This window comes from Urocampus carinirostris, chromosome 2 (assembly GCF_059441175.1).
Source record: "Urocampus carinirostris isolate Australia breed hairy pipefish chromosome 2, RoL_Ucar_1.0, whole genome shotgun sequence".
Classification (NCBI taxonomy): Eukaryota; Metazoa; Chordata; class Actinopteri; order Syngnathiformes; family Syngnathidae; genus Urocampus; species Urocampus carinirostris.
The window spans coordinates 33906485-33974817 of NC_142350.1; the positions used below are offsets into that span (position 1 = coordinate 33906485).

At 40.2% G+C, this 68333-nt stretch overlaps 1 protein-coding gene and 2 pseudogenes across 1 annotated transcript; all 3 read left to right on the plus strand.

Moving 5' to 3' along the window:
• The first annotated feature begins 16574 nt into the window (after positions 1-16574).
• vegfaa (vascular endothelial growth factor Aa) lies at positions 16575-37403 on the plus strand. Its single transcript, XM_088326244.1, has 7 exons — positions 16575-17166; positions 18437-18479; positions 22643-22839; positions 23028-23104; positions 23180-23212; positions 30238-30369; positions 32487-37403. The coding sequence occupies exons 1-7, from the start codon at positions 17104-17106 to the stop codon at positions 32506-32508; spliced, it is 567 nt and encodes a 188-aa protein (XP_088182370.1). The 5' UTR covers positions 16575-17103; the 3' UTR covers positions 32509-37403.
• Positions 37404-46251: 8848 nt separating this feature from the next.
• On the plus strand, positions 46252-46407 carry LOC148371689 (U2 spliceosomal RNA; annotated as a pseudogene).
• A 565-nt stretch (positions 46408-46972) lies between these two features.
• Positions 46973-47062, plus strand: LOC148371690 (U2 spliceosomal RNA; annotated as a pseudogene).
• The last annotated feature ends 21271 nt before the right edge of the window (positions 47063-68333 follow it).

The following is a 68333-nucleotide window of genomic DNA, read 5'->3' on the forward strand; positions in this document are numbered from 1 at the left end:
CCGAGAGGAAGCCGTCAGATCGTTATGCGAACTGTTGCCTTCAGCTCAGTTAGCTTTTTCGTCCGACTTCGTTTTTGCCCTGCTTTTTTCTTCCTGATCTTTGTTGCCAACCTGTTTCCGGACCTGATTACGCCCCGTTCTGCCTGCCTGTTACCTGACCTGTTTTGCCGCGTTACCTGCCTGCCTCCTGCTACCGACCTTGCTTACGAACTCGACATCGCCTTTGATCTCCAGTCCCGGCCAACGACATGCTATTCCCGCCTGTCTCCGATCCTCCTCGCCAGACACGGAAGTGCCACTTCCGCACCGCTCGCTTCATTTGTCCGTCAGCCATCGGATCGTGGAAGCAAGCCCTATTCTCCCTCTTTTTCAATAAAAACTGAGAAAACGAGCGCTATTGGGTCCTGTGTCCGTTTCTGGTCTGTGACATAAATGCTGTCCTCCACTTTTAATTGTCAGTCTAATAAGGTTTTTAGTGGGTCGTAAGGTTACGTACATTATAACTTTCTTAGAAAGACAACCCTCTTTAAGAGCAGGAATCACGTTCCCAAAAACGTGGTAGGTAAAAAGTAGAGACCGTATTTATTTATTTTTACAATTATTATGTTATTAAATACTCTCTTATACGTTGAAACCAAAGAACAAACCATTTTTACATGCCCAAACAGTTGTTTAACAAATAAATTTACTGTTTACGGGGGGTTGGGAACCTATAGTAAGCGAGCCATATATGGCTCAGAGATCAAATTTGCCTAGGACATTTTTCTATCCGGTGGTTAAATCCCATTATTGGTCCGGGCAAAACCAAGGTGACACTGAGAAGGTCTTTGGTTAAGTGTAGTATAAATAGGGCACTTTCTCAAACTTCAGTTTACAGTCAGGGTGTCACACCAACTACCCTGTTTTGGCAGTAGGTCGCTAAGAAATCCTTCAAACGGAAGCTCATTAAACTTTGTATTCACAGTTGAGATACTTTATGATGAACACATTACATGCTCACAATTGTAAAGCAGTGAGAATGAGAATGGAGCACCATGTCATAGCGCGGAATTACTGTACATATAATTATCTGATAACAAATATTTTTTCAGTGCATGTCAAAAAACAGCCTAATCAGTCTACTTTATGCGCTGCAATTTTTCATTTGACACATATTAGCCACCTATCTGATTTCAGTTGACAGTTGCTTGATTACCGGTAGATGCTTTCTGGAACCATATCTATGGTTTGACATGGGTAGTCTAATCATATTCGTTTGAATGAACTGTCGGCAAACTAAATCAGAACCCTACGGATAAGTGTGGTGGATGTAATCCCATTTTGTCCAGAAACATGACAACAGAATCCATCCAACCTTCTAAATGGTGATTTTTCATTTCACATTGAATCAGTTTGTTTTTATAGTTAATTTAAGAACCATTAACGCTTAGTCAGTGTGTAAAGGTCTTTTCTCAAGGTTTTCTTTTTCCTCACGCCGAGGATTTGAGTTGTTCCTTGTCCGCATGTTGGTTTAAGATCAAGTAATTGTGTAATTGTAATCCTGTGAAGTCCTTTGAGACATTTTTGTGATTAAGGGCCATACAAATAAATGTGACTTGACTTGAAAAGGGAAAAGAGTGAAGTACATTGTGAAGCGCTTTGGGAGGTCTTCATTGACTTGAAAAGTGCTATATAAATGCAGACCATTTACATTTACATTTAACTTTACTGATACCAAACATATTTGGCATATTAAAGTAGACTGTCATTAAAGGTGTTTCTTTTTAGAGAAGGCTACAAAGTTAGCTAGCCACCTGGTGAGCTAGTTATCTACTGAACTTCTCAACATTGCCGCTCACAGGCAAGAAGCCAGAAACGTATATCTATTATCTGCACCACTTATCCTAATTAGTGTCGTGAGGGTGCTGGAGTCCATCTCAGTTGTCTTCGGGTAGTGAGCAGGAGACACCCTGAACTGGTTGGCAGCCAGTCGCAGGGCACACAGGGACAGACAACTTACTCGCTCATTCACACCAAGGGACAATTTGGACCGGCCAATTAATCTAATATGCATGTTTTTGGAATGTGGGAAGAAACCGGAATTCCCGGAGGAAACCCACATAAGCACGGGAACATAGAAACTCTGCACAGGAAGGCTGGTAGCTGAATTTGATCCCATGTCCTCAGAACTGTACCGCGGACGTGCTAGCCACTCAGCCGCCGTGCCGCCCAAACTAGAAACAATGCCATCAAAAATAATATTTTTTGATAGATATTAAGAACAGAATGCACACTAAAATTAACTTGCAGTACAAGAAAGTCAATTGCTAATCACAAAAGACGTGTTGTTTTCTGTTTTGATTTTTTCAGTCATAACTCTTTTTTTTTTCACAATTTCCCCCCACTCATGATAGAGAAAAACTACTTTTTTGCGCCTCCATCATTCCTGGCCTCTTAATCTTCCCCTTCTGGGATTTTGTGCTACGCATAAGGGAACTGGTCATGCAAATCTAATATTGTGTAACTGGTGCATGTTTATATGTGTGGAATATTTATCGGCATCATGCTTTACTCATCAGACACCTCTACGTCATGGATTGCAATACTCATCTCATTAGTGTGGTTTGAGACAGTGGATATATTGCAAGCTGCTTTTGTTACTCTAAATTTATAGCATTAAGAATGAAGAAACACATTGTCCCCCGCTCCCTGAACGTCCCCAGATTCATTCAAAAGTTACAATCTGAAATTGTGGCTGTTTGTCTTTTACAACATAAACAATGACATAAGTCAGGGATAGCTTTTAGAAAAATATTAGGGATTGCTTTTTTAAGGCTGATCTTGAAAGTTCATTCAATGCTCAAGGACACCCAACAGAAAGACAAGTAGGCCAGGAACCATGGAAACTCTGTGGAGGACTTTCAGGGGCACACTGAAGAATCTGCAAAAAAGACGGCACAATTAAATGTAAACAAGTCTGAAAAATTGGAGTACATTCTCAAAATGAAAGGTCAATCATTTACTTATTTAAATAAGTGACTGTTGAGTTGTTGGTTTTTGTGCCTAGCTAAGATAATCTAATAAAGAGTTTACAGGGAAGTATTGAATGGTGGGTTCAACTTCCTTCAAATTGTCAATCACATTAATAATTTATATGAACAAGGTTCATGGCAAAACATGATGAGGTATCCAAGTAACGATGTATACCGGGTTTTGTTATCCTGTGTATCAACTGCCTTCTTTGGCGGAGTATTTCTGATCAGGAAACGGAAAATAACAGTACAAAATAAAAGAGTACAACATCTAAAAAAAAAACTGCAATTTCGGGGAAATTATTAAAATGTGATAAAAAAAAGTTATTTTTTCATGTAAAGCAATTGTTTTGAGGATGGGATTTTAGGTATCAGAAATACTAAATGAATAAGTAACTGTTATCGGTATTAGTGACTGCTCGAGATAAGAACTCATGTCACATATTTAAGTACCTTAGATTGTATTTTTGGCGATGAGTAGGTACTGATATCAAATTTCAATTCCAATGCAATACTAGACTTTTTCATGTATCTATACTTGTGATTGTGTCTGATACCAGTAACATCAGGATCAATCAGGAACCTGAAATTCAAATTGCGGAGACTCAAAATAATCAAACAGCATAATTTTTCTTCCGTGTTCTTGCCCAGCCTTTGCTGAGGTTTTGGGGGTATCGATAGCAGTAAGATAGCAGACGATCATGTCAGCTTCTTCTAGTTAGGGCTCATGTTATGAAAAATAAATACAAATTTGCCGACCTATGGGTATTTAAAAAATGCATTGATCGTTCATGTATTTTTGCATATTACTTAAATCAACTTTGTTTTTTTTAATGAAGGAAGTTTTCTACCCATAGGAGGAGCTAAATAATACACAATGTTCCTTTAAGGAAACATGTTTGGGGGATTAAAAGGTATTTCATTAAAATGTTTGCTAAAGGAATAGCATTTAATGTACTTGATGGATTGGTAATCTGGTGTCTGATTTGATGACTACTCAAGACAGTATTGGTCTAAAAAAGTGATATGGAAGGTATTTTCATTTTTTTTCATGCAGTAAAGTTTTGGGGGTTTTGGCTTGTTTTGGGGGGAGGCAGAGGGCAGTATAAAGAAGAGGGCCTTTAAAAATGGTGATCAGCAGGAGCTAAAACGAGTACAGAAGGAGCTCAAAGTCCAGCTCCGGAAAGGGAAGGAGCAGTACAGGAGGAAGTTGGAGAAAAAGCTGCAGAACAACAACATGAAGGAGGTGTGGGAAGGGATGAAAACAATTACTGGCTGCAGCACCAAGCAGGGTGTGGCTGTGGATATAGATGTGGGGCGAGTCAACCAGTTGAACAACTTTTTCAAAAGGTTTGACCACTCCGCCTCATCCTCACCCCTGAGTACTGCAGCTGTCTTTCCCCCTCCCCCTCTGGACATTTGCATTGAAGACATCCCCCCACTAAAAATAACTGCAGCCCAGGTGTGTGGAGAGCTGAGAAGGCTGCGAACCAGCAAGGCAGCTGGTCCAGATGGAGTATCCCCCCGACTGCTGAAAGCCTGTGCGTCTGAGCTGGGAGACCCTCTACAGTACATCTTCAACCTGAGCCTTGAACAGGGGAGGGTCCCTCAGCTGTGGAAAACATCCTGCATCATCCCAGTCCCAAAGAAATCAAGACCTGAGGAACTCAACGACTTCAGGCCGGTCGCCCTGACATCACATGTGATGAAAACCATGGAGCGGTTCCTGCTGCACCACCTGAGGCTACAGGTCCGTCACGCCATCGACCCACTGCAATTTGCTTACCAGGAGAAGGTGGGAGTAGAGCATGCTATAGTATACATGTTACACCGATCCCTCTCTCACCTGGATAGGGCTAAGGGGGCTGTGAGGATTACATTTTTGGACTTCTCCAGTGCCTTCAATACCATACAGCCTCTGCTACTGAGTAGGAAACTGACAGAGATGGGAGTTAGCTCACACCTTATAGAATGGATTACTGACTATCTGACAGGCAGACCCCAGTATGTGAAACAGGGGGGCTGTACATCGGACACTGTGGTTAGCTGCACAGGATCTCCGCAGGGGACCGTGCTCTCTCCGTTCCTATTCACTCTATATACATCGGACTTTAAGTACAACTCTGAGTCCTGCCATGTGCAAAAGTTTGCCGACGACACTGCGATCGTGGGATGTATCAGAAATGGGCAGGTGGAGGAGTACAGTAAATTGATTCAGGACTTTGTCCGATGGAGCGACGCAAACCACCTGCACCTGAACACCACCAAGACCAGGGAGATGGTGGTGGACTTCAGGAGAACCAGAACTCACCCGGTTCCTGTAACCATCAAAGGAGAATGTGTAGAATTTGTCCAGACCTACAAATACCTGGGTGTGCAGCTGGACAACAAACTGGACTGGACTGCCAACACAGAAGCTCTATGTAGGAAAGGGCAAAGCTGACTTTACTTCCTCAGAAGGCTGGCCCCCTTCAAAATCTGCAAAAAGCTCCTGAAAATATTCTATGAGACAGTAGTGGCAAGCGCCCTCCTCTATGCGACAGCGTGTTGGGGAGGCAGCGTCAAGAAGAAGGATGCCTCTCGTCTCAATAAACTGGCTAGGAAAGCGAGCTCTGTTGTGGGCAAAGAGCTGGACAGCCTAACAACAGTAGCTGAGAGACGGGCACTGGAAAAGCTGCGGTCAATCATGGACAATCAATCGCATCCACTACACAGCATTATCTCCAGACAGAAGAGCAGTTTCAGCGACAGACTGCTGTCACTGTCTTGTACTACGGACAGACTGAAGAGATCTTTTCTTCCTCATGCCATGAGGCTCTTTAACTCTACCCGGCAGAGTAAAAGCCCACAGTAAACCACACCACCTACATTGCATATTATCGAATCTTATTGCAATATGTATTCTGTGTAGCACTATTTAGTTATTCTATATAACACGCTACAGTGGGCATTTGCACGTCACACTGGGTATTTGTACATTGAAATCTTTTTGCTTTATTATTGTATTGTTCTCAGCTCAGGGATGCTGCTGGAAATGTGAATTTCCCTTTGGGGATGAATAAAGTATCTATCTATCTATCTATCTATCTATCTATCTATCTATCTATCTATCTATCTATCTATCTATCTATCTATCTATCTATCTATCTATCTATCTATCTATCTATCTATCTATCTATCTATCTATCTATCTATCTATCTATCTATCTATCTATATGTAACGGGTGTAATAATAACTTTTATTTTATTGAAATTCCTGCTAAAATATGTGTATAGTTTTTGGTAAATGTCCTGCAATGCTGAGTCCAACAGTGCCATCTGCTGGTATGGGGTGGGGTTTGGTTTTGGCTTCTAACATGTGACCAGGAGGCGGGGTTTTGTCAGTTTAACCAGAGTACTACAAAGGTAAGACATATCTTTTGGTGCTCCACAAAATAAGTTAATTTTAAACATTATAACCCCAGCTGACAAATCTCTCACCATGCATAGTAATGTGATTGATATTGTCAAGCTGTTTTGATTTATTTTCGTTTTGTTTCTGTTTTACTAAATATTAATTCCCCTTGTAGAGATCAAAGAGATCAAACCCAGCAGAAAAAGCTAATGTTGTGACTCATCCATTTGCAGGTAAATTGTACCCATTTTTATACTCATTATTGTTTTTATTCCTATTTTTTTCATATACATTAAAAAAGGATGATGTTGGTTAAAATTCAGAGTAAAGAAAAACATGTTGAATTCATTGTAAACGTTAAAAATCCACTATACGATCTCTTGTTAAAAGTATCTTGTTAAAATGCAAAGATTTATAAATGTATTGTGATATTCTAAAATGTATTTTCTGTAAAGTGAAAAGACAGCTCTTTGATATGCTTTGTTGTCAGTTTAACCAGAGTACTACAAAGAGATCAAAGAGATCAAACCCAGCAGAAAAAGCTAATGTTGTGACTCATCCATTTGCAGAAACTGTAATAATAAAAACCTCATCATCCAGTCCAGCGTGAATGTGGATCTTTGGTGGGACACGTACAACGCGGTTACATTGGTGCCGTGACCCGTGACTTCTATCAAGCTCTCCGAACCGAGGACTGTCCTACCTGCCACATCATTTCATGAAGCCATCAGCTCACAGTATTTAAAACTGCTATACAGTGACGTGTTACGCAGGCGATTTTGACTTATTTACATCTTTGAAACATGTTTACTCAGAGCACAAGTGACGTTTCTGAGGGTGTAGCTGATCAGATGACAAATATTATTCAGGAGATAGGACATAAATTGGCTGATAGCATATTCACAAATATACAGTCACGTAATATAGTAGCTCCTAACGCTGCTGCCACACAAGATGTAGCAAACAGATTGAGTCAGGTGGTTACACAGAGAAAGGTTAAGGAACCGCCGTCATTTATTGGGGATGGCTCAGACTCAATAACAATACATGAGTGGGAAGATCTAATGAGGACATTTATTAAAAGGAGTAATGTGAGACTTGAGGAGCAAGCAGAGGAAATCCTTATACATTTAAGAGGAAAAGCTAAAGATGTAGTTAGGTTTGGCATTAGAAACAGTAATATAGACGTCTACACCCGCCCTGACATGATTTATAGTCTTCTCAGGAAACACTTTAGCTGTACCAAGTACTCTGCTGTCCCTCTAGCTGACTTTTATTCAACTTTGCCCAAAGACCAGGAAGACCCCTATGACTACTGGCTGAGACTAAACAGAGCAGCTGACCTTGCCTCTGAGTGCTTGAGTGAGCAGGGCAAAACATTTGACAACCCTGAAATAGAGGTTACTCACATGTTTATTAGGAACTGCCCATGCAAGGAACTGGCACTCACTTACAGATCAAAAACCATCGAAAAGTGGTCTGCATGTGAGTTACTAGAGGTGCTGAATGAATACCACGCTGAGAAGAGCTACAAAGCAGATTCCCTACAACAACCTGCGAATAGAGCGGAAATTGCCGTACACAAAGCTGAGGTGAACCATGGTCCAACCCTCGTGCACGAGCCACCTCAGACTTCGAGCCCACAGTATGTCTCTCTAACTAACGTTATTAGTATGTTGGAGAAAGTTCTGAAACGTGTTACCTCGAACCAGTTCCAAGAGAGAGGGGGAGCTCCAACCAGGCGACCTGGAGCCAGAATCAATGGTTTCACTGCCAAGCCATGTATCATTTGCAAAGAAGTCGAACACAGTGCTCTCTCTCATTGCCGAGACAAAAACCTTTGCTTTCACTGCCATGCCCCAGGGCATTCTCGACGTGATTGTCCAGTGACGAAAGTTGTCCCGCTGCCTCAGGGAAACTAACTGATCTGCGCTTAGGGGAGAACAGTGCAGATCAACTGAGTATACCTCCCACCACTAATGTGAAGCCTGACATGCAAGATAATAAATCAATTTATGAGTTGTATAGCAACAAGATACCTCCATCGAAGAAGCTGATCTTTCAGGGGTTTCAGAGAATAGCGGAGACTGACGAACTGTTTTACACACCTGTACTTGTGCAAGAAGGCCCCACTTTCAGAGCGCTGTTGGACAGCGGGTCGATGGCTTGTACAGTAAGTGAGGACACGGCTAAGTCCCTCCTGCAGCAATTCCCTGATATGATGAGTTACACGGCCGATGATTATGTCATTGTAGGCTGCGGTGGACACCAAGTTTCTCCCAGAGATATGTACGACATTCACGTCACAGTTTACGGGTGCCAAATGATAATACCAGTAATGGTTGTGCCAGGCCAGACCGAACAGATGATCCTTGGCAGCAATGCCATCAAATATATTTTGACTCAATTGAAAAGTACTGATGGCTACTGGAGATTAGTTTCCACTCCTGACAACGGTCTGTCCGATAACCACAGTCAATTCCTGTCAATGCTTTCTAACACAGAGAGATGGAGAGGTGACTGCATTCCAGACAAAGTAGGGACTGTAAAAATCAAGAGTTGCGTGACGCTGAATCCACGGACCGAGTACGTTATTTGGGGCAAGTTACCTGAGTTGGCCGGGACGTCTGCGGGCAGCACAGTGGTCGTTGAGCCACCCCAATCAAAGGCTGGGCCCAGACAAGTCCTTGTCGGAAGAGTTGTTACTCCACTCTGGGGAGATGGATGGGTGCCTGTTAAAGTCTTTAATCCCACGGACAGAGTTGTGGTGCTGAGGAGAAACAGGAAAATTGCAGATGTGTCTCCTTGTATCGCAGCGGAAGACCTGCCCAATGCAGAGGAGGTCAAGTGCAACGTGCAGAGTGTACAGAGCAAAGAGGTCCGACCCAGGTCAGAAGAGGACATGATGCGTACATTGGAAGCTCTGGGACTGCAAGACATTGACCTGAAGTCATGTGAGGTTTCGCTGCAGTGTAAAGACAAGCTCCTCCATATCATCGAACAATTCGAGTCAATCTTCTCTCGCCATAAGATGGACTGTGGAGAGGCCAAAGAGTTTGTACATCGTATCCACCTTGTTGATGATAAGCCATTCCGTCTACCCTACAGACGTATACCACCAAGTCAGTATGAAAAACTGAGGACGACTCTGAACGAGATGGAAGAGAAAGGAATTATTCAGAAGTCAACTAGCGACTATGCATCTGCGCTTGTTCTCATATGGAAGCGGAATGGAGAACTAAGGGTATGTACTGATTTCAGAAGGCTTAATGCAAGAACCATAAAGGATGCCTACCCACTACCGCATCAAGCTGATGCTTTGGCCGCACTTGGGGGAAATGCCTTTTTCTCCACAATGGATCTGACGTCAGGCTACTACAATGTCCCCTTGCACCCTGACGACAAAAAGTACACGGCATTCTCCTCACCATTCGGCCTTCACGAGTACAACCGGCTCCCTCAGGGACTTTGCAACAGCCCAGCAACATTTATGAGGATGATGATGTCAATATTTGGTGATCAGAATTTCATGAGCCTATTATGTTACCTCGACGATCTGATGGTGTTTGCCCCCACAGAGGAAGTTGCACTCCAACGCCTGCAGATGGTGTTTACTCGCCTTAAGGAACATAACCTCAAGCTCGCACCCAAAAAGTGTTTTTTCCTCAGACGGACTGTGAAATTTCTTGGGCATGTCATCAGTGAGGATGGAATTCGGACTGACCCCGAGAAAGTGAGAGCGATAAATGACGTACAAGTCGCTGATCTAATGGAGTCGGATGGCAAGACGCCATGCCCTAGTAAAATCAGATCTTTTCTAGGCATGGTGATGTATTTCCAAAGCTTCATTGAAGCATGTTCTGCGAAGGCAAAACCTCTGTTCAGGCTCACATCTGAATCTGGTGACAAGCATAAGCGCAAGAGAGCCCGCAAGAAAGGTCAAGTGAAGCTGGCGCCTGCAGATTGGTCCGATGCATGCCAGAACGCCTTTGAAACACTGAAGCACGACCTCGTGACTGGTGTCACTCTGGCCCACCCAGATTTTGATGCGCCGTTTATTCTGGCTGTCGACGCATCCTTTGATGGGATTGGAGCAGTCCTGTCACAGCTGCCACCTGGTGGAAAAGTAGCCAGACCAGTCGCCTTTGCAAGTAAGACGCTCTCTCGCTCCCAGCTCAACTACCCTGCACACAGGCTCGAATTTCTTGCCTTGAAATGGGCGGTATGTGATAAATTCAGCCATTGGTTGAAAGGAAGACACTTTACCACGTGGACCGACAATAACCCACTGACATACATTTTGACCAAACCAAGACTTGATGCTTGTGAACAGCGGTGGGTAGCGAAGCTAGCTGCATACAATTTTGACCTGAAGTACATTCCTGGCCCAAAGAACATCGTAGCCGACGCTCTGAGCCGTGAGCCATTTGTACGGTCATGTGTGGGTCATCGCCTTGTTACCGAGCCCTATACCTCGCTCTTGGACCAAGTCAACGGGGTGAACAACAGTACTGTGCAAGAGGTGTTCAGAGTATCCAACAATTGTCACGCTGTTGTAGACGAGAGTGCTGGGACATCAGACGAGTCAGTAAAAAGGGCAATTCCATCAGGCTCCAATGGTTCTGTGACATCGGAAGAAGTTGCTGCTGTCCTCAGTGCTCAGTCCACTGGTGGCGTGGGTCAAGTGATGGGAACAGATGCCAACTTCAATCTTCTGCAGAAGGGAGATCAGTCAACGGCACTCCCACAGAGTCAGCTTGTTGGTTTACAAGAACAGGACAACACAATAAGCAGAACCATGTACTTTGTGCATAGACACAAGAGACCTACCAGGCGTGAGAGAGCTGTCGAGTCGTCTAGTGTGATGAAACTACTGAAGCATTGGAGCAGACTCACCATACAGAATGGCATGCTCTACAAAATAAGGAAAGATCCTCACATGGCCAAGAAAATCTTCCAGTTTGTGGTGCCTGATTCATTGAAACAGAAAGTCCTTCAAGGTTTACATGACTCAGCAGGTCACCAAGGCCAGAACCGTACTTTGTCTCTGGTGAGGCAACGATTCTTCTGGAATGGCATGGAACGTGATGTTGTGAATTATGTCAAATCCTGTCAGCGCTGTGTAGTAGGGAAAACACCGGAACCACACAACCGTGCACCACTCAAGAACATAGTCACCTCTGAGCCTATGGAGTTGGTCTGTATAGACTTTTGGACTGCTGAGCAAGAGAACAAGTCTGTAGATGTCCTTGTCGTAACTGATCATTTCTCCAAGATGGCGCACGCCTTCCCTTGCAGGAATCAAACCGCCAAACAAGTTGCTCGCCGTCTGTGGCAGGATTTCTTCCTTGTCTATGGTTTCCCACGGCGTATCCACTCTGATCAGGGAGCTAATTTTGAGAGCAAACTGATCAAAGAGCTTCTAGAGATGGCAGGGGTGCAGAAATCACATACGACTCCGTACCACCCCATGGGAAATGGTATCGCAGAACGATTCAACCGAACATTGGGAGATATGATCAGAACCCTTCCCCCTCAGCCCAAAGCAAAGTGGCCACAAATGCTGCAGCAGCTCACATTCTGCTATAACTGCACAGAGCATGAGACAACAGGGTTTGCACCGTTTTACCTAGTGTTTGGTAGGATCCCTCGTCTCCCTGTCGATGTCATGTTTCAACATGCTAATACCAATGACGCTGTTGTCAGCTACTCTGACTTTGTACGCCATCTGAAGAAAGATCTACATGAAGCTGCTCAGATTGTACAGAGGAATACTCTCAGAGAACAGACTCGTCATGCCAAGCTGTACAACCGTAGGGCCAAAGGATCACCTCTCGTCGTGGGAGACCGGGTGTTGATCGCCAACAGAGGTGTCCCGGGGAAACGCAAAGTTGCAGACAAGTGGGAGTCGACCCCGTATGAAGTCATATCAGTCAAGCCTGATATCAATGTCTATAGAGTCAAGGATTGTCTGACGGGCAAAGAAAAGGTAGTTCACAGGAATTTGCTGCTCTCTGTTAGCTTCTTGCCCTGTGAGGATGATCTGGCCAGCGAATCTGAACACTCAGAGTCTGACGCTGCTATGCATGGAAGTGATGTATGCCCTGATTTACCTCACGCGGTTGAAGACAGTGATGTCCGTACAGTAAACTGGGTGATACAGGCAGGTGAAGAGCAAGTTCATCCAGAGGTAGAGGATAACTCACTAGACAGCAGATCTGATGCCCAGTCCGACTCTCGCAGTGTTGATACATCCAGCCGAGGAAGTCAGCACATCCCCGAACAAGATGTTGACCATACTTCAAGTGACAATACGGAAAGCCCATCACAGTGCTCTGAAAACATGATCCCTTTGGGTATGGGTCTCCCAGACGAGACCCCATTGAACACTGACCATCTGGACGCAGACTCCCCTGATACTGACTGTTTAGACTTGACTGCCCCAGACCTTCAAGCTCAGGCTAACCGTTATGGTCTTAGGGTCCGCCAGTCCATCAGGCCTCCTAGTCGTCTTATTTGTCAGATGAATGACCATGTGGTAGGTGACAATCATCTGTCCGCAATATCTGCAAGTTCCTAGTTTAAGTTCAGTAGAGATGCACTTTCAGTTTGAGTAACAAAGCTTGAGTAAGAAACAAGAATTGTGCCTATGTGAGCACTTACAACTACAGGAACAATGTTTGATATTTCAGAGATGTAACAGGCATCTTTGAGTCTGTGCTTAGTTAGGAGTTTGATCGCCTCCTTTCTTTTCACACTCCTTTTTGGGAGAGTTTTAGAACTGACATGCACTTCAGTTTGTTCCTTGTAATACTGTACCAGTTTTCGTGTCCTCTTTTTCATCAGTATTTGCCTTTTTGGCATGTGATTTTTTTTCTGTTTAGTGTAGCACACCCATATTTAGCAGAATTTCAGGGGGGTGTATGTAACGGGTGTAATAATAACTTTTATTTTATTGAAATTCCTGCTAAAATATGTGTATAGTTTTTGGTAAATGTCCTGCAATGCTGAGTCCAACAGTGCCATCTGCTGGTATGGGGTGGGGTTTGGTTTTGGCTTCTAACATGTGACCAGGAGGCGGGGTTTTGTCAGTTTAACCAGAGTACTACAAAGGTAAGACATATCTTTTGGTGCTCCACAAAATAAGTTAATTTTAAACATTATAACCCCAGCTGACAAATCTCTCACCATGCATAGTAATGTGATTGATATTGTCAAGCTGTTTTGATTTATTTTCGTTTTGTTTCTGTTTTACTAAATATTAATTCCCCTTGTAGAGATCAAAGAGATCAAACCCAGCAGAAAAAGCTAATGTTGTGACTCATCCATTTGCAGAAACTGTAATAATAAAAACCTCATCATCCAGTCCAGCGTGAATGTGGATCTTTGGTGGGACACGTACAACGCGGTTACATATACTATTAATTTGAGTATAGCTTCTTTTTGACATGCATACATATGTTTTATTGTTACCATGCATGTCATGATCTGAAGAAGAGTCATTTGAAAGGAATTTATGGATGCCTCCTGTCCTTCTAGTTTAGTTTTATTTAGCAAAGAAGACACAAGAATGGTTGGATCTTTAATTTTCCGAGTTATTTCAAACTACATCCAACCATTTTCTGCACTGCTTATCCTCCCCATGGCTGCGGAGTATCAAGCTTTACATATTTCCTAATATATTTTAAATAGTTTCTTCTTTATTCCCTGTACAATGGGGAAAATTAACCTTTTTATTTAGAGGAAGTACGGGGTAGAAACAATATTCAATGTGGAAAAAATGAACTCACTAACACTACTGTTTTCTGCATTGGACTACAAATTGTTGTTTTATTATTTTTTTATTTTTTTTAATTTAAACAACAAAATTACCAAAGCTGTCATGATTACTGATGTGATGCACCTGTACCCGCTTCTTTGGCGCCAATTGCCTCCGACTCTCATTGGCTCCCTGTCACTATTTAAACCCACGTCTATCTGTCACCTGTTGTCAGTCCGTCTCCAAACCTCAGTGTACTCTAGGCAAGCTTTTTCGACCCTGACTCCCTCTTGTTTTTGCTCCTGTCTATTTCCTGGCTTTCGACTTGTTTCCGATCCCAACCACGTTTATGCTCTCCTGTCCCGGCTACTGACCCGTTTTTTCCGTTCCCGACACTACCATCGCTCGCCACGGAAGTCCCACTTCCACGTACAGAGCGTCCTGCTACCCGAGACCAGCGATCACCGGATCGTGGGTGCAACCCTTTCCTTTCTGCCAATAAAACTGAGAGAAACATAATGCAAGTGGGTCCTGTCTCCGTTCTGGTCCTGACAAAGTCTTTACTTGAGACTAGTATTTTATCCCACTGCTGCTTTATAACATACGTGTCAAGGTATGCGATTTTCATTTATTTATATGTTTTAGATCATTTCAAATTGTGTACGCGGTATAGAAATTCGTGCAAGGGATTTTTTGTTGTTGTTGTTGTTTTTTGTTCTAAAAACTTGTTTTTAGACCAAGCTTTTCTTGCCCATCTTGGCTCCAATCCAGATTGTTACTAGCAGCAGACATCACCGTCATTTTAGACTGCTAATATTGTCTTGGTATTTTACAGTCTGTCTTGCTGTGAGTAAACAGGTATTGAAGTGTGTTTGTGAGGCAGGGATCGAGAACCTTTTTGACCCAAAGGGCCATAATAGCAAAATACTTCGTTTTTAGTTTTTTTAGAGAGAGCCACAATTTATTTTTAAGCAAAACCACCAATCCCGCGTTTCCGACAAAAGCTCATTTTTCAACGCATTTTATTCCACTGTGTCCGACTTTAGAATCTAATGTCACACATATCATCTATCCCCTGCGTCAGATGATTTGATACAATTCATGAAATAATGATAATGCCAGAGCCTGTGTCCCATATTAACAACTATACTACTGTAAACTTGTCTCCCCCTACAGTTACTTAAGTTTGTTGAGGCTCATTTTGACCTTATTTTTTTGCATGATTGATGGATTTAAAACAAGGTGCAAGCAACTCTGCTCTTATGTAAAAATGTCACAAAAAAATTGCAAACGAAAAGTTCACCGATGTATTTCTATCCAGTGCAGTCGCGTGTATGTGAGAAAGAGGGGAGCGTGGTTTGTGTGCAGACCACCCTTGCCACCCACCCAATCAAATTGCTCTGTGTGCTTGGTTGGCATTTTGGGGTGTTCACAGTTTGTTCTGTGGGTATTCTATCATAAAATGTCACAACAGTGAACATCTATTATTTAATGAGCGTCCGTTTAATGATTCCTTTGCGATGTACAGCCAGTCTGTTGTCACACCTTGACTGTAAACTTGTTCAGTTTGTGCCCTATATATACCTGCATATACTGGACCAAACAGCTTTACAGGGTTGGCAAACCTAGTCCTCAACATGTCCTGCATGTTTTGGAAGTTACTTCTCTGCAACTCAGATGATGCAAATTATCAGCTCCTTAAGAAGCTGTGTGGGAGCTTGATAAAAATCCCGAAGATTGGAGTCACAGCTACTGGAGCATAGAATCCCTGAAAACATGCAGGACATGTGGCTCTCAAGGCCTGGGTTGGCCACCCCTGGCTTAAATCATCAGCGCTACTTTGTCTATGTACACTATGAACTTGACTTTGATCTTATCTAAATTAAGACCCTCCAAAGGTAATTTACACATGTAGAGTTTTATCTCAACGCCATATGTATTAATGGGAAGAGCCATATCTGGTTCGCGACCCATAGTTTCCTGACCCGTGTTTTAAGGGTTATTATCGCTTAATAAGGGGAATTGCAACCAATAATACGAGGAACAATTGGCTGAGGATGTTAGGTATGTATTTTTTTCATTTTTCTACCATATAATGGCCAAGATTACAACATTATTTCCAGGGGAAGATGCCACACAATCAGTATTCAAAAGGGAAAAAAGAATACTTAGAAGAAATAAACTTGGGATACATAACAGGATCGATTGGAAACAATTTTCCTCTTCTTTAACAAAATATTACATTACATAATATATTTAATTGCACCATTAAAAGTCAATTTTGAGGGTGGGGTAATCCTTTCATCAATGATATCAGGCCAGGGTGAAGATCAAGCCTCCGCGTTCCTATTGGCTGCAGCCTTTTGGCCACGCCTCCTTCACGAGCTGGCTGATGCTGCTGCACCTTCAATAATAAGCATCGAAACCGGCTTCAAGCACCGAGAGCAGTCAGGACACTAGACAAGCCGCTACAGCTGAGCTGAAACGGCGAATACACAAAAAGCAGCTGCAGCTCAAAGAAAAACGAAGGAAATAAATTGAAACTTAAAAAAAAAAGGTGGACTTGGATCACTTTGTCTTTCCAAGACCCACCTCCTCCTTAAAGCCGTCGTGGGAGCCCGACAACCGGCGCGTAAAGTTGCCGAGCTGAGTAAATAGCGTGTGGAGGTCCATCTGTTTTGTGGATTTCTGAGGTGCATTAACAGAGGAGAGATGCCCGCTGGATGGTAACATTTTCCGGAGAGAGGTGCAAACAGGAGACGGCAGCGTGACACATGCGCCCGGAAGAGATCATGGAGTCCCTTTTACTATAGCGAAGATTTGCCGCGGCTTTTTAAAATACTGCTTTTTCCTCTTTTGACTGATTATCTTTTTGAGGTATTTTATTTTTGGTTTTCCTGAACCTTTGGATTTTTTTCGACATTTGTGGAGTTACAATCATGAACTTTGTTTTTAGTTTGCTGCAAATTCTCTTGGCAGCGGTTCTTCAATCCACTGTAAAGGTGAGTTGACCGCAACTATTTTCCATACCTGTCAATTCTACCGCTTTGCGCGTTAGACTACCGCTTTTCTTTACCGCTTTAAAAAAATCACCACTTTTTAAATTGAAACAAATAGAAAAATATTGACTGGGGACTAGTATTTTAGGCTGCTTTATTTTGAAACAAGACTCTTTGTGCGTGAATAAACTGCTCTAAGTTTCCCGTTTTAGTCAAAGATTGCCACTTCCGGTTTTTAACAAGCATATATTCAAATATTTTAATATACTGGAGACGGGTTGTGTTTTGCGTGTAAAAATAGAAAATCTACCGCTTTTTAACGTCAAAACCTTAGTATGTTTGTCATTAAATAAATATCACATTGAGAAATTATATCAGCAAGGTTGAATATTATTGGTTTACATCAGTATGTTGCGAGAAGTATCAAGGAAGTTAATCGATTTTTATTCGAAATGGCTCCGTGTTATGCGTAATGCCAATTAAAAATGGGGTCACAATTAGTTGGAAGTTTTGGGATTTTTTTTCTTTCAATGGAATGTAATTTACCAGGTCAGCACCGTGTCACGGTATTCACCTTTCACAACGGACTCGGTATCTACACGTGTAATAAAGTGTTTTTTTACGTGTGTAATTTCCCGTGTGTAATTGACAGTTGTGTATATTGTTTCGTTTGGGGGAGGATTATTTGTTTTGTTAGGAGAAGGCGGGGGAGAACTACAGGGTAGCTACGCAGTTCGGAGAACATAAAAACCCCTACCCCTACCACCCCCACTCCCTAAATCAGGTGTAAAACGGTAAGACTGAAAACGAGCGATCAGATCCGCCCAAAATCTCAGTTCCCATAAAGGAGTTCAGTCCCGGTCATTTTTTTCCCCTCTCCTGGTGATCCGGCATATGTGGACACGTGGAGGTTGGGTTTCTTTTTCTTGTATAGCCGCCGCTCCCCCCCCCCAGCGGGATGCCAACCTCTTTTCGCACTACGTTTCCTGCACACAATTTCTCACGCAATACCTTCGGCCAATTGCAGCAGACGTGCGCAAGTAATAAGGATGATGCAGCATGTCGTCACCTTCTCGCGCCATCCTAGAATGAAAAAGGGTGGGGGACGCCTTGCCCACGTGAGCAAACGCAAAGAACGGATCAATAGGGACTTCTGGAAATGGCATTTAATTGTTTGGGGGGGTGGGTGTGTTTGTAATTGTATTTTTATGATAAGGTCATCACTCTTATGCAGAAGTGATATGAAAGAAATATTCATGTGCATCTCTTGCAGACTGCCAGCATTAACAAAGGAGTGGACAAGAGTAAAAATGAAGGTAAGTGTTGAATTTCCTATTTGAAATGTCATTTATTTCATTGGAGGTTATGTTAGTTGAACGTAGGGCCACCTAGTGGACGTACAATGAACATTTGTATCTGAATGACCAACTCGTATCTGTTATATATACAGTACTGGAAAGTTAAGGGAGATTGTGTATTATTTAGTGCCTCCTATTAGGAAAAAATTACAATATTGATTTGATTAAAAAAAAAAAAAAACTTCATACCTTTAAACCTCAGCGTATTGCTCCCCTTTTAAGCGATAATAAACCTCAAAAACACACTTAAAATGAAGATAGTTTGTATAAACAAGTTTATTTTTTACAAGAATTGCTACTATGGGTGGGTGAATCGATCAAATGTATATTATTGATACTCAGCGAGTTCAAATCAATACTATTGTCTTGGGATCAATACCGTCTTCCCAACTTAACGATCACTATAATTTTCTTGTTATTAGGTTGCAAGCTCATACATGCATACATAAATAGGGGATTTTATTTTCTTAGTGTACATTTCATGTTTTTATACAGCACTTTGTATTGCAAATCATAATCGTATTTTGATTTGGTACTAAATAAACGACACAACGATTAGTGGCTCCGGAGGTAGAGCGCTCGTCTTGGGATCAAGAGATCGCAGTTCGAATCCCGGCTCCTCCGTGTTACATGTCGAAGTGTCCTTGGGTAAGATACTGAACCCCTAATGCCCCCAATAAGCAGGTTTGCGCCTTACATGGCTGCACGGCCGCTATTGGTAAATGTGAAGCACATTGTAAAGCACTTTGGGAAGTCTTCATTGACTTGAAAAGCGCTATATAAATCCAGATCATTTCATTTCATCTTACTTAGTTCTCTCCTTCCACAAATGCAAAAGAGCACTTTTGTTCTATGTGATGATGACTTTGCGTTTGTTTATATCTTTAAGGATGACTTTCTGTTTTCTCTCTTCTCCAACATTTGTTTCTTGCTCCATGAGTAAATCAGTGTGATAATGAGATATATTCTATTGTCATCTATATGTCATCTGTATCACTGGTGATCTAGTGGTTAGCTTTTAGTGCTGTCACTGCCGCGACCTGGGTTGGATTCCCTTTGAATACAGTGTTTTGCAGTTTTAGTCAGCAATGTTTTAGATTGATCAATCATTCCACAAATACAGTAGGGGCGGCAGTAGCTCAGGAGGTAGAGCGATCGTTTTAGGATTAAGGGATCCCAGTTCGAATCCCGGCTTGTCCGTGTTACATGTCGAAGTGTCCTTGGGTAAGACATTGAACCCCCAATTACCCCCAATAAGCAGGTTAGCGCCTTACATGGCTGCACACATCACGGCCGCTATTGGTAAATGTGAAGCACAATGTAAAGTGCTTTGGGAAGTCATTGACTTGAAAAGCGCTATATAAATGCAGATCATTTCATTTCATTTCATTACAACTTTGTGTAGTAACGCACTATTAAGTTGTGGTATATAAGGCGCAGTAGTTTATAAGGGGCACTATTAATTCCTGGCCAACTGAGGGTTTTAAGGTGTGTCTCATAGTCTGGAAAAAAAGGTTGATTCTATTTTAAATCATGTGTAAATATGTATTTGGTTTTGAGTGGGTTTAAAATGAATGAAATCACTTAATATGTTAATGCTAAACCCTGGTGTAAAGATTTGTCTAGTGGAGATGTTCACAGGTTGGTTAAAGTTCCAACTTGGGACTTTGGAGTCCTTGGGGAAAAAAGGCGCAGATTACACTTTTGTGATATCTATAATTTGTATTGGAAGAAGGAAGTTTTGTGTAGCTGGATCTTAGCGAGCAGCTGGCCAGTCAATACATCTGCCGTCAACCTTGGTTCAGTGTCATGCGCTTGTTTGTTTGACGGGGACGCTGGGCCAAGGTCGGACCCTTTTCAACCGTGATGGATCTAGATTCCGACATCCCCGCCGAGCATCGCAGGGTCGCGCGATTGTCGTCGGGCCGATAGCGCCAGTTGGCGATGTTCAAGAGCACGCAGGTGGCCCGACTTCCTCTTTGAACGCTATCTTAGCACCTGTCAGATTGACAGGAACAACCGTAGAACGTACATTGGACTACTGTGAGGAGGTCATTGAGGTCGGTCGACCTTTCGATTTAGTGACTGGCTCCGTCAATCAATTTTAGTGGATTCCTCAATCAGGATCTCGAGGGATCAAATGGGCATCTCCAGCACAAAACAGTTAGCTCGTTGACTCACATAAGTCGGTGGTGAGATTTTAGATACTCAGCCGATACTGGGCTCATTAGGTCACATGTCAGACATGACCTCTGGCGCCATGATTCCTGAGGTGAGGCTTCTTTGACCAAGTGAAGGTCAGAAGTTTGTAAAGGGTCGCTGAGGGCTCAGTCATGGGGGATTATTCTTGGCTGCACTGGAGATCAAAAGGAACAACCAAGTCTTCTTTTAAAACTGTGGCTTAAGATTTATATAGAGACCATTACTGCGCCAATGCTAAATTTGGACTTGCTTCAGAGTCAATACTGTATATTTAGTACACCTAAAAATTACTCTCGCTTCTCATCTGTTGTGTAGATATTACATTGTACTACTCAACATGTGTATGTGACATGCAGATAATAATTTGATTGGAAATGGACTATTGCCAGTATTCAGTTCGTGTAAAGCTTTGTGAGCCTCCACAGAAATGCAACTAAGGTTTTCGTTCAACTGCAAGTATTACGATCGGAATCGTTATGTTAATACTTTCATTTTAAGATCATTTTCTAAAACAGGGTTTCGATTGGCTGTCACTTTAGCCTGAACAACTGCAATGTTTATTTTCAAAATGGCCGCAAACTCAGACGTAAAATAAAAAAAATATGCGAAGGTGCTAAAAACTTCAATTTTAGTCAGACATTTTTTATTAGTGTGGAAGAGGGTGGGGGTACATGCTTACTATCTTCAACAGAAACTTAAGTATGACTTCATTAAAAAAACGCTTGAACAAAGTCATTTGCTTTGTAAAAACAACATACTTAGTAATAAGTAAGTCTTATTTTGAAACAAATGCCTCCCTTTTGTCAAAACTTTGACCTAGAGCTTCAATGCTTTGTTAATGGGACACTATAATATTTGACCTCTATATATTGCCGTAAAGGGTTAGAGTATTTTAAAAAAACACATGTTTGTTGGAAAATTCATGTCTTTAATTTATCATTCAAATCAATAAGTTTTTTTCCAGTGCTAAATAATAAACACTGTCCCATTAACTCAAGATGTTATCAGCGTCAAAGCTTTAACTCAAGATATAGTAATCTCACATGTTAAACCTTTTCAACTTGACTCAGAGTTAATGCTTTAAAGGGACAGTGTGGAATATTTGCTGCATCCTCTTACAAAAACTTTCATTCAAAAAAAAAGTGTTGATTTGAACAGTAGGCTAAAGTACATGAACTGTCATACCAATGTTATTTTTTTATTTAAAAAAAAAGGATAGGTTCGAGAAATATGTATTTCTTTTATACACCTATTTAAGTCGCTGCCATGTTTGCCATTTTGTGTGCTTGCTGTGGCACTGGTTTTCATCCGCATTAGACAACAGTGCCGTCTTGTGGTCAAATACTACACACTGGGGCTTTAAACATATATTAACTCAATAGTTAACTTTAAAGTGCTAAATAAAAATACCTATATAATAAAAAATGTTTTAACTGGGCAATTACTGATTCCAAGGTATTTAAATCATATTTTGAGGTATTGTTGCTTACAATAGGGGTTGATACCAGTATGAGTTGCCATTTAAAGGCTGTTTTACATTTGGTAACGAGACATTAAAAGAAGTTTTTGTTTTTGTTACCTTCACACAAGTTTTAAGACAAATGTTATTTAAGAATTTGAAATCATCCCTCTTTCTTTGGGGCAATATGTGAAAATCTAATGGTGTTATATGGTATAGGCATCAATTACTCCTCAAAGGTTGAGCATTTGTATTAGTCATCCCTAGTTTTTACCCAAGCTATATTTGACGGACGCTAGATGTTAGCCATCTGTACTCCCTCTAAAAAGTTCAATTTATTAGGCTTTCTTTTTGTTATCTCTTTATATGTTCAACAGTTTACGAGTCTCGCAGGTAGCCTATGGCAACTAAAACGATAACGCCTGCAGTAATCAGATCAATTCCTCGCCTTCTCTTCCAGTTATCCAACTCACAGATGTCATCATGAAGAGCCGGTGCCAGCCCAGAGAAATGCTCGTGGACATCTCCCTGGAGTACCCGGAGGACACGGAACATACGTACATCCCGTCCTGCGTAGTGCTTACCCGCTGCGGAGGCTGCTGCAACGACGAGGCCATGGAGTGCGTGCCGTCCGAAACCCGCAACGTTACACTGCAAGTGAGTTTAAATTTCATTTCCCAAAAAAAAAAAGCGTAATGGCTAACTCTAGAACAGTGTAGCGGAGCACAATAGACGTCTGTAAAACATTCAGTTTTGCAGGTCATTGAGTTCATGCCTTGGTTTCTGTGCAGGCAACTGCTGATAGAATTAAGATGAGCATTTTTCCTCTTTATCATGTCTTCCAGGTAATGCGGGTCAGATCTATGGTAACGCAACATAAAATTCAGATGAGCTTCACTGAGCATCAAAAGTGTGACTGCAGGTAAGGGAGCCCTTTGTTTTTTTTTTTCCAGTTGAGGACCGATTCCTAAATCACATTTTAACATTTTTGTGACAGACTAAAGCCTGAAGTTCAAGCAAAGAAAGAATAGTAAGTACGGTGTGTATCGTATGTATGTGTGTGAGTGTAATGTTAATATGGGTTCGCTGAAGTTTTTTTTAATGCGCTATGTTATTTGCTTGGAAACCTTACACTTTCTCTGGAAGAAAAGCAGAAACACATACCATTCCTACTGTGTCATATAGTTTTGCTAAAGATGAAAAAGCGTTGCCGTCTAGCGTTTACATAAAACAACAAAATAATGCCATAAGACTCACATCAATATTAATGCGGGGTTCTTCATTAAATGTTGGGTGCGTCGTCTGAAGTGTCCTCAAAAAGGTGGAAGGATAATAAATTATTTTTTTAAGTATGTGGTAGCAATTCTATACTAAATTCAAAGAACTTGCTAAAAAAACATTTTCACTGCGCCTATCTGCTTTTGTTTTACCTTTATCAGAGCTGGTTGGGAGCATGAAACATGTGAAAGTAAGAAAAGGCCTGTTTCAAAAACAGTCCCAACGCCAACCTAAACCCCCCCCAAAACATGAAAAAAGAAGATTTTATTCGAGTGTATATAAGAAATGCACGTAATGGTATGGGCCACACACGCAGCTTGACAGAGGCAGTAATGAAGATTTAAAGCCAGAAAATAGTGTCAGCAAGGAGAAAATTTTCAAATTCTGGACAGCATCTTTATCATTCAGAGCAGAGGTCTCAAACTCAATTTACCTGGGGGCTGCTGGAACTAGGGTCTGGGTGTGGTTGGGCCAAATCCAGTTTTCAACAAAAATTTTGGGATAAAAATATTCGGCTGTTTTCAAATATATTCATTTTTTGATTCCCCGCACAAAAAGAATATTTTAAGATAAAAATAAAAACTTGAGAATTTATATGAAAATTAATCAATCAGTAATACGTCACTCCATAATCAGCTAGGGCTGCACTTAAAGAGACTGTTTGTATTATTCAGTATGTTCTAGTGGTAAAGATGCCATTTATTAGACAACCGAATTTTTTTTTTTAAACACTTATAGGTCTAGAAATGTCTTTTTATTTTCGTTAACATGAGCCTCATATTGAGGCAGATGACATATTTGTTCACCATCTTGCTGCTACGGGTACCCAAATAAAAACCAGACGAAATGTTGGGCAAAAAAACTAAAAGAAAGAATGGTGCTTTATGGTCACTTTGAGTCTCCATAATTTTCATTCTTACTTTTTTAGCATTGATTTTTGGTTGCACAACAGGATGCTACAACTTCTAGTGGTGAAATTTCCCTTTAACCCTTTAACTTTCATATTTAGAAGGCCGCAAAAGACTCCTGAGCCACATCTTTGATAAGCTCAGTTTTAGAGTAATTTGTGCTACGGAAATAGGTTAAGACTTTCTGTAGAAAAAAAATGAGAGAAAACTAAATTGACTTCCGTTGATATTCAAATTGTTGATCATGTTTTCGTTTTGTGTTGCGCCATGACATTTTTTGAATGTCAACTTCGAGCCTTGACCCAATAAGTATGGGAAACATAACTTAGTTTTCGTCTTCCGCTTAGTAAACAAGCACATTTGGGACTTATTTATGTTTACTAAAAATCAGACATGGCAAACAATTGTGCTCCGGTTTCATAATTCCAACAGAAAGAATGCGGGCCCAGTGCACATTTGTTTGCTTTATGTTTGAAGTAACAACTTATCTTTGGAGGAATTTCTTTGGAGCCCAGATATGCCATTATTGATCCCAATTATTATCAGTAACAGTGCTTGAAACACTCGAATAATAATAACAAGTCATATTTTTTGTTTCATTTACATTTGTAGCACTCGTTTTCTGTGGTCTTACACAATAAAGCAAAATTTGGTGGTTAAATATTACAAAGTGTGCCTTAAAAAAATAATAAAATGTTTATGAAAACTATAAGGCACACCTAACTACCTAAAATTGGCCAGAAATTTGAAAGTGTGCCTTTTATTCTGGAGCCCCATGTATACGGGAAAATACTGTGAACAAAATTAGAAATGCGTAGTTACAATTAAATGACACTGCATACGATAACCATTTATGAATGAATCAAATCGTTTTAGTGGTGGAACCAAACGACATAATGTTAATTTGTGTTTACAAAAAACAAGTTAATATAAATGTATTTATTTTTTATGCAGCCCTAGCTCTTACTGTAGTTTTGCGCCTTACAGTCAAGTGGATCTTATATATGTAAAATATACCTAAAAATAAAATGTTTGGTGTATTTTGTGTGGAAAATGCGGTATATGAATAACCAACCACCTAGTTTGCTAGTTTTTGTAGTCATCTGAATTTGGACAAATGTTGGGTCAATATTTTTCAACAAAATAATACATGAAAATATTTATAAAAAATTTCAAAGTACAGGTTTCGTATGGGTGCTTGAAGTCCTTGAAAATTTCACTTGAATCTCTTGTTGTGTTTTCAAAGTTTGAAAAGTTATTTTCTGTGAATTGCTTGTTGGTGGTTGTAATTATTGCCATGTGTCACGGCTGTCTAACTCGATAGACCAAGCATACAATGAAAATGGGTATTAGTACATGGTTTACATATCAATTTTTGGCCATGTAAAAATGTATGGTAGCGTTTATCAGCGGTAAACTGTAATGTGAAAAACTTCCTGTAACTCAAAATGTAAGCTACATATGACTGTCATTTTAACCCAACACTTATATGTGGTGGGATTTGTCTCAAAAATTCTCATTCTTCAGATACACAAATATAATTGCGATTTACTCAAGATCTTTAAATTGTATGTCTTGATAAATGCACACCAAAGATTAAACATTAGCTAATGTAAATTACAGATACATTTGTGGATTTGCAAAATACATGATTCCCACCCAATTTCTTTTAACTGTACTGTAGAAATTGGAAATTTGACAATAAAAGTCCTTAAAATGCGCTTGAAATAGGGCATGAAAAGGCTGTATGAACCCTGCAAGTTTCTCAAACGTTACATTCATTTTAGTTTGAAGTGCAAGCCAAAAACTGTCAATAAATGAATGCCAATATTAAGCAAATAATTAACACTAGTATTGATAATCATTCTGTAAATAAGTCTTAAGTCCCCCACGATACGTGAGTAGCACTTTCCACTACGTCTGTATTCCCTCAATGCACGGGGCTGCAACCCGTCTCGTTTTACGCTTGCTTTGATGGTGCGACCGTAAACGGCAGCAGTGACAGAGAGACCGTCTGTTGGCCGTGGACCACCCGGGCTCCGGTTGCACAAATCTAACCCTTAACTACCTCCCCCGGGCTAATTGTAGCAACAGGTGCCAGGCACTTAACCTATTTTTATTTTTAGTACCGCAAATAGACGTCAGAGGGTGCGATGAGAGGAGACCCCGTCAGTAAAATCGGCCGGACACTCCGGCATCTTCGCTTCATTCATTTCAGAATGACAGAGCGAAAAGAGGGTGGAAAATGAGAAACAGGTCAAATTAAATTGTTTTGAACAATATCCCACTCAATCAAACCTACTCCTCTATGCTGACTTATTTTATCAATTTTTTTTTATTTTATCAAATGGTGAAAAATACATGTATCCGTCTTCCAGACATATAAGTAGGTCAGGACATTTTCCCGAAATAATTCAAATTTACTTGGTCCACTGCCGTCCTCTCAAAAGCATCTAAGTAAACCCCTAAGTAGCCATAAACACATCTTCCTGATCACTAAAACCACATTCAAATTTTAATTAGTTATAAAAATACAGTAATAAGGTAAATAAGATATTAATCAAATAAAATATGAGTTTATTATGTGGTTAAGTCGCTGTACTAAATGTGTGCGAATGGTGCAGAGAAAGGTAGTAAAGGGGATGGTACAAAAATCTCAATTTATACATTTTCCTTATATTTTATTTATGTTTCCATCATTTCAACTTGTCCATGTCGTATAACCGTTTCATTCAGGAAATAAAACAAAAAGAACAGTCTTGTCATGCACATTTCGGCTCTAATCCGGATCATTTTAGTCAGTGGTAGCAGACTGCAGCGTCATCGTAGAGTAATTTTTTCGCTTCAGTCTACATAATCTGTCTTGCTGTGAGTAAAGAGGTGCTGTGTTGTGTTTCTAGGGTCTATCATTGTTTAATAAAGAGGATTTGCAACCATTAATAACGGGAACAATTGGGGGTTGACAGGTATATGAGTTCCAGAGTCTGCTGACGATACATAGGCACTTACCGTACACTTCAAATTAAAGTAAGCGTAACTTTAAACAGACGAACAAAATTTACAGCACAATATTTTATTTTTTGCTTGTACTAGTTTGCATGCTCAAACTGAAAGAGCTGATGCTGGCGAAAAGCAGTCACAAGCGGTGAGCTATCTGGAGTGGCCTCTAGTGGTAGCCCCTGGGAATGCTCGTAAACTGGAGTTTGTTTTATGTAGCAAACGTAAAAAACTAGTTTCAAAATTCTCATGTATGGAGGTGGGTGTATGAAGAGGGACCAATGTACTTGTTGTGAGGCTACTCAAGGGTCCTTCCTGTTTCAATTCAGCGTTTCAGATCAATATCCCACCCCGCTAATGACTACACTCGATGAGATAGCAGATGCGCTAGCCGTTGATTAGTTTCTTCCTGATTTGATCGATTTTGCTCGGTCCAAACCTTTCGGGATGTCCTTCGAAGCCTTTTAACTTTGATTTCACTTCCGAGGTGAGGGAGCAAAAGGAAGGCAAACTATTTCATAATCAAATCATAAAATATATGGTCTGTTTTGTCCTTCTTCGATAAATGTTTGCTGCTCTCTTATCATTTGTCGTGTCTCCTTTTGTCTTCAGTGATACAGGCAACAGTCAATTATTACATAAAAGACACGCGGTGGGTTGTGTTAGCCTTGAAGTTTGACTGATAAGTTGAAAGCTAACTGGTTATTAAGCGCGTGTTTTCAGACAGACGTTGGAGAAGGTGATATAGAATTGATCACCTTGATGTAAGACAAAGCATTCTTCTTGAAGGTGTCGCTCAATCCACCAAACAAGCTTGAAATATCTAGTTAGTTTTTTGTTTTGTCTGAATGGCGACCTTGAGACTTGGGAGAGAACTCGGAACAGATATGGGCATGGCTTTAACGCCTGGTTTGGCCTAATTAATGTACACCAACTACAAGTATCAGTTATATATAATCATGCTGTTTTTTAAGGATATTAGGTAGTATGGGATGTGAGGGATTATTGATTGGATAACTATTCTGATGCTCATTCAGGTTACCTTATGAAAGAAGGAATGAAAAAAGGAAATTAAACCAAAAAAGATGCCCTGCGATTGGCTGGCAACCAGTTCAGGGTGTCCCCTGCCCACTGCCCGATGATTGCTGGGATGGGCTCCAGCACCTCCGCGACCCTACTGAGGATAAGCGGTGCAGCTAATGACATGAGATGAGATGGGAAACCAAAAAAGATAGAGAGAAAAAGACAGAATAAAAGGAAAGAGAAAGGTCATGAAACAAAGAATGAGATGGAGAGAAAAACACAGAATTTAACTAAGAAAGGAAGAAAATGAAACAAAAAATGACAGAATCTCAGGCAAAAAATAATTTAAATAAACCGAGATAAATAGAAAGAAAAAAATAATATAAGGGAGAAAGGAGATGGATAGATAGATAGATTAGGAATTAGCTTCTCTCCACCATCGTACAGACCTTCACTAATGCAATTCTGACGTAATGGCACTTTTGCAGACATTTTTAATTCATTTTACAGTACTATATAAAAACTTTAGCTTTGGATACTTCTAGAATTGCACCTACATAGTAAAGCAGTGGCTAGTTCATTAACAAAATCATGTATTTCCAGGTTATGTGTTTAAAAACTGCAGCCTGCTAGGTTGCTCCTGGAAACAAGAAGCCCTAGAAGCTCACACATTAATTTGTAAATTATATGGTCCAAAATAGTGGCCATTCCTTCTCTCTTTTTGACCCGTCCGCTGAGCAAAAAAAAATCTACAATTGAAAGCAAGGGGTCACTTTGTGGCCCCTTCGTTATAAAAATATATTTTTCATACATTTTGTCCTGCATTGTTTACTTTCAAATTGTGTTAAAGTCATTTCTAATATATATTTTTTAAGCTTGCATTTTTCTGTATTTGCATTTATTTATCATGTATTTCATCTATCAAAATAGTTATCAAATGTCATACTAAATAAAATATTTTTGAGTGTTTTTTATGCATCTAGTCAAATTGAGTGCTTTAAAAGGTTATGACATAATAGTTTGCTTTCATTTTGAATCATATTGCCAAGGTATTGGATCGAGACTCCATCACAAACAAAAAAAATCAAGAGGGAATTATTAATTTTTATCCTTCTGCCTCGGGCCCTCGACCATCAAACATTTCAAATGCAGAGTATCGTTGAATATCTAAACATGAAATATAAGTATTAACATTTTTCAAAATATTTTCTCTTAAATAAAAACGTTCATTTCTATTACTGTAGAAAGCTACGTGGGTTTCTGTTTAAGAAGGAGAAACAAAATCAGATTTTGGCACAGTTGTTAGACTAAAGACAAAAAAGAAAATATAAAAGTCACCCTTCAATGTTTTTGTAAGCAGCCCTCAGAGCAAAATGTTTGGACACCTCTGTTATAGAGCAAAGTTGAGGTAAAAATAATAGAATCTAGTTTGCAATAAACTTGACACGCTGACATTTATTCGTTGCGGAGGCCTTAGCGTTCACACTGCGTGATTTTTACACAAACGCAATCCGCGAGCATGTATGAAGTTGTGTCACTCCTGCAGGGGATCAGACAAAGGTCATGTTATACGGGGGCCAAAGGGCACCAGGATCCCAGAGTTGCCGGATTAGCCCGACTGCTGAAATGCCAAATCCGAGCAGCAAATCTTGCTCGTGGAAACATTTTTCTTTACTCTGCAATCTTGATAAATGAGATGATGAGGGTCAGGGCGGGTTGGGTTTGACTAGCGGAGGGATTTGGGATTTTTGCATGAGTGTCTGTCTGTCCTCTCTGCCGAAATCGCTCTGTAGCTTAGATCTCTCTCTCTCTGTCTCTCTCTTGTCTCTCCTTTTTGCTTTTCTTGCAGCCACTGTGCGCCTTGTTCAGAGAGAAGAAAACGCTTGTTTGTGCAGGACCCTCTCACCTGTAAATGCTCCTGCAAATTCACACAATTAGACTGCATTTCCAGGCAGCTTGAGTTAAACGAGAGAACTTGCAGGTTTGTTTACCATACCTACGATAAACGGCGTGCTTTGAAATAGAACATCTCCCGGGCTACTCATCTCCTCACCCCCACCGCTGTGCTGAAGCATGCCGTGCCTTGCTTTTTGATCTTATGCATTTGTGGATGTCGCCGTTTCCTCCTTTCCAGTGCTTGTGTTGTAATGCTTTCTGCTCGTTAGCATCGATAGCTGGGGTGTTTGATTGTGATACCATTATTACATGCGAGGTACACGAAAACTTTGTTGATCAATTCAAGTTCAATTTCTGGTCAATTTAAGTCAGAAACAAAATGACTGACTGTATTTTACCTTCATTTTCACTTTATAATCATCCGTTATGATAATATTAGTCATGCAAAATAATGATCATAATCCCAATCACCAATCTGTATGATTCCACTAAATTAGGGGAAACAATCACAAAGTGTGAACATGTGTCTGTTTGTGTGTAGTAATGTTTACCAATTGCTTGCCTGTAACTGCACTTGCCCATACAGTGGACTCTTCCCTAAGATAAGCAATAATGTATGCTATGGTAGATATTTTTAAATTTATTTTGAGAGTCTAAATCACCACATATGAATGTTTTTGAGGGTGCTAATAGAGCCATAAATAGAAATAAATTTTCACTCCAATGGCAGAAAGTATTTTTCTCATTAAAAGTATAGATTTTTTTCTTAATTGTAACATGTTATCTCGTTTCTTATCGAGCGAATGGAGGATAATTGTTAATTTATTTTTTTAAAAGATTTTCTTCATATTACATTTTTTATATATATGCTAGATAAAACTGTTTTACCTCATTTTAGTTATAAATACCGTATTATTGTTTTACTTGAAAACGAAATTAACATATCTTCATAATCGAAAACACTTAAATCATGCAAGGTTTTCTGCTAATTGGCAAGATAATATATTGGTAGTGCAGCATTTTTTATTGGTTGCAACTGTCCAACATATAAAGCCCATTCACTGCATTGGTGAGGTAATGTGCAGGCACTGTAAATCTAAAGTCACAAAATAATCTTAGCCCATTGGCAAAAAAAATGTATTTCAAGGGTTGTTTACGTATTTTACAAAAATGATTTCTCCTAAGATGACAAAATTGAGATGTGGAAAATATCCTTTATAGCATACATAATTGTTCTTTTTAGGGAGGGTATTTCCTAGAATAGAGTCTAATAAGAAAAATCTGTCAACTTTTTTATTTTTCTTTGATACTTGTCATACAAATATAGTCAAACAACAAAAACACATTCTGGTGTAGTAGATCATAGATAATTTTCTTATTTTAAGAATACTTTTGATAACTGAAGAATAAGAAAGAGTATACTTAAAATGTACTCCAAAAATTGTTAATGGAGTAAGGATTTAGTTCAGTGTTTATGCTTATTGAAGCCAAGACATCATTTATTTTTATTTTTTGAGATAGCGCATAAAAAACTGTCTGTCAGCCCGAAACCAGTTTGTATCTTAACTTGTCCCACCGTTGCTGTCATACAATTAATCACCAAAAATTGCATCCATTCTGATGGTTTAAAGATAAAAACAACCAAATATAAACAGAGTTGAATGCAATTAATTGTATCCACAAGAGCCAATAAAAACTCTTTTGGCACAAAATTCTAAACCAAATGCATTTACTAATTGATTTCCAAGTATATTCACACCTTGCTTGATCTCATTGTTTTTTTTTACCAAAATATGAATCAGCATAACACAATTGACTAAAGATAAATGATTCCCGTGTGGTCGAACTGCAGCCTGCATTTAACAAGGCTATGTGACCTCCTTTGACCCAGTCACTCATATGACCCCCCTGGGCCCCACACACTGATTTCTATTTCGAAAGCCACACACATCTAGGAAGTGGTGGTAATACACACACACACACTCACACACACACACACATACACACACACATACATAGAGAGTTCCAGTTACTAACATGATTATTTGATATGAAACTGCAAACAAAAAGTATTAATGCCGTACAAGCTAGCCCCCTTCGCTCCGTCTCTCCTCGTCTGAAAATATATTTGCATGCTCACGTCTTTAAAAGATAACACAAACCCGTCTCCCTCTCAATAGATTTCTGTGTCTCCCTCTGCAGATGTGACAAAGTGAGGAGATGAGACCAGGAGGTGCAGACTACACTGTTATGAAGGAATTGTTTTTTGGCACTGCACTTTGAAATCTGAGGATGCATTCCCTGCAAGGACACCCAAGGACAATGCAAGACGTTTTGCATTCTGATCTTGCCACTGTCTTTTTTCCACCTATTAATATATATGTGTGCATATACTCCAAGTACAGTACATCAACAGTGTGTATCGCTGCTACTATTTAAAACGAGTACGCTGTCGGCGTGTGATTGGGAAATGTGACAGCTCCCCTGGTAGAAAGAGGAGAAGAGATTTTATTTTATGGATGATTCACTGGATGCTGGTCTGCTGTGGACATGAACCTGAAAGACGTCCAGATTAATGGAAAAAGAACATTTCGGTGACCCACAGTTTCATCCTCTGATGCGACAAAAGCCGAACTTGCCCGAAAAGCCGGTGCGAGGCAGTTGGATTTCGGAAAACGTCGATGGGGGTACCTGCGGCACTTGAACTGTACGGCAGGTTTCCGAACTTTTCCTCTTTGACACAATAAGACGTTTTGTCTGTACTGTAGGAAGCCACAACAGTTAATGTGAGAATATAATGACGTACTAATGACGTACAAATGACACAACGGTTGACGCAGATTATGCGCCGTGGTGACGAATAATGTGACCTTCATCCCAAACGGGAGTTAGGTGACGATGGCAAAACCCTATAAAGGTTCGCCGAGTGAATTGATTCACCGTAAAAGTTTTGTCAGGGTTTCAAGGTATCCAACCACTACCTGTCTGGTCCTGCCTACGTCACACAACTTCTGTTGGGTTGGAAAATATATTTTTATCAACATGCACAGTTTATAAGTGTAGTTCCATGCCACATCACGCCCAAAAATGATTTTTACCTAGCAGATTCCGATTTTAATCGGTGTACTTTTAATGACACTTAGTGTAATTTCAAATTTTAGGTCGATCGGAGTAAGTGTTTTGGATCTACAGCCTGCAGTGTTTTGATTTATTTATTTACCTTCCTTAAAAGTATTCGATATAAGGAAATGCTTGGTCAATTGTCTCAAAAAATGAATTTTTGATAAGGGAATTCAACAACTATGAAAAAAAAGTAAATGAATATTTTATAAAAATCTCACATATGATTTATCCATGCTTAAAATAATTAGTACTCTGTAAGCTTTGTGTTTTAGGTCATATTCTCTGCCTTGATTTTCTTAGGAACGATAAGGCTTGGGTCTGAATAGGTCCTGTTTAAAACAAGGAAAGCCCAGATTTTTTTCGTTTTATATGAATATGTGTATATATATATATATATATATATATATATACACATATATACACATATATACATATATTCAAAAATGTCTTGAATTTTAGGTGAAGTGCTTGTAGATGCATGAAATTGATTGGAATTTTTCTCCATAAGTGCTTTAAAATGATGCGGGCACTGCTCTCTGGTAGCTTCACTTTGCGGTTGCATTTGTTCTTCCCTCGTAATTTACTGCCGCTGGCATTAGTTTGTACGGTATTGTCTTATGAAGCGTCATCATCCCCTACGGGTTGCGCCCAAAGGGACAGGTGCATGCTACACCTAAACAGAGCACTATGAAATTTGTATTAGTGCAAGGATTACGCATCAATTATGGATATTTATTATGAGCCATGCAAAAAATACGAGAATTTGGAAAATTTTGCTCTGAAATTTCTTAAAAGTGGCCATGAAATAGCTGTACAAACCATGAATATAGAAAATATATTTTTAAAACTAATTAGAATTAGTATTAAAAATAATAATCAGGAAATACTACATATGTGAGTCTAAAATGGTAATATAAATCTTTCTCCTTTAATTTTCTGAACACAAACTGTAATGAATATTTCGACGTAACATTATATTCAGTGACGTATGACGAAGCAAATACAGTCAAATTTTTATGACCACGGTCAAGCAGATAAAGCATATTTAACACACAAAAGTTATATGCCAGGTAAATTTACTGACCTTTGAGCTTCAGTTCAACAGGGTGATTATCTTCTCCTGGAAGGGAACAAACTCTGATACTATGCATCCATATCAAGGCAGGCACCTCACAATATCGTCATGCAGCCTTACATTTGAGAGCTCTGTTTTAGAGTAAGTAGGAAAGAATATATTTTTAGTGTTGTCTAGGTCAAAACACATTTAGCAACACCTGTTTTGTGAAGTTTTGACCACGTAGTTCTTGAGATATTGGAATTCAAAGGTCGTGGCCATGCCCCTTTTACAATACCAACATTTGTATGTCATTTGCCCTTAAAACTTTTCTCCGATTGACCTAACATCTGAAATTCGTTCCATCCTTGTCAACAAGCCCAACTAGTTTCATAGAAATCCGAATCTGCTTGGTTAAACCAACTGAGTGACTTAGCATGGAACAAGCGACCCTTTATTTGTATTTTCATTTAGACATTGTGTTGATTTCACAACATGTGTTGAGACCATGTCAAAGGGATATTAATGTAGGTATATACGACAAAGGGTAGTTACTAGATGAGCTCATAGGTCAGTCTGGAAACCCTCCCTTAACTTTGCTGTTCTTCTATTTACCGGCTCTGCCCGTGTTCCAAAGAAATAGCCGCACCTACACAGCAGGGCAAGTTTTTGCAAACTGTGTATATACTTACTGGATATCCCTTTTTCAAATAGACTACATTTTATTTATAGAACTTGTTCAGTATTCTGTATTATAATATTTATATGAATTGTTACAGTGATTTTTCGTTTGTGTGTTTCCCCTCCGATCTTTCTATCTGCCTCGACATTGTTTGACTGTGGGGTGAAAACAAAAGCTCTGACATTCCTGATTTTAAACTGAAGCTATGTTACTCACCGACCGAACGAGGGCGTGAAGTTTCCGGGGGAGGGTACGGGGGTTGGGAGCGATCATAACGGGCTTTTGACCGATGGAAACCCCAGTCACAAGTATGTGCCTGTGATGCACCAAAACAGGTGCTTTTCATTTTGGACTCTGAACACGTGATTCGGCACTTGTTCGCCCGCAGACACGTCATTTGCAGGACTGAAGGAGTCTAGTTGCTGCTGACGCTCAGCTCGGACCTAATCGTGTGAAGATTCCCGTCTGAGGACGGGCTTTAGGTTAAGGGTGGTGAACCGATACTTTCGCATTTGCACACTTTTTATTTCCACTGTTACCAAAATAAGCTGAGCCTGCTTACCGGGGATGCAGCGAAGACTGTTTTCATAATCGACTATCAACCGACTTCTGAAATGATTATTCCAATCTTTGGATTGCTTTCTCAGTCGCAAATCTAAACTTAATATTTCGAAGCTACCAAATAAGCTCAGCATGCATACTAGGGCTGCAACTATAAACGATTTTAATAGTTGACCAGTCACTGACTATTGAAACGATGAGGTGAATTATCAGATAATTGTGATTTTTTTTTTGTTCTAAAATTGTGTCACGTTGATTTCTTTATGTGGCAAATAATAGTAGACACAAGAAAAATCAGCACGATGAAATATGCGATTTTCATTGAACATACAGCAAATTTGTACATAAATTATATGAAAATACCCTATCTAAGATGAATCCATGAATAAACCCCTGATCAATTTTTAATGAGAGGCAAGTAAATGAAACAACTATCTTTGTAAACTAAGAACAGACTCATTAGCGGTGGTAGAACATTAAATAAAACAATTTTTGTTGACCTCATGTGAAAATGAAACTACTGATTTCCTGATTTTTTTGATGGGAGGGAAGAAGACCGTCTCAGTGTTTTATATTTCTATTAACTTTTTGACATTTTTTTGCTATGTAGGGATTTTTTTAACCAACTAATTTTGTGGTGATTTTAAATAATCAAACTAAGACTAAGTGCAACTATTGTGCAACTACAGTTTTTGGCCTTTTTCTTGAAAACCAAATGTCGGTAATGCCATTTTTGCATGAGTTTAACGAAATATGCATTTTGTGAACTACATTCAGTGGTCAACAGCAAATTTTGTAACATAAGTACCTAATGATTCTCAACAATTTGAAATCAACGGTTTTATTAACTGACAATGGTCGTTTTTAATATTTTTACAAATGATGTTTTTCCATCAGTTTGAAGGCGAATCATACTAAGTTTCATTCAACTGTTCAACCAGCTTCCTCTTCAAACCAAGCTATTGCCATGATACGCAAGATGTGCTTTTCAAACTTTGCAAGTATTCTATTTATTGGCCACATCCAGGCTACATAGCTCCCAAACTTTAGAAGTTTTGGTACCCGTACTCGATAGTGGCGCCGTCGTTTCTGTGTGTTATTGCGCTCGAGCTACTCTCAGAAGAGATTATATTCATTTAGAGACGTCTCACTCTTGTCTGGTGACCATCGTCGACCATTGAATTATAAACTATTTCTATTATCAATTTTTGTCGACAACCTCAACAAATCTTTGCAGCCCTAATGCTTACAAAGCTCAAATTACTGCAGGGTAAAAAAAAAAAATTAACCAAAAATATACAGAACACTACAAATAGACAAAATAGCGTGTGCAGCAGGAGATGCAGATGCTACAAAGTGACCTCAGTCACACAAGGAATATCTTTTCGCAACTCTGTTCTTTACCAACCATGTGAGGTAGCAGTTAGTCCTGATATTGCCACCCTTAAGCTAAAGTCCCGAGACTCAGTTCGCTAAGACTATCAGCTGGGTCGGAGCCAATGATTCTCAAGTCCTCATTTGATGAGAACATTCTTTTTTTTATTTAAATGTAAACAATTGTCCTAAGTTTGTAACGCCACAAATTTTCTTTTTTAGTATATTTTCACATTAATATATTTATTTGTGCGGTAAATTCTTTTACAATATTAATACTCTTTGTTGTTTTTAGTGTATCTATTAAACATATTTATTTTTAAAATGCATTGTTCTTGTCTTTCATTGTTGCTTTCAGATGTAATGGCATGTCTGATTCTTTCTACAGTAGCTCAGTATTTCAACTAGGAAAAATTGACTTAAAGGGACGGTGTGTATTATTATGATTTCGGTTGCACTACACAATAAAGTGACATCCAGTGGTTGAATCATACACAGTCCTTTTAAATATCTTACAGTCAATAACTAAAGTGTACGGTGACGTTAACAAAGTCTTATTTTATTTAAAAGAGATTCTATTTGTTAATTGTAATATTACTATTACAATAATAATTGTAAAAATATATAAGTAAGTTTTTCCTTTTTTTTACTAGATATAGTAGAAAAACATTTGCTTTAAAACATGTACAAAGAGAAAATAATAGGACATTTTTTTTCCTGAATTTTTTCTTCAATTTGGTCTTTTCTTTCCCTAATATAAGAAAAACATTTTTAAAACTTACTATTGAATAATTTTATAGTTATAAAAAATGTTTTTTTGCATGTTCTTCCCATGCCAGCATGAGTTTCCTCCGGGCACTCCAGTTTCCTCCCACATTACCAAAAAAATGCAGGTCAGGATAATTGGCTGGTCCAAATTGTCTGCACCGCTTATCCTCAGTAGGGTTGCTGGAGCCCATCCCTGCTCTCTTCGGCCGTGGGCAGGACACACTCTGAACTGGTTGCCAGCCAGTCGCAGGGCACACAGAGACAGACAACTCTCTCACTCATTCAGACCTAGGGACAATTTGGACCGGTCAATTAACCTGATATGCATGTTTTTGGAATGGGGGAGGAAACCGGAGTGCCCATAGGTAAATCTCGCAAGTACGGGGAGAACATGTAAACTCCGCACAGGAACGCTTGTAGCTGGATTTGATCCCATGACCTCAGAACTGTGCCGTGGACACGCTAACCACTCTGCCGCCGTGCTGCTCCTATATCAAAACATTTGATTGGTATTACTATTTTTGCACCTTTCTTTTTTTATGTATTATTGTGGTGAATCTAACATTTTCGTTTGGCGGGCCAGATTAACTCAAAGTCAATTTTGTTTGTCAATTTCTCAAATGTACTTGACATACAAGAAACCCAAATTCCGTTTCCCACTGCGCAGACAACAATTGATAACAAGCCTAATGGGCCGTGTGTGGCCCACAGACCATAGTTTCCGTAACCCAGTATAGATCAAGTGTTATTAAATGTCCTCTCTCAGCATCTGTTATTCATTTTTAAGGACTTCCCACAAATATCATTTGTAGGAATTGCAATTGGAAAATCTTCTTTTGAGAACCAAATAGCATGTGTTTGTGCCTCTGAGATTTTAACAACTTAGTAGAACGAATATCACAGCCAGCTCTAAGTGTTAGAAGTGTTTGAACTTTTCTAGCTTAGTAATGGTGGAGTACTTTTGTAACTAAATTCCCTGAAGAATGCTGCAAGTGATTTGATCTCCAATTACCACGGATTTTTATTCTCGATTATGCCATTTACACTCACGGCAATGTGAACAAGTGAACTTTAAACAGTTTCCCCAACACCTCCATCTACTGAATAAACAAACTACAATATATAGTTTAATTTGTGTATAAATATCAACCTGTAAAATCGAAAGAACACTAGGGAAATCAATGGTCTATTTTCTGACATTTTACATGATAAACTTGAAGTGCAATCTTTAATTTGTAGACAAGGAAAATCTGTTGAAAAAAATGAATAAAGTATCCAATAAATAGCTTGTAATATCACAAATGTTGCTATCTTGATTTTAAGCTAAAATGTATTGTGTTAAAAAAACTAAGAACGTTCCACAACTGATTAGCAATAAGAACCTCCAATTATTCTTCATTCCCCCCTACCAACCCTCTTGTGTCAAACTTGACGTTTAGTATACGCTATACATGCCCTTGGGCCGCAGTTTGCTCACCATTGCTGCAAATTCTGCAAAACAATGAGGATTTGTTTGTCTGTAAATGTGCCCTGTGATGACCTGGTGATTACTTCAGGGTGTACCCTGCACCCAAAGACTGGGAAAAGCTCCAGCTCTCACTAACTCTAATTAGAATAAGCTGTCCACAAAATGTGTGATTTAGAATTGAAATTAGAATTGTCTTCGTTATCATTGATAATAACGTAGTGAGCATTGTTTACAAGAGTTGACGAGGCAAATGAAAGACCGACCCTGCCCTAGGCAGAAATAAATGCATAGATGAATATATACCTATAGATATCTCATCTCATCTCATTAGCTACACCGCTTATCCTCAGTAGGGTCGCGGGGGTGCTGGAGCCCATCCCAGCAATCATCGGGCAGTGGGCAGGGGACACCCTGAACTGGTTGCCAGCCAATCACAGGGCACACGGGGACAGACAACTCACTCGCTCATTCACACCTAGGGACAATTTGGAATGTGGGAGGAAACCGGAGTGCCCGGAGGAAACCCACGCAAGCACGGGGAGAACATACAAACTCCGAACAGGAAGTCTGGAGCTGGATTTGAACCCACGCAGGAGGTTCCCAAGACTAACCACTGCGCTGCCGTGCTGTACCTATAGATATATGGCATATAAATAATCCTGACAGTTTTTTTAACCTAATTTTTATGTTTGAAGTCTTTATTACGTGTTTACCTTGGAGTGCCATGTCTAATCTCCATTTATTCAATGTTTTACTATGTGGTTATCAATGACAATACAATTAATTCAATTAATATTAAATTAAAATGAACATATAAATATATAAAGTAATACCTAAATATTTGACAATAATGCAATTTATTCATTTATTTATGTATTTTGTTGTGTATTTAGTTTTATTTTGTATTTTGTCACGTATGCAGTCGTGCATTTTGTCATGCCTGGTCAGCACGTCTTAGCCTGGAGGCAAAACAAAACTTGCACTGGTCAGAAGACAGAGGAAAAGAAAGCTCTCATAGCTGCTAGTTGTTGTCATTTTGTGTGTTTGGGTGCCAGAAAATGTTAGTGATCATAAATGGAAGTTTTACAGGATCCCAGCTGAAACTCATGATCATAGAAATAGAGGAGAGTTGTGGTTAAACACATTCATGGGAAAAGATTGGACCGGGGAACTCATCAAGAATTCTCAGGTTTGCCCCGTACACTTCATATCAGATAAGAGAAATTAAACATTTATGATTGTTGCTATCATGTCCATATTACTTGTTTTAAAATGTCATGTATTTTCTTAGCTTTAGATACTGTTAGCGTGTAGCCTAAATGCCAACAGTAAGTCTTCTAAACACTGTGGGGTCAAAAATAAAAACTGGCATGCATTGCAAACGATTGTTGGGCACACAATCCAAGTAATTTATTATATGGTTGATTAGTTGGATACCTCAACCACTAGGGTCATAGGAGCACCATTTCCTGTGGTCTGTCTTGGGCGAGTACAGCCTGGTGGCGACCATCCGTCTTCGGGCCAACATATGCATCCACCCTGTCTTGAATCGGGAACGTTTCGCGTGATAGGAAATGTGCTAACCGCTGCACTAAAGAAAATGTATTGCATTTATTTAATTATTCATGTATTTCTTAATTTTTTCTAGAAGAAGCATCTCTTGATTGCTTTAGGCTACACGCTAGCAGTTAGCTGAACCTAAGAAAATAACAAGATAATTTGCCAAAATAATAAGTAATATGGCCTCAATAGATACAGTAATAAACGATTATTTTATCTTACCTGAAGTGTGTGCCGCAAACCCGAGCATTTTAGATGAATGCCTCGGTCCAATCTTTTTTACTTTTGATGCATTTAACCACAAGTCTCTTCTTTTTCTTTGATCACAGGGTCTTCTGAGATCCTGTAAGACTTTGAATTTCCATCACTAACTTTTTTTTCTTAGATTCTGGCACACAAACGCACAACACGGCAGCCTTTTAAAACCAAACTAGCAGAAACGATTGCTTGGTGTCTTCAGTGTTGACCAGTGCGTAGTGTTTATTTGCCTCCAGCTTCGACTGTGACGTAGGCTATGAAAGGGTCTATTCTGTCGTATATTTTCTTGTGTATTTTGTCACAAAAAGAATGTTATCCAAACAATGGGTCGGGTAAAACTGCCCGAAATTTTCACCTATTGGTTGACCAACTGGTTCACTGATCAACTGCAATGCCTTCAACCACTAGGTGAAAATCTCGGGCAGTTTGACCCGCCTCCACATTTGAATAGCATTTTGTCCTGACAAAATAAATACATGACAAATTATTAAAAAAAAAGAAAAAAGAAATCAATTAATGGCAAAATACAGTATAAAATATATGACAAACTAGATGACAAAATACACAACAGAATAAACGAGTATATAAACAACAGAATGCATGGCAAACTATGAAAGAAAATACATGACAAAATCAATACTGAAATAAATACATGGCAAATAAATGACAAAATACACGACAAAATACATGACAGAATACATCACAAAATACATGACCAAATAAATACTGAAATTAATAAATGACGAAATAAATGACACAATGCATAAATATACGAATACATTGCATTGATCTTATATATTTAGATATTACTTGATTTATTTGTGTTCATTTATTCGTATTGTATGTTTGAGTAGCTATTTATTTTTTTTATTTTTTTTACAAAGGCATTTATGCATCATAAAAGAGAAACAGAATTATAAGAAAACATAAAATATTAAGATAAATAGGCAAATCTTTGCATGAGAAAAATAATCCACTAAAAATAGTGCAATTACATTAGCAGAAACACATTTCATAAAATAAGAGTGAAATGTTTAAATCTAAGCATAAAACACACTTTTATTTTATAGGATATGAATGACCTCAATTCTATGTTGACAATATCTGTGTATTATTTGCCCTCCCCAGGGATGGTGTCATAATAGTCTGTGGTCTGTGCAGCCCTATGAGACTCCTTGTGATAAAGGGCTATACAAATAAACATGACTTGACTTGACTTGAAAAATAAAATATGAATAAACATTTTTGTAAACAAACACAAGATATGTTCGTTGTTTAACCCGGAAACCTCAAAAAGGTTAGGTAAAAAAATAAGAAGTAAAATGGTTTAATTTGGTAATTTTGAGCCTTCGTAGTTTGTATTCTTCATTGTACTTCTTATCAATTGTTTTCGGTAGCAGTACCCCGCACAGCGATATCTAGTGGCCAAAGAATACACACTTTCCCTTTTACAGATTACTTTTTGAACCTACAGGAAATAAATGATTTTGGCAAATGGCAAAAAAGGAATGTTTCTTTGTGTTCATCTTCATTCCAAAAATGTCAAAGTGATCTTGGCGAAAATGAAACGGGAAAATGAATCTATTTCGAAATCTCCCCCAAGCACAACAGCAGCAGGAGTTTCCCAGGGACTGACTTTACGCTTGAATAATGACTCCAGGAAATGGCAAGCAGGTTGAACCACAGTGGCGGGCGGGAGTGGAAAATGCGCGAGTAATCTCTTTCAGCGGGTAATCATGAACGTGCTTCCATGAACATGCACACGCGCATGCATGTAGGCGCGTTGCCCTCCTGCCTCACCACACAACAACCTCTCTTCGAAAACACAATCCCTTCTTGTTGACAGCCAGTACACATTAAAGTGCACGTCATGCACATCCAGTTTGGTTGCATCCATTGTTTGTTCTCACGTGTAGATATTATGAATAGTAGCATGCTAAAGTATTGTAGACTGAACAATAGACATTTTACATTTTCAATGGAAAACATTCCACAAAAATAAATGAAAATTAAATAAATGAATGACCGAATGGACAAATGAATATGACTATGGCTAAGTCAGGGTCCGATTCTCACATTGGCGGGCCGTGCATTTAACATATAGGCCTTCAGCAGAGATTCTACAGTAAGCCCGATGCCAACAGGCCCAAAATGTCAAAGATTACGTTCGGATGGGGCCAAGCTTCTATCTCGCTGCCTTTTTAAAAAATATTATCCACCCTTCTTTGTTAGTCTTTGTCGCTCTGCCTCTTTCTTCAAGTGCCGCACGTCTTAAGGACGTACTGCTGTAGTGGTTTCAACCCGGCAAAATGACGGATGGCCTTAAAACATCCCTCAAATAAATACATCAATCATGTAAAATCGGCGATCAATGTAACCCATGAACACACAAAAATATAAATAATGTTAATGATTAATTAGTCTTGTTTAATTTACATTTAATTCCAAAAGACATGCTTTACCTGTTGCGCCTTCCCCTCACCCCCCGTGCGCAATGTACATTGCTGGCAAACCCAAAGAAGTGGGCAGGGCAAGGGCCTGGTCGCCCTAATCACCTCTTCTCCTCCCAAATCCTCACAATTAACATGTGAAATTTGGGGTTTACTTCGGGATCGGTCCTGCTAATCAAGGGCTTGGAAGTTATCCAACCTTTACAAATCATATTGAGTTTTTGTTAAAAAGTCCGCCCGGAAAATGGTTTTGACGGTAGATCTGCGACCAAATCAATTTCTTTCTTCAGCCGTTATGGGTTGCCAAAAAACCCTATTAAATTAGCACAACAATATATTTGCTTGTGCAGCTGGTTCTCAAGTTAAACGGCGGTTGGCAGGTTTCCTTTGGTGCATTACCGCCCCGCAAGCTAACCCTTACACCTTTCTGCAGGTTCTCTTCCACCAATTTGAAATCTGATCAGCTAAACCAACACCTTTATCGAACACTGTTGTAATGCCTCAGGGCCTTCGGAAGTCTTTATAAAGGCCTCCGGGCAGATTACTGACTCTGGCAACAAGCAATGGCTGAAATGTAGTTGAATGCTTCAATATGAAAGCGCACATCTTGAACCAGAGGAAAAGCAATGAAAGGAAGCTGACAGACAATTTGGAGCTATTTAATAAGTATACATGGATAGAATCTAATTAACCGCAAATCCATCCATCCATCAATTTTCTTCCGCTTATCTGGGGTCAGGTTACATAGGCAGCAGCCTCAGCAGGGAAGCCTAGACCTCCCTACCGCCGACCACTTCATTGAGCTCATCCTATGGGATCTTGAGGCCTTCCTAGGCCAGCCCAGAGACTCAGTCTCTTCAGCGTGTCCTGCGTCGTCCCTGGAGCCATATTCTTTTGGCCAGCAGAGAAGACCTTGCAGGTCCTGATGACCCAGCACTGATTCATCATATTCGAAAAAAGCTGCAAAGCACAGTCTACCAAAATCTTTGTCCTTGTTAATAAAACAGTATCGCACACAGTGTCGAGTGGTAGGGTCCGTGTCTGGTGAGGCGCAGTCATATTTACATATCAATGAAACTATAAGTTATCATTTGATTAGTGGAGCAAAAAACAATGTACTTTATTAACTGCAGCACAAGGAAACAAGCTTTATTTTCTTACTTATGGGTAAGTTGATTTCCCTTTTGGAATAGATTGTTAATCCTCCATTACAAAAAAAGTACATGTAAGAAGAAAAAAATGACTGGATGGCTTGACGTGCTTTTAGCTCACTAATACTATCGCTAATTCCATATTCTGGAGCTGAGGTATGCACTAAATTTGAATATTTGCTCTCACTGTCGCCGTCTGCCAAGAAGCAAGCAAATTGCGTGCCTCACCCTGCATCAGCACACTAATACTTCACAGTCTATTTGTATTCATACAGGTAATATTTTGGTGTAAAAATATGTAGATTGGGAAAAAGAAAATCCCAAAATTGTCAAGTTAAATAAGAAAGAACCTTAACACTGAATCAATTTAACAATTCAATACATTTGATGACATGCCTCACCTGCCTCTGCTGACTAGACAACATTCGTCTGGTGGAAGTAATTACCTGTACAAGTAAAAAAAAATCTTAGATGGTAGACTGAAACAGGCACTTGTCTCCAATGCAAACCATCAAGTGCATTATTTAAAGAAAAACCCCAAAAAATGAAACAACAGTTTTTTTTTTACTTTCCTCCTTATCCCTTTGCCAACACAGGTAAAAATCATTGTCATTCGTAGTGGATGCCATCTGTTGTTTATGTATGGACGGCACTTTTTGATTCAATTTGTACATCCTTGATGGTCTGGCACGGCTAAAAAGGGATTTTGCAAAAAGGTGGAGCTCGGCATGCCAGTGTCCATGAAGATTGACATTTGGTTACGTAACAATGGGAATCCATTCTTGTATTGTGAATTCATGACAATTTGGGACAATTTGAGACTAAAATAATTTTAATCTACCCGTTACATAATTGTGATGTTTGGTAGACTGAAGATGCACTGATTCTGTTGGCAGATAATTTGGTATTTCGGTATTAATTTTCCCATTTCATTACCTTTGTGTCAAGAACCGGAACAGGATCAGGACCCAAATGTGTGACGTTTCTCACACAATCCTTTTATTTTACGGGAAATGGGGAGTCATGCACGTTAGGCAACAGTCTGCCGTGGATTAATAGAAAGCCAGATGCCGATGTGATCAATACCAATTGCCCGAGCAGATATCGGACAGATGGGGTCGATACCGGACAGGATGGGACAGACAGGATTTATATAAAAACAGGATATCGCAAATAAATGGGACAAACTAGACGGGAACGAAACTTGAAACCGATATTAAACGGGACGAAATAAACGGGATCAATACCGGACAGGAAATACCAAAAGGAAAAGGACCGAGTCAAAACCCACGTCTTGCGGGTAATTTCAGCGGGTAATCGTGGGTGGAGCATGGTAATAGCATGTTCTGCGCCTGTATCGCGGTGTTATTACGTGAAATTAGCGTGTTAAGCGTGTGACACTCAAACGCCTTTCTCCGCGTATAAACAGCGCGAATGCCGAGCACACGTCAGTTGTGCTCGTGACGTCAAAGGGGTGAACATGGATCCCCGTCAGCATAGTTTCTCTTCATTTCGAATAAATCTTTCGGTGCATTCGCAATGATCGCAGCAACGCTTTATTGCTAGGACCTTAACTTGGCCTTTTTTGCATTTCGAAGATGTAATATGCGCTTGCTCTGTCCACTCCAAGCATCGGCCCGGTATTGCAGTACCTCCGGGAACGGTGCATTCGCAATGATCGCAGCAAAGCTTTAGGGCTAGGACCTTAGCTTGGCCTTTTGGCTGAGACTAAGTGTCCCGGCTCCTAGGCTTTGTAGCGTATTATGAACTGACCGATAACGGATAATGGATAATGAATAACGAAGATAGATCAATAACCCTTAAAAACCCCCTTTTGGCTGAGAGTAATAATTTCGGCTCCTAAGCTTTGTAGCGTATTATGATCTGATTGATAATGAATAATGAATAATGAATAAGAAGATAGACCAACAACCCTTAAATCTCACCCCTGCCCCCCAGTCAGCGTAGTGACCTCGTCTCAATCCATTTTTATTTATTGACAGTCCTTATCAAGATAAAAAATAAAACTGATGCCATAGCTTGAAATTTTGATCTTCACGGGACTGTGTTTCTACAGACCGTTTCCGAGATTAGCTTCCCCTCGCTATTACAACCACATTTACCTCGTTTAATCTCACTATTAGGGAATGTGATGGCGAATATATAACCAAATCCAAAGATTGTCTACGATCATGAGAAATTGAGATGTGTCACATATACTAGGTCCTTAGCTTGGCCTTTTGATTTTTGCATTCCGGAGATGGAATAAGAGCTTGCTCTGTCCACTCCAAGCATCGGCCCGGTATTGCAGTACCTCCGGGAACGGTGCATTTGCAATGATCGCAACAAGGCTTTAGGGCTACGACCTTAGCTTGGCCTTTTGGCTGAGAGTAAGAGTCCCGGCTCCTAGGCTTTGTAGCGTATTATGAACTGACCGATAACGGATAATGGATAATGAATAACGAAGATAGAACAATAACCCTTAAAAACCCCCACTTCGTCTTGCATTTGTTGGAAATGTAATACAACTTAAACCATTCCGTCTTTGTTTTTGTTGTGAACGTAATCGAACGGTAATGCACACCGTATATAAAATCCTCCGCCCCTCGCGTGAACGCGCATTCTGCTGCGCTTCCAACGAAAGCGATCGTATTCTATATAAAACGCTTATTAAAACTATAAATCGAGCTAATTATAACAATTGGGAGATCCTAGTCTAAATAACGCGTTTATTTAAACAATAAAGTGCGATCGTATTCTACAAAATGCGTTTGTTAAAACGTGGATGAAAAAGTCACGCGGGGGGGTGGGGCGTTTATGGGTGTTGCGTAGGACTCGGATTTGGGCACAACACCGGCTCGGCAGTTTCTATACACGTGGTCTAAACACGGAAATGATGCGCAAATGACGCGATGAGAGGAAGCGGAACAGTCGCCGGCGTCTTTTTTCCGGCCATACCACAGATCAACAGCGGGTTGGCCAATTTTGTGCATTTTCCATCCCGGGCAACCACGGGCAAAAAAAAAACGCAAAATTTTAGCCATGATTCAGCCGCAAATGTCTGTGTGACCGGCCCCTTAAGAGAAACAAAGATATGGATGAGTACACACAGTCACAGTTTTTCAAACGGGGCAATTGCATGCATGCCAATGATGGGTGGTCTGGATTGTTATACTAATTTAAGGATGTGCCGGAAAACATCAATGCGGGTTTTTGACTACACAATCCAATTCAAAGTGACCGCCTCACTGCACAAGAACTTGAGCTATGAGTAAAATAGATGGAATGCGATTTGCCTATCCCGTCTTCATGGTATAATTTCGACCACTGTAACAGTATATTCCAACTTCCTTGAATCGAGACAAAAGTAGCAAACCAAATCAATTACCAACTGTGAAAACGGTAAATATTTTGTGGCGATACAACCTTTTTCCACCCGGATCTACCCGGATGAAATGTGGTCCCGGCTAACGTAAACAAGTTAAAGTGTAGCGAGGTAAAACAGGCTCTCTGAGCAGGTCTGGTGGTGGCAGCGTTACGCAACGGGGCAAAAGTCAGGGAAAACTCATGATCCATACTAAAGAGTTTTACGTAAGCGAGGAGCAGGTGATGAGGGGGACTCTGAATAGGCAAGAAGGTGACGCAGAGACCGTATCGATGCTAACAATAGCTACAAAGGGTCTTGAAAGCTTTGACAGAGATCCTTATCAAGAAAATACAATTAATTAAGTGCCTGCAACACATTAAAAGTCAATAAAACACCAAAGAAATCAAGAAAATTCATAGCAGGTATGTTGAGATACTATGCATGTTTCGGCAGGGGAGAAGTAGTAGTTTTACTGATTAAGTATGACAAAGCAATGCAAAAGTGTCAGAACCCAAACAGATGGTGGACCCAAGCGCATAACGTTTTCACACCAAGCTTTATTTTACGGAAACGGGGCAGTCAAGCACAGGAACACAAACGGCGCTTGCTGGGCAGAAGTGAGACAGGGAAGTCGGGCGCGGGAAAACAGGAAGCCAGGGGCAGATGAGATCGAAATAGGACAGACGGGATCAATACAGGATACACGAGCAGATACCAGACCAGATGGGATCGATACCTGACACAGGATGCACGAGCAAGATACCGGACAGGACAGACGGGATCGATACCGGATGCTGAATACACGAGCAGAATACTGGTATCTATACCGGATACACGAGCAGGACACCGGACAGGATGTTACTGACGGGATCGATACCAGATACAGGATACAGGATGCACGAGCAAGATACCGGACAGGAGAGAAGGGATCGATACCGGATACGGGACAGGAAAGGACAGACGGGATCGATACCGGATACCAGACACACGAGCAAGATACTATTATTATTTTGCTTAAATATTCTCTTGGAATCTGCCACGAAAACCATTTCTAGATTAATTAATTATGAAAAAAATGTTTTCCTTAAAACAATTAAAATGTTATGTAAACAAATCTCAGCTAAATATTAACTAATATCTAAAAAGGTGGCAAATGATTTCCCCTAAAAACGATAGACTAAAATTGACAAATCAAACTGTGTAAACTTGACCTAAAATAAAGAATAACATGCTTAACTTTTAGTTGACTAAAACTTGATTTAAAAGAAAAAATAGGGAGAGGCTAAAAAAATGTTATGAAAACTAGCAAAAATAACTGGTACTGGATTCAATTTAAGATTTTGTCTGAAGTAAAAATGAAAAGTCATGGAATAAGTGAAAATAGTAAAATTCCAAGGAACAAATTAATATTTTTGGGTCATAAATGTATTTGATGTTAAATTATATAATGAATTTGTCACGTTTCCAAAGGTGGACCCAATTGCAGGGAAGCCATAACTGAGGCATTTGTACTCAAGTAAGGATGGTATTTAAAACAAACATGTCTTTGAAACCACTAGCGAAGTGTAGAAACCAGAAACAAAAAACAAACTTGACATGGTAAAACAAATGACAGGATGCCAGTGGCATGGTAACAGCAACCATGACGACAATGACATGGAAATGGCAATGACCTGACTCAGTGTGCTGTCCAAGCGGTCTATATGAAGTCTTGGGACAATTACCTCCAGTGTGAACAGTTCCAAACCCGGTTGGCGTACCAGATCCTGACAGAATTGTCGCTCGTAAAATAGAATAAATACAGAATCACAGATTGAGCTTGGGGTTTAGAATTAGACACAAAATGTGTTTTAACACTTTACTGGTGGCTGTACCATTATAATTATCCAAAAAAAAGTAAATAATTATGAAAAATAGATCAATTATGGTAAAGTAGAGGTCGACCGACTATCGGGCAGGACGATTATCAGCACCGATATTTGGGAATTTGACAGATATCGGTATCGGCATATTATTTAGCTGATTAAGCCGATTATTAATCACAACACGTAGCAACAGTTTGGCCAAATTTTTCTCTTACGTTGTCTATAATGAGATAATTAAGATATATTCCTGCAAACTTGACCAACACTAGAGGTGCCCCATTGTAGCTAAACACTATCTTACGGCCACGACTAGTTGTACACAAGTTGGCTTTAAAAAGCGTGCTATAGTAACCTTGTTGTAAAGCATGTTTATTGTACGTAGTTGTTCACTGCTCGGTGTAACCAGAGAACCAATGTGAATGAGACCCTGGTGTTCCGCCTTGTGGTATAAATAGAGTGGCCTTAAGCGCCCTCTACTGTCGAGCAGGGGAATTGTTTTTTAAAAGAAAGTGAATGCAGCAGAAACACAGAGACTAATGCACTGCAGAAGCACGATGTTACGCTCTGTGAAAAATTCCTCAATTTTGTTGTCGCGTTGGACAATTATCGTCTTTTTACGTTGACCTTTTGAGGGTGATGGTCGAGGCCATACAGGGGAATCACACTTCTCAGCCTCCCTGGTAAGGTCTATTCAGGAGTACTGGAGAGGAGGGTCCGCCAGGAGGTCGAATCTCAGATTCAGGAGGAGCAGTGTGGTTTTCGTCCTGGCCGTGGAACACTGGACCAGCTCTAGACTCTCTGCAGGGTTCTTGAGGTTGCATGGGAGTTTGCCTGTCCGGCCTACATGTGTTTTGTGGACTTAGAGAAGGCATTCGACCGTGTTCCTCGGGAGGCCCTGTGGGGGGTGCTTCGGGATTATGGGGTACCGGGCTGTGCGGTCCCTGTATAACCGGGCCAGAGTCTGGACCGTATTGAGGGTTGGACTTTGCCAGGGCTGCCCTTTGTCACCGATTCTGTTCATAACTTTTATGGACAGAATTTCTAGGCGCAGCCTTGATGGGGATGGAGTCCGGTTTGGGGCCTCAGCATTGCGTCACTGTTTTTGCAGATGACGTGGTTCTGTTGGCTTCCTCAGGCCGTGATCTTCAGCTCTCGCTGGAGCGATTCGCATCCGAGTGTGAAGCGGCCGGGATGAGGATCAGCACCTCCAAGTCCGAGACCATGGTACTCAGCCGGAAAAGGGTGGCATGCTCACTCCGGTTTGGGGATGAGATCTTACCCCAAATGGAGGAGTTCAAGTATATTGGGGTCTTGTTCACGAGTAAGGGTAGGATGGAACAGGAAGTCAACAGACGGGTCGGTAGCTCAGGAGGTAGAGCGCTCGTCTTGGGATCAAGGGATCCCAGTTCGAATTCCCGCTTCGTCCGTGTTATATGTCAAAGTGTCCTTAGGTACACTGAACCCCTAATACCCCCAATAAGCAGGTTAGCGTCTTACATGGCTGCAATACAAGGCCTCTTTCTTTCTTTCTTTCTTTCTTTCTTTCTTTCTTACTTTCTTTTTTTCTCCCTCTTTACAACTTACTCCATTTCTTTCTATCTTTCATTTTCTTTTGTTCTTTCGTCCTTTCCTTATCCCTTACTTTCTATCTTTTATTTCCTTCTAGTAATATTTCATTTTCTTCTTTAGTTCTTTAAATCCCTTATTTTTTTCTCTATCTCTCTCTCTCCCTCCCACGCGTAATCTATTGCTTTCTTTCTTTCTCTTTTTCTTATTTCATTTCTTTCTATGTTACTCCCTCTGTACATCTTACTACATTTCTTTCTTTCTTTTATTTCCTTCTTTTGTTTTCTTCCTTCTTTCTCCCTTTGTTTCTATCTTTTATTTCCTTCTTTAAATATTTAATTTCCTTCTTGAGTTCTATAATTCCCTTATTTTGTTCTGACTCTCTCTCTCTCTCTCTCTCTCTCTCTCTCTCTCTCTCACTCTCTCTCACTCTCTCTCACTCTCTCTTGCTCTTTATCTATCTATCTCTCTTTCTCTCTCTCCCTCTGTTTCTCTCTCTCCCTCTCTTTCTTTCTTTCTTTCTTTCGTTCTTTCTTTCTTTCTCTCTTTCTGTATTTCATTTTCTTCTCCCTTTCTATGAGCTTTCATTTCCTTTTTTTGTTCTTTCATTTCCTTCTTTCGTTCTCTCTCTTCCGTCTTTTGATCTAAATTGTTCTTCTTTCATTCTATCTCTCTTTCTTTCTTTCTATCTCTCTCTCGCTCTCTCTCTGTTTCATCGCCCCTGCTTCCTCGTTGCCTTGGTTACCCCTTTTAAACTATGTGGACTTGATTTGACCCACTTAAATCTGCAGAACCAAAATCTTACAGTAACCTATATCAGTGTAGTTTAACTCGGGAATTAAGTTTAAATCCCGGGTTTGTTTAACCTGCTTTGTGAAAATGATCCCTGGCCTGTTCAATATGATTTCAAAAACATCATATTTGAACTGCTGAATAAGCAAAGTTCTTTAAGAAGTTGGCAGTGTAAATGAGGGTCCCTTGATATAAGAGTTGATGTGTGGGAATTGAGGGCCTGTGACATAGTTACTCCGGTTAATGATTACATGTATAAAGATCGGAAAATTCAAATAATGTCCTCCGAATCATGAATGTCACAGACGATTTTTCTGTTACAAAATTGGCAATGTCCTCATAGAAGTCGAAAGTCAGGCTTATTCAAAACAGGTTGAAGTTTAATGTTTGACCCTTGCCGCTCCACTGTAACATGCCATGCGTCACTGATGATAACATTGGTAGCAGTGTGAGTCATGAGATCTTGGCTAGCGCTTAGAACCCTGAGCTTGTATTGCCCGTCCTTCAAAAACTACGCACCAAACGGGAACTTCGGTTCAATAGGTTAAGAAAACCCATCACTCATTTAAAAAACACACACTCGAAATCTGTGACATTCTCCTGCTAGTGGATTTGAAAGAAAATTCTAACGGTAACTTTGTCATGATTGATTGACCGACGCGGAACAACCGAACACAGGAAATGCAATGGCAACAAAGGCAGCACCACGAGGCGTTAATGTGCGCTACCGCTCCTCCTGGAATATTATTAGCACAGCTAAGAACATTTTATGACAACACCTCCGCCCCACCAACCCCTCCAATAACAACTTGCATTGCAAGAGGTTGGGAACGACCTCTGACTTGCTTCCTTTTATCTTTCCTGCTGGAAAACAAGTAACCTTAAGAGAGTTTCAACAGGACTGGGACCATTAGTTTTCTCTGAAAATGTTTGTGTTTGTATTCTAAGGTAGGTTTCCCGTTTTTTTCTCAATAAATAAAGTAACACAAGGAGTTCAAATGGAATATACTCGCATATAAGCCTTCATCTCAAATAAGCCGACCACTTAAAACTGCTTTAAAGCAGCCACATACGAAAGGAAATATCCAAAATATTAATAATAACTGTACCTAGATAACAATGAAAAATTAATGTGTAGATAATAAAGATTTATATACCAGTAGTAAAGACGTAAATAAAACAATTGAAAACCATTTATTATAGCTTTGAGCAGCGGTTCGATGGCAGACACCCATATAAAATGTTCGTGTTTGGCAATCATTTCCTTCTTTGACTTGATCGTTGTCACTGTTTTCCACTTTTCCTTCCCCCTAACACAAAATTTCTGGAAACCCATAATTATGGGCAAAAAAAGGCAATAAAGCACAGTAAATCACAATAAAATGAGATATAGTCCTTCTCAACACAATCAGGATGGTGAGAATTGACAGCACAAAAAAAATAGATTGGGGAAGGGGAAGCATGAGGACACCGTTTTCGGTGGCTACGCCTGTCATACGCCCCCTTGTGTTTTTTTTTTTTTATGCATACCTGTTAGCACAAATTACGAAGAAGTCATGTTTTTATATTAGGGTGTCAGATTCTTTCATTTTAATGTTTTTCAAGATTAATTTTACATGTACATTTTCCCAATTGGCAGCACGGCGGCGCAGTGGTTAGCGCGTATGCGGCACAGTTCTGAGGTCTTGGGAACCTCCTGTGTGAGTTCAAATCCAGCTACCGGACTTCCTGTGCGGAGATTGTATGTTCTCCCCGTGCTTGCGTGGGTTTCCTCCGGGCACTCCGGTTTCCTCCCACATTCCAAAGACATGCATTTCAGGTGGATTGGCCGGTCCAAATTGTCCCTAGGTGTGAATGAGCGAGTGAGTTGTGTGCCCTGCGATTGGCTGGTAACCAGTTCAGCCTGATGATTGCTGGGATGGGCTCCAGCACCCCCGTGACCCTACTGAAGATAAGCGGTGCAGCTAATGGGATGAGATGAGATGAAATTTTCCCAATTGTTGATGAGACTTTTCACAATTTCAAACATGCGTTTCCATTATTTTCGTTTCCATAATCCTTTCATGTTTTTAATTAAAATTATTGTTAATTATTTAATTATTTAATACATAATTAATTCAATTTAATAAGTTAATTATTAAATTTGTACATTTGTTTTTTTCGCATTGATATTTCCCAACTTTGACCTGATGGCGGCAGTGGCTCAGGAGGTAGAGCGCTCGTCTTGGGATCAAGAGATCGCAGTTCGAATCCCGGCTCCTCCGTGTTACATGTCGAAGTGTCCTTGGGTAAGACACTGAACCCTTAATGCCCCCAATAAGCAGGTTAGCGCCTTACATGGCTGCACGGCCGTTATTGGGAAATGTGAAGCACACTGTAAAGCGCTTTGGGAAGTCTTGACTTGAAAAGCGCTATATAAATGCAGATCATTTCATTTCATGCTTTTCATGTATTTATGCAATAGGAAATCTGTCACGGTTAACATGGCGCCCAAGTGGCCCCGCTCGTGTGGCGCCAGCTGCAGCTCGTTGACATATTGGCTTTCCGTCTATTTCAGCTCAGTGCTTTCACTCTTCCTTTGTCAGTCCGTCAACGAACCTCTGCCCCGCAAGATGTGGGTTCTGACTCGGTACTGTTTCCTGTTGGTTTTTCCTGTCCGGTATTGTTCCCATTTATTTTGTCCTGTTTAATATTGGTTTCCAGTTTTGTTCCCGTCTATTTTTGTCCTGTTTATCATTCTCTCCAGTTTTCGTTCCCGTCTAGTTTGTCCTGTTTAATTTCGATATCCTGTTTCAATATCAATCCTGTCTGTCCCGTCCTGTCCGGTATCTACCCCATCGGTCCGATATCTGCAATCGGTGTCAATATCATCTTTCTCTGGCTTTATGTTTTTCCACGCCAGACCGCTGCCTAACGTGCATAATAATAATAATAATAATTTCCTTTGTATTGTCATTCTTTGTAACAATGTACACAGAACGAAATGTCGATACACCTGACCCGTTGTAGCGAGCCGATGCAGCCGCAGCCAACAGAGGGCGCCGCCATTTTACCAATGTTATAAGTCTTAGGTATGACTCGGCCGAGGCGCGAACCAGCGACCTCCCAGTCTCAAAGCGGGCGCCCTACCATCTAGGCTACTGAGCTGCATGACTCCCCATTTCCCGTAAAATAAAAGGTCGTGTGAGAAACGTCACGCATTTTGGTCCTGATCCAGTTCCGGTTCTTGACAAAGTCATGAAATCTATTGCATTAAAAAGCGATGGCCTTCAAGTATTGATGGTCTGTCAAGTCCTTGTTATGGTTGGGTGTTTTTTCTTGTTTTCTACCAATAATGTTCTGTAAATTTGTTCAAAAATATAGATTTGAAAAAATAATAAATAAATAAATTATAAAAGCATTATGAAAGATACAGTATATAGAGATTCCCACATTTTAGATGATAAATGTTACATTTAGCATTTGTTTTCATGTGTTTATGTATTAATTTCAAGAAATTCACACATTTATGTCATTTATTGCTTCTAATAATGTTTCAATGTAGAAATTATGTTAAAACACAAAAATTATCAAGTTAGAACAAAAGCTTTCTTCTGGTCGTGATTTAATAAAGGTTTGTAGGGTTTTAATATAAAAACCAAAGCAAAAATGTTTTAAAATAGCAAAATAAACTCAATTCAAACACATTTAATGTTCACAGTAGAGGCTAATGGTTATGTAATGTTCAGACAGTTAATGTTGTTTTCCTAAATTCTGCAAGTCCTTGCGACATTGTTTTTGTGTGTGGGTGAGAACGTGGATGGTGATTGATGAAGAACCAGGAAAGCAAACATGGTTCGGTGGGGTAGCGGGGCCAATGGAGGCAACACAAAATTTAGGAATACTGGGACGACTTCCTTTGTTACGTTTAATGTTAGCAAAACAGATGAGTGAAAGTAGAGAGTAAAGGAATGCAGCATTCAACAAATAGTTTAAGCGGTCTTCATGGATGACAAAAATCAAATGCATCCAGTGTTTGGAAACAGATCGTGATTCGTCAAAAAATGTAATGTATGATTGGACAAGGCTGCCAAATCGGGGATCTTTTCAAATAGTAGTGTGGATTGTGACAGTTACTGCTTATATTACATCAGATAGCAGACATGGGGACTTGAGACTTAGTGACTTGGACTCGAGTCGACTCGAGTCGCTGTTTTTATGACTTGTGACTTGACTTGGACTTGGCAATCTAAGACTCGGGACTTGACTTGTGACTTGACTTGCCCAAGAAAAAAATACTTGGGACTTACTTGGGACTTGAAGGTGAAGACTTGAGACTTACTTGAGACTTGCACATGTGTGACTTGGTCCCATGTCTGTCAGATAGTTATATATGGATCTCTCCCACCACATTGTGGGTTTATACTTTGAGTTATAGGCACCACACTCAAAGATGCAATCTTTTAGTAAAGGTAAATGCATTCAATCTAAGAGTGAATAGACGTAGAGTCAAAGAGTGTATATCCTAATTTTGGAGAGATTTCTGTTTTCTGTTTGATTCAATAAAGCATTTCATGCAAAATTCTGATAAACAAACATAATGAGTATAACAGACAACACACATTAATTTAAATAACACGCTGATACTTTATTTGTGTACCATGACGGTGGTACATTTAAACATGTGGACATTTCTAATCTTAGCATTTTAATCTGAACGGAGCTCAGCCAGGAGGCCAATTGCGGCCTGCGAGGGATAGTATGAGGCCCCCTGCCTTAATGTGAAAGTTTAAAGGTACCATGTGTATTATTTGGCGCCTCCTAGTGGTATGAAAATTCCTTAATTAAAAATATCCAATTTTTTAAAAAAAAAAACTGCAAAAATACACGATCGACGATAAAAACGTGCATTTAAAAAAAAAATTCTGGTGGATGGAGAAATTTGCATTTATTTTAAATAACATGAGACTCATGAGGAAGCTGAGATAATTTACCGCCATCTTGCTGTTACGGAAACCCAAAATAACAAAAAAAAAACCTAAGCAAAAGATAACAGAACAATGGCTTGATTTGGTCACTTTGAGTCTCTATAGTTTGCATTCTTCCTTGTGCTTTTTAGCACTCGTTTTCAGTTGCACAACACAAAACAGTAACAGATGGTGGGCGAAAAATATACACTGTTCTTTTAATGTAAGCTTACTCAAATGAAGGATTCCTTTCTTACTGGTTTATTTGGACATTATTTCTCAATGTTGTTTTTTTTATATTATTTCGATGAGATTATTCTATAAAATATATTTGATAACAATGGAATGTCTTTATCACAGTTTTTCTTGTGGAAAACCCGATTTGGCCCAGCCTCAAGCAGACCTTAGATCTGTTGGCCCCCAGGTAAGTTGAGTTTGAGTCCCCTTTTCTTAAATCTGGTGTCAAATTCGAAGGGTAATATAAATCTCATATGCCTGATTTGTATGTCCTCTAAGAGGACTTTATAATCAATCATGTGGTAACTAGCATGCAAGGGAAATCCTAATCGAAAAAATCAACGTGACCCCTCACCATTTTTAGACTCAAACAGCAAATAATCTACTTGATGCTTATTCACTTAGTTTAATAGTGTCAAGATTACTGATATGAATAAGCTGTACCGCCGTCTGACTGGCTCCCGATCAGTACTTGTACCCAGTCCTGTCTCTCCCCTTTTGTCAGTCCGTCTTCGAACCTCAGACAACTCGAGGCAAGCCTTTTTCGACCCTGAATCCCACCTGCCCCGTTTTTTGGTCCCGTCTGTCCCCCGGCTTCGACCCATTTTTGATCCTGACCACGTCTACTCTTCCGTCCCGGCTTTTGACCTCTTTTTGTCCCCGACCACGTCTTCTCTCCTATTCTGGCTTACGACTCGCTTACGACCCGGACTACGTTTTGGCTCTCATGTCCCGTCTTCTGACCCGTTTTTCCATCCCTGACACCGCCATCGCTTGCCACGGAAGATCCACTTCCGCATTCGGAGCACAATCCGAGTATCAGAGCGACCCGCTTCCCGCGTCCAGCAACCTTTTCTCTTTCTTCCAATAAAACTTGCGAGAAACGCAACGCAAAAGTGGGTCCTGTCTCCGTTCTGGTACTGACAAAGGTGAATAATTCTTTGGGTGCCTACTATCACCAACTTTCCTGAAGGTAGCGTTCTTAGCAAGATTGGGTCATTAAGAAAATGACATCTATCTTGATCCCATCATTGCATTATTTTAATGATGCACTACAGTAGTTTAATTTGCGCTATTGTTCTGATGCAGTTACAACTTAGGCCATTTTCCAAACACTCCCTTATAGATATATTATCTATTTATCCTGACATTCTTTTTTCATAGAATTTTCTCTTTTCAGTCTTAATTACGCGTTTTTCTTGGAATCCCATATCAATGACACCAAAGATAGTTATTAATAGTTATATTTTTTCAAATTGTAATAATTTTGTACAGTCTTACTATTTCCCCTCAGCTCGATTTTCATCTAAGTTCAAGGTACTTATTGATGTAATGTTATACATCCTCTAAAACTTGGCAAACACAACAAAGCACATCACTATTCCCCTTTTAAACTCAGTGTTCCATTAAGAAGCATGTGACCTAACCTTAATCTATTACTCTTTTTTCTCCATGCCATTCTACCTAATCCTCATGTTCCACCTTATTGCAGCTTCAATATTAATTGTAGCATGTTTGATTTCAAACATGTTCTTAGCTACTTTCTCAGATATCATATTTCTCTTAACATGCACCCAAACATGTTTTTTTTTTCAATTTGGCAGATGTTGAAATAAAACAGAGGACTAAGGAGCTGCTGAGAAAACAAGGAACACCTGGACACGGGTGATGGAGGGAACTGATTGGTAACACAAGGGACCATCTTGACGAGAACAGGCAAAAATAACAACAAAAAGCCCTACGAGGTAATACATGAAACTTAAAACCTAAATTGTGACTGATGTGAACGTTTTAAATTTGCCCACTGTCAAGAGTTTGGGGTCCTAGTCCTCTAAGCTGCGCGCGTGCGCAATTGCGCACTGCTCGCACATTCTCAGCGCACAAGAAAATCTAGCCAGCGCACAAAAATGAGGGCTCAAAATTACTAATTAAGAAGCAAATTAAGACAAAGTTACAGTGCATGAAGGTAAGGACGTTGTGTCCTAAATGCGGTATTTTGAAGTCGAGTCAAAGTAGAACGAAGTTGAGTAAAGTTAGTAGAGTTTGTCGAGAAGCGGCTTCTTCGGCTCGGCTCACTAAAAGGAACCGGGTCTTTCGGGTCCTAAACGTCTCTTCTGGTTTTTTTTGCTTCTTTAATCCCAACATGACCAAATATCATGTAAAATTGTGCACAAAATGACTCAAAGGAAGGAGGGAATAGAACAAAAAAGAAAAAAATACCAAAATGAAAAAGTAGTGAAAAGCTGAAACAAAAAGAAACAAAGGGAAGAGAAAAAAAGAAAAGAAAGAAGTGTAGGAAAAAAGTAAATAGAGAACAAAAAGAAAAAAGTAACAGCTCGGAAAAAATAAACACACTGAGATTTTTATTGAAAGAATTTTTTAAAAAGTTGAAAAAAAACACGGAAAAAAGATGAAAAAGTTTGTGTTGCATTCAAATAATTTCCAATTATATATCAAGTTAATCTTGTTGCCAACATTGTACTTCCACAAAAAATGTGATTAAGTACAGTTTTGTATCTTACAACCGACTAAATAAGCCCCCAAAAATGTTAATATTATGCGACAAAATATATCGCGAAATAAAAAGAAATGGATATCTTGTGAAAGAATTGTAAGAACAAACGATGTTTGTAGGCCATACAACCTTTGCAATAGTACATGAGTCCATTTATTCAAAAGAGAAAAATAGATTTGCATTGCCGGAAACTCAGCAAAATGTAACTTGGTGTCAAGTTTTGGACATGTTTGATAATGATTTAGTTGCCACACTTGGGATTGCTGTTGCTCACTGTTGTTTCAAGCGTTGCTCACCGACTTTGTGTGAACGCTCAGACCCGGGGAAATTAGAGGGAACATTGTTCCTAGTCCTTTAACTCTGGTGAATACTCTGCTGTCTGCATTGAGCGTGTTACTTTCTCTCCGTCACAACAAGCTGCTCCTAGCTATTGTTTGCAACCCCTGTGAATGTGGGTGTATTTGTGGTCTTTTATTACCTGTTCTGTTAAGCAAATTTTGTTGCATTTTGGGTAAGAAATATATATCAGATGTTATGTCACAACAAAGAGTGCATTAGAGGTAGCCGTTGATTCTGAATACTCAGTTGTTTAGTCGTGATTTTTTTTCTTTTAGCACCAACTTTAAATTGTATAGAGTTGATTCAAAACACATGTCATTGGGTGCATTGAGGAAGACGTAAACTTCCTTAAGCACTTTTAAATTGAGCTACTTTCTCTGGAGAACGCCATTTAACAGATTAGCATAATGGCAGGTTACGTCAAAAAGAGGCAGTCAGAATAAGCTGATGAAGAGAATGAGGACAGGGTCAAAGGCCGATGAAAACTGAATCTGTCAAGTTCAAGACTGTGGCACTTAGCTATTCCAGTTGGTCTAGCTTAGCATGTACGATTGCACGAAGAGCAAGTACAAGAAAGCCTCATTAAACATGGCTAGCAATGGATGGATAAATGGATGGACAAATGTGTGGTTGGGTTGTGGAATAGGTGGTGCATGGGTTAGTAGGTAGGTAGGTATGTAAGTAGCAACTGTAGGTAGACAGGTAGGTAGGTAGGTAGGGAGGGAGGTACAGTCAGGAGGTAGCTAGGTACAGTATATAGATGAATAGGTCCATGGATGGGTAGTTACTATTGGTAGGTACCATTTCTATCTATCTGAGTCCCAATATTATGTCCATCAGATGTGATTCAGTGACCTGCAGGCTCAAAGCTGACCTATCATAGATGTTTTACATGATGCCTAGTATAGTAACGAAGATGATGACACACACGGTGCGTCATCCATTTTCTGCACCGCTTGTCCTCCCATGGGAACCCATCCCGGCCACCTTCGGGCAGGGGGCTGGGGACAACCTGAACGGGTTTCCAGTCAGTCGCAGGGGCGGTGCATCAGTAGTGAATTATTCTTCAAAGATGTACTGCAATGCAAACAAATCATCTCTGAATAGGTTCATCTACTTGGAGCTGAAGCATTCTTCACCAAACTGCAGGTCTTTAGCGATCTTTAAAACAAGTCTCCTTAATGACCTGTTTGAGTTTGGGGGAGGGGGGTGTTGAAGAAGGAAACAAAAGAAAAAAAGCCACAGAGGAAGTAGAGGTGGTATGTAGATTATGAAACATGCAATGTAAAAGAATAATTAAGTACTGCATGTACAATGGTGGTAAGGCGATCTTGTCAGCGTAAAAGCCTCTTATTCACAGGTTGACTACTCGTTTGGAGCTCGCCAATGCGGTTCCTGAGGTCTTAGTCCGGAACTTAAGCTTCATTTGTTATTTGTTTACTTGCAAAGCTTCGAACGTTAAGGTTGCTCGTACCCATTGCTGTTTCTAAAGAGAAGAAATGTCCCTTTCCCGACTGCAAATAGCCTGAATAACAGGGTTGAGTTCCTCCTTTTATAAGCAGGAGTCTCGTTCAGTGAAACACATTTGGTTATTTAATGCCTCATGTGCATGCTCAATTTATTCTTTGTTTGGTCCTAGTGGAATCTTGGTCTTGTAGTACATACAGTTAGAGTGAAAATTATTTGACCCCTTGCAGATTTTGTTAGTTTTCCCACTGATGAAGACATAATCTTTCTATTACTTTAATGATAGAAACATTTTAACATGCATTTTCATCTTTCTTTGGATTTGGGTTAGCGTTTGGACTCAGGAGAAATCCGCATGTTTGAGAGCGTTCTCCATTCGGGCCCGGGTGCTGTGGAATGCTCTTCCCCCCTGAGACTCAATCTGCAACCTCCGTGGAAATGTTTAAATCTAAGTTTAAAACACAACTCTTTGTGATCAAGGGCTATACAAACAAACCTGACTTGACTTGACTACTTTAGGCAGGCCTTTTCTTACTTTCACCATTTTCATCTTACACTATCTCATAGAAACAAAAACAAAAACGGCTAGACGAGCATGACATCACTCACCAGCACTCTCCTCACCTCCATTCCTCCTACCTAATGTGTTCCACTCCGACAAAAGCAGATAGACGCAATAGAAAATAAAGCATAAGGGCTCTTTGAACTCAGTTGAACATTGTTAACACATACTTAATAGAGAAGGGAATTTTATTACTCGAAGTAGTTTCTGTTTTTCTGGAAACTTTTCTGACATAAAATTGAATTTTGTCTACTATCTCTGATTTAAAATGAACAACCAATGAGATGAATCTATTTGAGAAATGGCGGGTCCAAATTGGTTTTAGGTACTAGTGAGTATCTGCCTGTTTCTGTGTGTCCTGCAACAGCCTGGCAACCAGTTCAGGGTGTCTCCTGCCCACTGCCAGAAGATGGCTGGGATGGGCTCCACCACTCCCGTGACCCAAGTGAGCATAAGCAGTTTTAAAAATGGATGGATGGAGTTTTTTCTCGATTTCTGTTGCCACTTGTAATAAGGGTGGGATGGCAGGTCCAGAAGTCAGAAGTTGGGAAGAAATGCCTTAGAGGACTGTGCTAACTGAAATAGCTGATTACAAGTGATTTCCAACTTGGCAGTCTCCAAACATTCTGAGTTCTTACCTGCTCAACACGTAAGCCAGAAAAATTGCCTAGCTTTCATTTAAGTCTGAATATTTCCATCTCAAGCAGCTCAGAGAACTCACGCCAACTTTAAAATAAAGACAACCGTGTATTTTGGATCTAAATCGGTGGAGCTCCCTTTTACGTGGGAGGCATTTTACAAGAAAAGTACTGGTTATAGGAAATTGTGTGTGCAACAGTGGCCCAGTAATGATAGGTTTGTGGGTAAAGCGGACGTGAAGGGCCGTTCGTATTACAAGGCATAGGCACGAATACTACAACCCTGCCAACAATGTTTGGTAAGGATACATGGCATTTATGTCATGTTTCTGACTCAAGAATGCTGAGCAGGGACACTGCCTCCATGCCTCTAAATTCCATGTCAAACTAAAGGCTTCATAGCAACTGGAATTTGCTTTAAGAGGGAATAAAATGGAAAGAAAATGTCGATAATTTTACTTAGGATGCTCAGTCACTTGTCTCAAAATAGCTACAAATTATTATTTTTTTCAACTATGGAAAGTATTCACTATCTGATCATTATGGCCACTTGGTTGAGTACTGTATTATTGTTAGCTACATCTGACAGGCATTAGTGGGAAAATGCACTGTTGTCTGAAACAATTTCTGTCGTTGTTGGAAACTTATAGACAGTCTTTGTTCTTATCCTGCATACCACAACTGCACCCTCCACCAAAAAGTCAATCATTACCAAACTTTAAACTTGAAATTGAAGACCAACAAGTCTGAGGTGTACGTTTAAACATTTGTTCTTTTCATTTTAAGTCATGCTGACGTTCTTTAGTCACAAAAGTTTGGTTGGCTACACCCATTTGACATGTTCATGCCACAGCCTGGACTGGACTAAATTGGTCTGGTTATTTTGGGTGCCACTTCTTTCTCATGTCCTAATGTGACCTCTTGTAGGCCTTCTTTAAGATTCCTCTTTGTCATAGGAAAGCACTTAAGTGTTTTCTGCACCTTTTATACCCAAAACCTGCCCTTGGAACCTAATCACCCTGTTTTCCTTTGAGGTATTCCAAATGGGTGTTAATTAGGGTTTAGATCAAAAATGGTTTCACATCCTGGCTGTATAATATCTGCAAGTATATTTATTTGCAGTTTAATTCTGTGGATAATTCAAAATTTACCACATTGGACCCATCCACAAGATAATTAACTTGGGATGGTCCCACTAAAAAAAAGAAATACATTTTGCTATGATGGCAAAAATGTGCATGTTCTCCAAATGAATACTGACATAAATGCTCAAATTTAGTAATTCCATGTATTCCACCTCATGGTTCCAGCAATTTTATAGTCAGTTGTCATCAAAGTATAATTGACTTTGCCAGATGACAAATTTTAAGAGTTAAACTTGCATGTTTTATGCCTTTAGATCAGAGGAGGGCAAATTAAGAATACTTAAGTCTTCCCAAAAAAGCTCCACAAGTTCCCAAGTCTTTCAACCAATCATATTGAAGTTAATAAAACAAAGAGCATATCTGTTAATAACTTGGGCATTTTTTCTCTTGGGATAGGTATTTTTTCCAGGAGTCCTAAAAATGACTTGGGCAATTATGTTATTAGTGGGACAATATGTTTTGGTGCCACTATGATCCCAAGTATTCCTTTATGTAGGATACACCTAAAAAAGAATAATCATGATTATTTTTTTTTTTAATAATTTATTTAATTTCTCAAGATATTCATCATATTCCATGCAAAAATGTATTTTGAGTTTTTCGCTGCACATTCTCAAATTTAGAGCTTAAAAAAAGGACAAACTATCTTTGTTTGCTTTAATTTTGAGTGTTTCAAAGCCAATTTGATGATTTATGAAGCAGGTCGGCGCCTTGCATGGCCGCTATTGGTGTGTGAGTCTGTGTGTGTGTGCGTGTGAATGGGTAAGCGTGAAGCACATTGTAAAGTGCTTTGGGAGGTCTTCATTGACTTGAAAAGCGCTATATAAATGCAGACCATTTACCATTTATGAACAAAAATCAATTGAAATATGGCATATACGTGTAGATCTGCAAGTAAATTTATTTGTAAATGCATATGAGCAAAATTAGATCTTTTTTCTCATGTATTGTTGAGGTATCAGGTGATTTGATGCGGAGGAATAAATCCTTTGGTCCCTTTGCCAAATCTTTTAACCCGATGTGGCCCGCGACTCAGAAATGTTGTCAACCCTTGCTCTAGATTGTGGTCAAGACTAATACATCTGTTGACCAACCATTTAGCATATTTTATACTTAGTGTTTCCTCTTCAGCATTTAAAATGTTCTCAAATAAATTACCAGCATTATCAATTGCCGTAGACATGCTCTGAATTACCTTTCCTAGATTATTAGGTTGAGTTTGAAAAAGTCATGGTTATGCATTCTTAGTATGTATCTTTATTTTTAAACCTGGGAAAGAAACCAAATGATTTGATTATTTTTGCCATTTAAAGTAGGTACATTGAATGTTTGTTAAATCCTAAAATTCAAGGGAAATAATTTATATAGAGAGATATTTGAAAAGCTTGATAATATTTAGAATATTTTAGCAAAAATAGTGAAATGATGATGTCATGTTCTGACACTGCACCTTCTGCCAGAGGGCACAAACCTGGGGTGTGGGGCAGAACTGCGCACACCTTAGTCCAATCTCCCCTCGTCTGACTCTAATTATCCCAGGTCTTTATATTGACTGAACAGACAGCACACAGGGTCAGGTCATTTCCATTTTTACCTCAGGTTTGTTTTTAGTTTCTGATGTGGGTATTTTGTAGTCAATCACATGTGAAACCTCATGATGCACTGGGAAACTGCCAAAAATGTTTCAAGAATTCAGTGACAATGACATCTGGTGGACAACTCAAGCCATTGCAACATTGCTGAAGCACTTGCACTGTTTCATTCTTGGGACAGCAATAACATTTCAGAAAAGTCTGCGTGACAACTCAAGTGTTTTGTTCATTCTAACCAAATACTGATTATTGTATCATTACAATGAAATATGCAGATGCTCACCTCACTACCACACGCTAACACAAATCTAAATGACCCCAAATAATAAATGCAAATATATTAACGGTAAAATGTTCGTCAAGAATTTATTTAAAGCTTTGAGCTTTATTTACTGAAAATCCCTATGAGAGATTATTTTTACTTTGCAAAGGATCATAGTGTTTTTATTTCAAGTTAAGTCATGTTTATTTGTATAGCCCTGAACCACAAAGAGTCTCAAAGGGCTGCAAAGATCACAGATTATTGCAAACCACAGACTTTTATTAGACCATCACCTGATCTAAAACCTACATTAGGGCAAATAATACACAGATACAAAGATATTGTCAACATAAAATATAGGTTATTTATATGCTATAGAATAGAAGTGTGTTTAAGCTTAGATTTAAACATTTCCACTGAGGTTGCAGATCGAATCTCAGGGGGAAGAGCATTCCACAGCACCGGGGCCCGAATGGAGAATGCTTTCGAACCTGCGGATCTCTTCTTGGCTCTCGGAATCACTAGTAGACCAGCATTTTCAGAGTGAGGTTGTCACGGAATGGAGTGGAAGGGGTGACCGGACCAGAACGGAGGCAGGAGGCAGGAAGGGAGAACTCAATTGCGTGACGATCCAAAACTTTTATTTACCAAAATAAAAGTTGTCCATAACTCAGGGACAAGACAGACCAAACAGGTTTTAACAAAACGTGCAAACACAGGCTTCTTCCAACTCCACAAAACAGGACAAGGCATAACAGAACGGACAATGTGTATATAATGAGCCAGCACCCGCAAAGCCCACAATCCAGCCTTAAATAGCAGACACGTGATTAGTTGAACTGCTTCAGCTGGTTCCCAGGGGGCGGGGCAGACCGGTCGCCAAGGCGACCATGACAGAGCCCCCCCTTTAAGGGACAGCTCCCAAGGTCCCAAAAAGAAAAAATTACTACCACGCGCCCCGGAATGGTTCGACGCTCACGATTTGGGCAACCCCGCTCCCTCCTCCGAACACGCAGGAACGGGGAGAGGCAGGCGCCATCTGCGTCGGGCGGATCGGAATCGGCGCTCGGCAGGGGGGGGTCCGGCGGGCAAACTGGACAGGCGAAAACAGACAGGCAGAATCGGCGAGCACAGGGCAGGTAAACAAGGGAGTCGGACAGGCAGAATCAGGGGAGTCGGACTCAGGACAGGCAGATTCAGAAGAGTCGGACTCAGGACAGGCAGATTCAGAAGAGTCGGACTCAGGGCAGGCAGATTCAGAAGAGTCGGACTCAGGGCAGGCAGATTCAGAAGAGTCGGACTCAGGGCAGGCAGATTCAGACAGGACAGGCAGATTCAGAACAGGCGATTCAGACAGGACAGGTGGAATCAGGACAGGCAAGACAGGACAGGCGGAATCAGGACAGGCAAGACAGGACAGGCGGAATCAGGACAGGCAAGACAGGACAGGCGGAATCAGAACAGGCAAGACAGGACAGGCGGAATCAGAACAGGCAAGACAGGACAGGCGGAATCAGAACAGGCAAGACAGGACAGGCGGAATCAGAACAGGCAAGACAGGACAGGCGGAATCAGAACAGGCAAGACAGGACAGGCGGAATCAGAACAGGCAAGACAGGACAGGCAGAATCAGAACAGGCAAGACAGGACAGGCGGAATCAGAACAGGCAGGACAGGACAGGCGGAATCAGAACAGGCAGGACAGGACAGGCGGAATCAGAACAGGCAAGACTAGACAAAATCAGTACAGGCAGACTGCAGGCAGGCCGGGGAGTCGAACAGGCAGGCAGGCCGGAGAGTCGAACAGGCAGGCAAGCCGGAGAGTCGAACAGGCAGGCAGGCCGGAGAGTCGAACAGGACAGGCGAAAACAGGACAGGCGGAGTGGGACTGTCAGGCAGCGGAGTCGGAGTCGGACTGGCAGGCAGCAGAGTCGGAGTCGGACTGGCAGGCAGCGGAGTCGGAGTCGGACTGGCAGGCAGCGGAGTCGGAGTCGGACTGGCAGGCAGCGGAGTCGGAGTCGGACTGGCAGGCAGCGGAGCCGGAGTCGGACTGGCAGGCAGCGGAGCCGGAGTCGGACTGGCAGGCCGCGGAGCCGGAGTCGGACTGGCAGGCCGTGGAGTCGGAGTCGGACTGGCAGGCCGCGGAGTCGGAGTCGGACTGGCAGGCGTCGGAGTCGGAGTCGGACTGGCAGGCGTCGGAGTCGGACTGGCAGGCGTCGGAGTCGGACTGGCAGGACGGGGAGTCGGACTGGCAGGACGGGGAGTCGGACTGGCAGGACGGGGAGTCGGACTGGCAGGACGGGGAGT

Coding starts and splice junctions, on each gene's coding strand:
- vegfaa (XM_088326244.1), top strand. CDS start 17,104: ATGAACTTTGTTTTTAGTTTGCTGCAAATTCTCTTGGCAGCGGTTCTT. Junction 17,167..18,436: donor TTCTTCAATCCACTGTAAAG/GTGAGTTGACCG, acceptor CATCTCTTGCAG/ACTGCCAGCATTAACAAAGG. Junction 23,105..23,179: donor CATCAAAAGTGTGACTGCAG/GTAAGGGAGCCC, acceptor TTTTTGTGACAG/ACTAAAGCCTGAAGTTCAAG.